General features: G+C 39.3%; 4 protein-coding genes across 4 annotated transcripts; 1 reads left to right on the top strand and 3 right to left on the bottom strand.

Annotated features, from left to right (window-relative positions):
* Positions 1-15,583: 15,583 nt before the first annotated feature.
* LOC113273603 lies at positions 15,584-16,300 on the bottom strand. The gene has a single exon (XM_026523267.1). It carries the CDS (start codon positions 16,298-16,300, stop codon positions 15,584-15,586), a length of 717 nt encoding a protein of 238 aa, XP_026379052.1.
* Positions 16,301-46,809: 30,509 nt separating this feature from the next.
* LOC113320575 (heat shock 70 kDa protein 18-like) lies at positions 46,810-49,599 on the top strand. The gene is made up of 3 exons (XM_026568483.1): positions 46,810-47,093; positions 47,278-49,203; positions 49,293-49,599. The coding sequence occupies exons 1-3, from the start codon at positions 46,898-46,900 to the stop codon at positions 49,349-49,351; spliced, it is 2,181 nt and encodes a 726-aa protein (XP_026424268.1). The 5' UTR covers positions 46,810-46,897; the 3' UTR covers positions 49,352-49,599.
* A 1,072-nt stretch (positions 49,600-50,671) lies between these two features.
* Positions 50,672-52,924, bottom strand: LOC113320567 (60S ribosomal protein L15). Its single transcript, XM_026568475.1, has 4 exons — positions 52,807-52,924; positions 52,172-52,338; positions 51,244-51,441; positions 50,672-51,137 (listed from the first exon to the last, which is right to left on the bottom strand). The coding sequence occupies exons 1-4, from the start codon at positions 52,808-52,810 to the stop codon at positions 50,892-50,894; spliced, it is 615 nt and encodes a 204-aa protein (XP_026424260.1). The 5' UTR covers positions 52,811-52,924; the 3' UTR covers positions 50,672-50,891.
* A 544-nt stretch (positions 52,925-53,468) lies between these two features.
* Positions 53,469-57,029, bottom strand: LOC113320556 (DNA-directed RNA polymerase III subunit RPC4-like). Its single transcript, XM_026568468.1, has 11 exons — positions 56,900-57,029; positions 56,026-56,121; positions 55,864-55,922; positions 55,713-55,761; positions 55,556-55,598; positions 55,338-55,460; positions 55,194-55,267; positions 55,044-55,104; positions 54,861-54,952; positions 54,207-54,419; positions 53,469-53,996 (listed from the first exon to the last, which is right to left on the bottom strand). The coding sequence occupies exons 2-11, from the start codon at positions 56,101-56,103 to the stop codon at positions 53,841-53,843; spliced, it is 948 nt and encodes a 315-aa protein (XP_026424253.1). The 5' UTR covers positions 56,104-56,121; positions 56,900-57,029; the 3' UTR covers positions 53,469-53,840.
* Between the last annotated feature and the right edge of the window lie 15,060 nt (positions 57,030-72,089).

Genomic DNA, 72,089 nt, shown 5'->3' with positions numbered 1-72,089 from the left:
CATGATTTGGTTGTGAAAGAGTTTCGATTGTACATTGTTGGTCCAACCTCGGGTAACATATCCAAGGAGTGATCAATTCCTTAATTGGACATGCTATCTCTCATGGTGTTAGAGTAGGATTGTAGCAACTTTCATTTAGCCTTGTATGTTTTGTTTAGTTCCAATTGTAGGAGCACTTGTTCCTTGAGATTGCTGTCGGAGCGTATCGTCAAGGGTGATACCTTGGTTGATCAATTCTTACTGCGGCGTAAGATAGGGTTGTCAAATCTGGGTATCTCCTGTCATGTCAGGACATCATCCGATATCGTGATCGGGACGACATTACCTTAGATTTGTTGCCCGTGTAAGGTAACTTGGGATGATTTTACCTACGATGTTTTGTTGTAGAATGGGAGTTGTGGCCAGCACCGTGCCATTGTTGTTGAGTGTATTTGTGTGTTTGTTGGAAGTGCAATTATGATGCAACTAACCTACATGCATATATTATTAGATAGGAAAAGTAAACACATGCGATGATAAGAATTTAAATCTACATAACGTAAACAAGCAATACACAAAAGGAGTAGTTTTATTAATTTCAAAAGAGGGCGTGAGACCTAAGTACATTTCGTGGGAGGTAGCATGACCTGCTTACAAGTAGGGGCTCGAAGCCCTGACTTCTAGATATTGACCTTCATAGGTTGTATATTGTTCTTAGTGAGAGATAAGCTATAAGTGCGTTAATGCTTCTCATTAGTTTGAAGCAACATTTTGGGATTTTCTTCCGGCCTACTTTGTGAGGTAAGCTTGCTTAGTAGCCTAATTGGTCTTGGTAACACTTGTGCCTTCATGGTGGATGGCCAGGGACTTAATGTATCGCCGAGGACTTTAGAGAGGGTGTGCTCTCGTCTTGTGCATGTTGTGCCTGACTGAGTGGACATCTTTGTTTGAGGCAAGTTTTAGACTGAAGATGGTTCTGCGTTTTAAGCTTGCTAATGCAAGGATTATAACCCAAGTAAATGTCCAATAAGGATAGTAAAGCGCCTGTGGACGCAGCGTCTATAATCCAATCAGTAGCCAATTTTTGGGAAGAGTTTCCCATGGGTCTTGTTGACGGCTTGTTGTTTCCAGATGGTGGTGGCTGTAGAATGATATGTCGTGATCTTGGATGAGTTATCTCCTTAAAAGTTGCTCATTGGTTGTGTGCGAACATTCTCCATTCCAGGTTGATTCCTGTGTGATACTCTCCATGACTTTTCTTAGGGGTGCCTTGGACCTTGTTATAAGGACGAGGTTCGATTTCTCCCTCATCGGGGAGGTTCTGTGATTGCTATAAGGGACGTATGGTCGGTCCCGAGGTTATGGTGTTACATTAGTCTGGGGCGTCAGACAAGCGTGTTGGTGCATCGCTTATTGCAATGTAGTCATGGGCTTCAATCGAGTTATCAATACCTCTAGCCCTCATCGCCTGTGCTTTTGAAGATTTTACTTTGTTCTCGCCGTTTTGGACGTCCATCTTGTAGCAATACTTTGCTTCGCCAGAGTCTCCAATAATTTCTGCCACTCCATCAGGCGTAGGAAATCTTATCCTTTGATGGTAAGTCGAGGCCACTCCTTTGATTCCGTGGACCCAGGATCGTCCGACAATAGTTGTGTAGGGTGACAGTACATCTACCACACATAAAGTGGTTAGGGTAAGGATTCTCCCAACCCGGATTTATAATGTTATCTCTCCTCTTGGACGGGTCGATGACCCGTTGAAGCCAAATATGTTGTAAGTCGAGGGTATGAGAAACTCGTCTTTCATGCCCATTTGTTTGAACGTTTCATAGAATAAGATATCAAAAGAACTGCCACCATCTATCAAATATTTTGGGCATTGCCAGGGTAGTGCTTTATTTTTTGCTTTCTCGCCCTCTCCATCGTATCCACTAGTGGGTCGTTATGGATTTGTCCTCCTTTTGGTGCCTCCGAAGCTGAAAAGTTGATGGGTAGTTTCATCTATTCTTCGATTGGGGGTTAACTGGTTATACTGAAAATTTCATCTCCTATGAAGTTTCGTTTGTAGTAGAAATATGGGCTTTGGTAACAGTTCACAATTCAATACCATGAAAGTTCACAAGTAAATTGTTACAAAAAGAACTAGCTATGAGATATTGGTAACGGTTTCTTATAGAAACTCACACCAATAGTAGTGAACAATCGTGACATTTTTTTAACTGTTATTAAATAATTATGCAGTAACAGTTTTTGTAGAAAAGTGTTATCGTACATATATGTAGATAACAGTTATAAACTGTTACCATTCTTGGGATATTGTATCTGTTTTAAACAAAAATTGATATCTAATTGGAAAGTTAAAGATAACAGTTCTTCTAATTACCGCTTCTTTCCATTAGAGTGACAGTTCTGGTGAAAAACTGCTACTCTTCAATATGGCAGAGCATTTTCCACCATAAGGTTAGTTCGAGTCCTTGGTAGTGTGGTATGTTTTGTTAATGGGTTCTCCAGTTTCCTTAAAAAATTTCACCCTAAAATTTCGTTAACTGAGTGGCAACCGCCCACTAACTTCGCATCTAGCAAAAAGAAAGAAACATGATCTTACTTTTCTCTCGTTTCCCTCCGGCCTCCGCATACCAATTCCTCGCCATTTTCTCTTTCTCTACAACACTCAAACCTCCGAGAGAAGAATTGAACGTAGCCCACTTACAGCATTGAAATATCCTCAGTCCTTCTCTTCTTCACTCTACATCATTAGAAAAACTAGTGTTTCGGTTCCCATCTCTCTTTGAAAAGGTAAACGGAAAACTATGTGAGTAGTTTCCATTCGAATTTGGTCTTTAAGTTAGGGTTGTTTAGACTAATTTCGTCTTGAAATTACACCATTGTCTCGGTGCTCCAGTTTTTCTAATTTGGTTCGATTTTTTTGCATTCGATCGTCAATTTATTTTTTCCAGGAATGAATTTCAGCATTTGGGTTTCTGTCTAGGGTTTCAACTCCGGTATTTCTAATCTGATTTCGTGTTTGAAATTGGTAATTTTCACTTTTTCTGATTAAATCTGGTATGACTTTGGGATTTTTTTCAAATTTTATCTTTTAGGTCTTTGATTAATTTACTTTTTCTATTGGCTCTTCAAAGGGAAGGAAACAAAAGTAAAGAAAGAAGATTGAAATAAGTTATGCCAAGGTAATCACACTCTTACATATGTTGTTTTGTTTCAAACAGTAAATCGTTGGTTAAACCAGCATTGTTGTTTTATAGTATAAAATGGATGATCAACAAACCGAGGAGCAAGGGTCTGCATATTAATTCCCTGTTTATTGGTAAAACAATAAAGGTGTTTTATTTAAATTTACACCTCGGCATATCTTTAGTTTCTGATGTTAAGTTGTCATAATAGAAGAAATTCACTGGTCTAACTGTTGGAAATGATTTGGGGTTAATAGGCTAAATGGGTAATTGATGAGTGCTAAAAAGTGCATATTTCTATATATTTTTCTTGGCATTTAACTCATCTTTTGTGCATTAATTCTACATTTTATCCCATATTCTGTATTTTCATTGTTTTCAAGAATAAATATTTTTATTAATTAATTTTGTATTTCTAGGTTGTAAATAAAGACTAGATGAGTTGCGGAGCGGAATAGAGCAGAAAAGTAGTGAAAAGCCGGGAGGAGTTACGCAAGGAAGCCGCGAAGAACGTTGTGCACAAAACCAAGAGGCTAGGAATGGTCTTGAAGAAGAAGAATTGTCCTTAAAGAAGATATGGGCTTGGCATACCCAAGGCCCAAAACCCTTACTCAAACACATTTCCACTATCCAAGCCCGTCTCGGATTTCAGCCGTCAGATCGAAGCATTTCAGCACCCTACGGTCGCTCCATCATCGCACATCAAACTCTGAAGACCCCGCTTTACATCGCAACGCCCTTCTCCATCTTGGGTCGTCCGTTTTGCTACATCCCTTCATCCGACGGTCGCTCCACGCTTACCTCCGTATCGCCGTTGGATCCACCTACCATCTTCCCATCCATCGCTCCTTGTCGCAGATCATCAAACCTCGCTGAACCCGCCTAACACCCAAGTATCGAACACCCTATACCCCTAGCCAAACGCCCCCTAACCCTAACTCTATCGACTTCTTCTTTCTTCTGCATCTCTTCTTCCTTCCCCCGTCTGCAGAACCCGTACCACCACCATGTCCGCCATCATCACCACCAACTCCACTTCCACAACCACCACTCCCTGCAACTGCCGCGCCACCACCTCTACCTGTCTCACATCATCCCTAAACTACCAACCCATCATCACCCCCTAACTATCTAGCCCCATATTCCCTCAATCTCTCACGTTTCTTCCCTGAAACCCTAAGCGTGAGAGGTTGACGAAGTAGGTGACCTAGAGATGAAATTGAAGCATGGGAATTACGCAAGGGAAGCAGAAGAAGTATGGGTCGAAGATGGAATTGTCTCATCACAGTTGGTGAGGTAAAAATCCTAAACCCTAGTTCACAGTCAATTTGGGGAAAATCATAAAAACCCTGATTATTGTTGAGAAGAGTATAGAGAAGATAGAGTGGGTGAAATAGGGTAGGTAATTAAACCCAATTACTGTTTAATTTGGGAATTTGTGTGATTTTGGAAAACCCTAATTTTTGGGGAATTTGGGGATTGTCTGTAAGCTATAAATAGAGCTGGGTGTTGTGTGTTGCAAAACTTATGCCTGGACTAGCCAGTGCACCACCAAGAGGACTGGACTAGCCAGTTCCTCATTTGTTCATGTTCTGTTTTTGCTTCACTTTCAAATTCAGTTTTATTTTCACATATTCATCATGTTTTAATTTATCACTTGTTAAGGCTCAGATGAAGCCTAGTGCACTGTTGAATGATGTATTTCTAGGATAGTTATCTTGATGCCTGTTTTGCTTGAGCAATGGGAAGTAATCAGTGCTCTGGTATGCTTGTGATTGACTGTGCTGTCAAAAGACAGTCAATACTAGGGGCATATCAGTGAGCAAGCTGATTTTCCTCCCATTCTAATTTATGCTCAAGGTCTTCAACTCAACCTAGAATTGCATTGCTTGATTAGGTCACAAGGTGGATTCTAAGCCTTGGCTTAACCACAAATCCTTTACAATCACTTATAATTTCAGTTCTATTTTGTTCCCTGCTAAATTTACTTTCCTTCACTGTTTTTCTTGCATTTTGAAGCTGTTGTGCACTGAAATCAGTGCACAAACTCCCCCTGCCCTTGGCGTACAGCCTTGGTTCCCTGCTATTTTTATTTTATATCCTCTGACATTTAATCCTTGCTGTTTTTATTACATGTCATTTGCTTTGCTTTGTTAACTGTTTTCCTATCTTTCCCATCTTCCATATTGCTTTGCACCCATTGATAGCTTAGGAATGCTTCAATACACCCCAAGTCCCTGTGGAATGACCCTGTTCTTGCACACAAGCTACAACTGACCCTGTGCACTTGCAGGTATCACTGTAGGCATTCATTCATCTTATTTGCACATCTATATTCGCCTACCAAGTTTTTGGCGCCGTTGCCGGGGACTCGGGTTTGTTTCTCTATTAGTTTTATTAGCTATTTTTGCATTTCACTGCATAGCATTTGCATCTGCATCTGCTTCACTTCATTTGTTGTTGGACCTGCTGTTCTGAACCAGTTTTTCCTCTGCTGGGACGCCACCAAGGAAAAGAACCAAAGCCCAACTGGGCTTTTGCAACCTAACTGAGCAGCTGGGCTGTGCTTAAGCAAGTAAGCCTAAACCCATTAAGAGAACCCAACCTGTGGGCTTCCATTTTTAATTTGTGGGCTTGTAATAATTTTTTCCATTTTTCTGTTGGGTTTGTAATTAATTTCTTGTGGGCTTGTTTGTTTAATTGCTTGTGGGCTTGTGGTGTTAGACTAATTTGGGCCTGTAGTTTTAAATTAGAAAAACTGAACTTTTGAAAGCCCAACTGGGCCTCAGACCAAACAAGCAACAGTTAGGCTATTTCAAAAGCTACATTGGGCTTCAGTTTGCATACACATTGTAGGCTTAGTTCACCTTCCCTTGACAAAGCAATTTCTCCCACCAATGTGGGCTTGCTCCTAATTTCAAAAACCAAAATTGCTCCCAAATTAAACCAAATTTTTATCATCTCCCTTTAAAAAAAAAAAAAAACCAAATTTTTAATCCCATAAAAACCAAAGTTTTCAAAACCCAGAAAAACCAAAATTTTCCCATAAAAAACCAAATTTTTGAAAACCCTTTAAAACCAAATAGTGGGCTTTGTGTCTTTTCAATATGGGCCAATCTAGTGCTCTCCATGAATACATGTATCCCACAATAAAAATTCAATTATCATGTATTGTCTTACCTCAAACCAATAACCCTTTTAAAATAAATGCAAGCATGATACAAATACTTCCTTTATTTCGAGGGTTCGATTCTGAGAACCCCTATACTCATGTAAGAGAGTTTGAACAAATTTGTCGGACTATGCAACCTGATCATATGTCCGAAGACTCTTTGAAATTGCGTTTGTTTACATTTTCTCTAAAGGAAAGGGCCAAAACATGGTTTTACGGTTTGAGACCACAATCAATCAACACTTGGGACCAACTCACAGATCTATTTTTCAAAAAATTCTTTCCACATCATAGGACCATCGCTATTCGTCAAAGTATCAATTGTTTTGTCCAATTGGATGAGGAAACTGTTTTTGACTATTTTGAACGTTTTAATGATTTGTTGAGCGAATGTCCACACCATGGATTTGAGAAGTGGAGACTTGTCGCTATCCTCTATGAGGGACTAGACTTTAAATCTCGAGCCATGGTTGAGTGTATGTGTAATGGTGAATTTCTTGATAAAACTGTGGATGATGCATGGAAATTTTTAGCTGAGATTGCAGAGAAAACCCGTCACTGGGAATCCATTAGGGAAACTGAGACACTGTCACATGATATAGGTGGTAATGAATTGAACTTTGGAAATATCATGTCTAGTCCTTATCATGTGTATGATATTGAATATGAACCTAATCTAGAGGAACATGAGTTGACTAATGACACCACAACTGCTAATAGGGACAAGTATGCATATTACTATGATGATGATGATGATGATGATGTTATGTTAGAAGAACATGTCTATGTTGAAAATGTTGTGGAACCTTTGGTTTCAAATACATTAGGCTTTTCTGCCCCGAACTTCATGAATGATATTTCTTCTAATATTCCATATGCATGTGATGTTGATACTGATTTAGATATTGTGCAACTATCCTGTGAAGAGCATGACTTAGGTAAATCTTCTGTTGACACTAATGATCCTATGCATGAAAACATAGTTGATGTGTCTGATTCCATACTTAAGCCACAATATATTGCTTCTGTTGATGATAATTTGAATATATCGGATAACCATGATTCTGAATTAGGACTTGTGCAATTTTTTTGTGATGATGAGCATGCTACACATCTTGAGTGTGACTTAGATAATGCTGATGTGACTGATAATATTGATACTCTTGATCTCATGCACGTGAGACGCTTAGATGTCACTTTCTTGCCTAAGTCACAATCTGATAGCCTTGCATCCTACCTAGATTTGGTTTGTAACAATATTGTCAAACCAATTTTCATGAGAATACCTAATCTAGGCCTGGAACTGTGTGCCTCTCAAGTCCTCTTGGACTATTTTGCATCTAAATACAATATTTTCGAGGAGCCACAGTTAGGATATGCATGTTTGCCCGTCCCTAGCAAAGTTAATTTCGAGCTAGACCTTGTGCATGATGAACCCCCAAAACTGCGAGATTTTGTACCCAAAATTTTATCCGTTGAAAAATCCAGGTTTGGGGGTAGCTCATTTTGTTTCACAGTTTCACTTGCGTTTATTCCCTGTTATATTTGTGTGAAGCTGTTGAAACCTCTACACTTTGTGTTTTGGGTTGATCCTCAACTCTTTAGATTATTAGTGTATGGTGAATTTTTTGTATATAATCCAGTAGATAAAATTTCTTAAAACCCTTTTGTTCCTTTTGTATATATTTTGCTAATCCAATATGATCTCGGCTGACATATGTTGGATTCTTGCCTCGAATAACGGAGTTCTAATATTGCTTTCGCCGAAATCGGGTATTCTCTTTCCTTTTTCTCTACTCAACATGATCCTCTTCATATGTTGTATTATAATTTTGTTCATATTTTGAAACATTGAGGACAATGTTTAGTTTAGGTTTGGGGGTGAAAATTAGATACTTTGATAACATGCTATAATCGAAAAATAGAACTCTTCCTTTTTGAAAAAATCAAAAAAATCAAAAAAAAAAAAAAAATTAGAAAAATGATAAAAACATAAAAATGGAGCTCATTTACCTTGAAATGTTGACTCTTGTGCAAATATGTAATTATTAGGAGTCTTAGTCTAGATATTTAGGCACCCTGATTCTAGCACAATTCACATAGTGATAAGAAACTTGCACGCGCACGATCTACCAATACATGTATAGCCTCGATCTTCAAGGTGTTTGATAGGAAGTTAGATTGCCAATCACTTTAAAATACTGAATGAGACTTGACTAGCTTTTTCTTTGGTTGTCTGGGATAGAAGTTGGAGAATACGTTAAGAAAAGCAACCATAGAATTTGACCGGATGCATTCGATAAGGGCCACCTCTTGCTAAGAGTCATGTAATTATGTTTTTCTTTTTGTTCATGTATCAAAAGTGTCACTATGTTGTAAAGATCAAAGTTATTTCTTTAAAAAAAAAAAAAAAAAAATATTCAATCACGTATTTATTTATTCCATGTTTTGTCATGTTAAAGACAATATTCTCTCTTGTTCCAAAAATAAAAGAGAGTAATCAATGTAAATAAGAGTCATGTAAAGAGTCATCTTTTTGTTGTAAATAGTCTTGTAATAAGCAAGGAGGGTGCAGCCATCGATGTATAACGCGGGTAAACTGAAATATCACCAACTCATTGGGTGAACATTCACAATTCTCGTAAAGCCGGACAGCTAGCTTGGCTTAGAATTCGGTTCTTAGCCTAAAAACTATTTCTTGGTGATTAGTAGTCATAACTTCAGATCTTTCTTTACACATGTGTAGATACACTTTACACTCTTATCACATGTCTTTATTTGTTATCAGTGCTAGGATTGTGCCTTTGATAGCTAGATTGACATCTCAATTTTGCTGTGAGCTTAAACTGACTTGCACATGTCACATTTGATGGAATCTGAGCTTATATTTTGACCTAGAACTTTGTAGGTACGTTCTAAGCAAACCTTCACGAGACTTCACTCGTCCACTAGGGACACTTAGTGGTTTAAAAGGCTTAGTGCATACGCTAAATGCATTCGAGAGACCAGCGACAGTGGTATAGGTAGGATTTCCTTAGTTTTGTTTTACTTGAGGACAAGTAAAATTCAGGTTTGGGGGTATTTGATGAGTGCTAAAAAGTGCATATTTCTATACATTTTTCTTGGCATTTAACTCATCTTTTGTGCATTAATTCTACATTTTATCCCATATTCTGTATTTTCATTGTTTTCAAGAATAAATATTTTTATTAATTAATTTTGTATTTCTAGGTTGTAAATAAAGACTAAATGAGTTGCGGAGCGGAATAGAGCAGAAAAGTAGTGAAAAGCCGGGAGGAGTTACGCAAGGAAGCCGCGAAGAACGTTGTGCACAAAACCAAGAGGCTAGGAATGGTCTTGAAGAAGAAGAATTGTCCTTAAAGAAGATATGGGCTTGGCATACCCAAGGCCCAAAACCCTTACTCAAACACATTTCCACTATCCAAGCCCGTCTCGGATTTCAGCCGTCAGATCGAAGCATTTCAGCACCCTACGGTCGCTCCATCATCGCACATCAAACTCCGAAGACCCCGCTTTACATCGCAACGCCCATATCCATCTTGGGTTGTCCGTTTTGCTACATCCCTTCATCCGACGGTCGCTCCACGCTTACCTCTGTATCGCCGTTGGATCCACCTACCATCTTCCCATCCATCGCTCCTTGTCGCAGATCATCAAACCTCGCTGCACCCGCATAACACCCAAGTATCGAACACCCTATACCCCTAGACAAACGCCCCCTAACCCTAACTCTATCGACTTCTTCTTTCTTCTCCATCTCTTCTTCCTTCCCCCGTCTGCAGAACCCGTACCACCACCATGTCCGCCATCATCACCACCAACTCCACTTCCACAACCACCACTCCCTGCAACTGCCGCGCCACCACCTCTACCTGTCTCACATCATCCCTAAACTACCAACCCATCATCACCCCCTAACTATCTAGCCCCCTATTCCCTCAATCTCTCACGTTTCTTCCCTGAAACCCTAAGCGTGAGAGGTTGATGAAGTAGGTGACCTAGAGATGAAATTGAAGCATGGGAATTACGCAAGGGAAGCAGAAGAAGTATGGGTCGAAGATGGAATTGTCTCATCACAGTTGGTGAGGTAAAAATCCTAAACCCTAGTTCACAGTCAATTTGGGGAAAATCATAAAAACCCTGATTATTGTTGAGAAGAGTATAGAGAAGATAGAGTGGGTGAAATAGGGTAGGTAATTAAACCCAATTACTGTTTAATTTGGGAATTTGTGTGATTTTGGAAAACCCTAATTTTTGGGGAATTTGGGGATTGTCTGTAAGCTATAAATAGAGCTGGGTATTGTGTGTTGCAAAACTTATGCCTGGACTAGCCAGTGCACCACCAAGAGGACTGGACTAGCCAGTTCCTCATTTGTTCATGTTATGTTTTTGCTTCACTTTCAAATTCAGTTTTATTTTCACATATTCATCATGTTTTAATTTATCACTTGCTAAGGCTCAGATGAAGCCTAGTGCACTGTTGAATGATGTATTGCTAGGATAGTTATCTTGATGCCTGTTTTGCTTGAGCAATGGGAAGTAATCAGTGCTCTGGTATGCCTGTGATTGACTGTGCTGTCAAAAGACAGTCAATACTAGGGGCATATCAGTGAGCAAGCTCATTTTCCTCCCATTCTAATTTATGCTCAAGGTCTTCAACTCAACCTAGAATTGCATTGCTTGATTAGGTCACAAGGTGGATTCTAAGCCTTGGCTTAACCACAAATCCTTTACAATCACTTATAATTTCAGTTCTATTTTGTTCCCTGCTAAATTTACTTTCATTCACTGTTTTTCTTGCATTTTGAAGCTGTTGTGCACTGAAATCAGTGCACAAACTCCCCCTGCCCTTGGCGTACAACCTTGGTTCCCTGCTATTTTTATTTTATATCCTCTGCCATTTAATCCTTGTTGTTTTTATTACATGTCATTTGCTTTGCTTTGTTAACTTTTTTCCTATCTTTCCCATCTGCCATATTGCTTTGCACCCATTGATAGCTTAGGAATGCTTCAATACACCCCAAGTCCCTGTGGAATGACCCTGTTCTTGCACACAAGCTACAACTGACCCTGTGCACTTGCAGGTATCACTGTAGGCATTCATTCATCTTATTTGCACATCTATATTCGCCTACCAGTAATGAAAATGAATAAACAGAACTCAACTGTGGCTTATGGAGATGAACTTCTATTACTTTTCAAAAACTTTGAATCGTACAAGACCTTACTTACAAAGACACTTTTACTGACTTCTTTTCTCACCTTACCACTCAACTTTCTTTTCACTCGATTACACCTCAAAATTCAAATGCTACCACACCATCCCCTCCCCTTTTATAGGGTTGCTTCACCGACCTAGGAAGACTCTAGACACCTCTACACAAATACTCCAACTACCGACTTTGACTACACTAGAATACTCTAGAGTAGATTTTTAGAAACTGAGTTCCTAGGCTATTCTAGAATAATCTATATTATCTACTTTATTTTCACGTTCAGAACTCTCTAGACATAGTTTTCTAGCAAGTTCGAGATTACCGACTTAGCTAGATTAATGCTAGATTTATCTAGATTCTTGTAGGCTAATAAAAAATAAAGTTTACATTTTTAACAGCCGCCCTTAAACTTGATTTGTAGTAACTCCAAGAATCTCTCGTAATTTGACGAAGATCTCGTGCTTTAGTGGTTTCGTGAATATATCCGGAACCTGGTCTTGCGACTTGGTGTATTTCAGTTGTACCTTATTCTCCGATATGCACTCACGGATAAAATGGTATCGTGTGTCGATGTGCTTGCTGCGATTGTGAAACACTGGGTTCTTTTCTAAATCAATAGCCGACTTGTTGTCTACAAATGTTGTAGTTGGTTCTTCTTGCTCCATTTTAAGCTCCTTCATTAAACTCCTTAACCATATGGCGTGACAGACACATGATGCTGTTGCGACGTACTCAACTTCTCAAGTGGAGAGTGTGACGATCGGTTGCTTCTTCGAACTCCAAGTGAAGCCCATATCTCCGAGGAAAAATACAAATCCAGTAGTACTTTTCCTTTCATCTAAATCTCCGGACCAATCACTATCACTATATCCAAGGAGTTTGTACTTGTCTGACGACGAGTAAAATAAATTGAAATCAAGCGTACCTTTTAAGCAGCGCAAAATTCTCTTGGCAGCCTTCATATGAGTAGTCGTGGGTGCTTCCATGTAGCGACTGATTAGCCCCACTCCATAGAGAATATCTGACCTTGTACAAGTTAGGTATCTCAATCTTCCAACAAGACTCTTGTAAAGAGTCGGATTGACCTTCTCGCCTCCATCGATTTTTGATAGCTTGATTCCGCATTCCACGGGAGTGATTGCTGGATTGCAGTCATCCATTTTAAATCTCTTAAGGATTTCCTTCGCATATCCTTCTTGATATATAAAACTTCCATTTTCCCGTTGTTTTACTTCGAGCCCGAGATAGTATGACATAAGACCGATGTCCGTCATCTCAAATTCTCTCGTCATCGCTTTCTTGAATTTTTCGAACATTACTGGATTATTGCCGGTGAAGATTAAATCATCCACATATAGACAGAGAAGCAACATATCTCCTTTTTCATTCACCTTCACATAGAGAGCATGTTCATGCGGACATTTACTGAAATTATTTTCTTGGAAGTATTTGTCGATTCTGCTGTACCATGCTCTCGGCGCTTGTTTTAGGACGTATAAATCCTTTTTCAACTTCAGGACTTTATTTTCTTGTCCTTTTACTTTGTATCCCGGCGGCTGCTCGACATATACCGTCTCTTCAAGATGCCCATTTAGAAAGGCCGACTTGACGTCCATTTGATGAACTTTCCATTTATTTTGGGCAACTAGAGAAATAATTAATCTTATAGTTTCAATACGAGCGACAAGAGCAAATACCTCGTCATAGTCGATGCCCTCTCTTTGATTGTAGCCTTTTACAACCAATCTTGCCTTGTATCTTTCAACCTCCCCTTTAGCGTTTTTCTTGGCTTTGTACACCCACTTTACAGCTCTTTGTTCTTTAGGAAGTGTTACAAGCTCCCAGGTGCTATTTTTCTCAATAGCCTTCATTTCTTCATTCATCACCTTTCTCCAATTTTCACTTTCCACGGCTTCGTCAAAAGTTATTGGTTCACTATCTGCAAAGAGACAAAAGAGAGATATATTGTCTCCGTAGATATCGTTTAAACTCCTCGTCCGTAAGAGCCTTTCGCTTGAACTTTCATCTGATGATGATGGATCATTGTGTTGCATTGTTGGAGGTGATTGAGGTGGTGAAGTAGATGGAGAAACTGGTTCTGGTGGTTGTTGTTCTTCTTCTTCTAGGATAAGAAGAAAATTATAATCATTATCTTGAACACCGAAATCCCAGAAGCCTTCTTCATCGAATTTCACATCTCTGCTTTAGCGTTTTACAACCAATCTTGCCTTGATTGTAGCCTTTTACAACCAATCTTGCCTTGTATCTTTCAACCTCCCCTTTAGCGTTTTTCTTGGCTTTGTACACCCACTTTACAGCTCTTTGTTCTTTAGGAAGTGTTACAAGCTCCCAGGTGCTATTTTTCTCAATAGCCTTCATTTCTTCATTCATCACCTTTCTCCAATTTTCACTTTCCACGGCTTCGTCAAAAGTTATTGGTTCACTATCTGCAAAGAGACAAAAGAGAGATATATTGTCTCCGTAGATATCGTTTAAACTCCTCGTCCGTAAGAGCCTTTCGCTTGAACTTTCATCTGATGATGATGGATCATTGTGTTGCATTGCTGGAGGTGATTGAGGTGGTGAAGTAGATGGAGAAACTGGTTCTGGTGGTTGTTGTTCTTCTTCTTCTAGGATAAGAAGAAAATTATAATCATTATCTTGAACACCGAAATCCCAGAAGCCTTCTTCATCGAATTTCACATCTCTGCTTGTGACGACCTTTTTATTGATTGGATCGTACAACTTGTATCCCTTAGATCGAGAGTCATACCCAATAAATATGTACTTGGCGCTCCTGTCATCCAACTTCGTTCTTAGTTGACTCGGCACATGAGCATATGCGATACTTCCGAATACTCCTAAATGTGAGACGCCCGGTTTCACTCCGCTCCATGCTTCTAAAGGAGTCATGTTCCACATGCTTTTTGTGGGACAACGGTTTATCAGGTAAACCGCACAATCCACTGCTTCTGCCCAAAACTCCCCGGGCACTCTCTTTGTCTTCAGCATACTTCGGGCCATGTTGAGAATTGTTCTGTTTCTCCTCTCGGCAACTCCATTTTGTTGAGGTGTATATGGAACCGTAAGAGGCCGACGGATTCCATTGTCTTCACAGTATGACTCAAACTGCCTCGAAGTAAATTCTCCTCCTCTGTCTGATCTCGTAGCCACAATTTCAAAGCCACTTTCTTTCTCCACGGGGGATTTAAATTTCTTGAAATTGGAGAAAACCTCCGATTTTTGTTTCAAGAAATAAACCCATGTCTTTCGACTAAAATCGTCGACAAATATAAGGAAATAGTTATTTTCACCATACGAGCTTGGCTTTATTGGTCCACAAACATCTGTGTGAACCAACTGCAGTGGTTTTGTGGCTCTTGAAAACGTTTCCTTAGGAAAACTTTTTCTGAAATGTTTCCCAAGTAAACATCCTTCGCAAAGTTGATCTGGGTGGTCTATGCTTGGGAAACCTCTAACCATATTTTGTTTGGACAGTAATTTTAATCCTACAAAATTGAGGTGTCCATACCTAAGATGCCAAAGCCATGACGAGTCTTTCACACAAGCATTCAGACATCTTGCGACGTCATTTTGAATGTTCAGATAGAACATCCTATTTCCCGTCATAGGCACTTTGGCAATTAGTTTTCCTCTCTTATCTTTTATGAGAAGACTAAGGTTCTCCATATTCATCCTATAGCCTTTTTCTAAGAGTTGTCCTAAACTTAATATATTCATTTTTACGTTAGGGACATAGTAAACATTAGAAATAAATTGGTGACTTCCACTTTTTACCGAATCAAGATTTTTCCAAGACCACTCACAGGAGTTTTCGCTCCATTTCCGAACGTCACGTTACCGGAAACTGATTCATCAAGCTCCACGAACTTCTCCTTCGTGCCGCACATATGGTTGCTTGCTCCCGTATCAAGCACCCATGTATAATTTTCATCATAGTCACCTCTTTTACACGCCACTAACAAGGTATGTTCTTCTTGATTTTATTTACTAGCGTAGTTTGCTCTATCCTCGACATTATTTGAAGAAGATCGGCAGTCCGAAGCATAATGACCATGCTTATGACAATTATAGCACTCAACTTGATATTTGTCATACCTTGGCCTATTATTGTTGTGCCATGAATTATTTCCTCTTCCACGACCTCTTGTGAAGCTTGACCTCTGGCCCCTCTGATCATCGTTATTCTTCTTGCCTCTTCCTCTTCCGCCGTAGTAGCTGCGTCCTCTTCCTCTAGCATTACTACTAGAGCTCTCTCCTTTGTCTTTCAATGTGAGCTTCTCTTGTAAAAATTTTTCTACTGCTCCCTCATTGCTTCTCTTTCTTATTCTTTCTTCATGGGCTTGTAATGATCCCATGAGCTCATCTACGATCATGGATTCGACGTCTTTGGACTCCTCAATTGCGACGATGATATAATCAAATTTTGGAACGAGTGACCGCAATATTTTTTCGATCACACGACTATCGCTCATGACCTCACCATTTCTTCTTAGTTGATTAACAACAACTAAAACTCTTGAAAAATAATCTGATATTAATTCAGACTCTTTCATGGAGAGAGATTCAAACTCACCTCTTAGATTTTGCAACCGCACCTTCTTCACTTTATCCACGCCTTTGTATGAATTTTGTTTAATCTCCCATGATTTCTTTGCATTAGCTGCTCTTGATATCTTCTCGAAGGACGACCCATCCATGCCATGATAAATAAGGAAAAGAGCTCTTTTATCTCTCTTTCTCGAAATACGTAGCGTATCTTTTTCATTTTGTGGTAGCGCCGCTTCATCTTCTGGTTTGACATAACCTTTTTCTATTATCTCTCATGCATCTTGCGAGCCTAGTAACGCCTTCATTTGAATGCTCCAATTTTCATAATTATCTTTGGTGAGTTTAGGAATTTGGAAGGGAAACATCTCAGTAGCCATAGGATCTGTGGCTCTGATACCACTTTGTTGGAAATGATTTGCGGTTAATAGACTAAATGGGTAATGAAAATGAATAAACAAAACTCAACTGTGGTTTATGGAGATTAACTTCTATTACTTTTCAAAAACTTTGAATCGTACAAAACCTTACTTACAAAGACACTTTTACTGACTTCTTTTCTCACCTTACCACTCAACTTTCTTTTCACTCGATTACACCTCAAATGCTACCACAACATCCCTTTTATAGGGTAGCTTCACCGACCTAGGAAGACTCTAGACACCTCTGCACAAATACTCCAACTACCGACTTTGACTACACTAGAATACTCTAGAGTAGATTTGTAGAAACTGAGTTCCTAGGCTATTCTAGAATAATCTATATTATCTACTTTCTTTTCACGTTCAGAACTCTCTAGACATAGTTTTCTAGCAAGTTCGAGACTACCGGCTTAGCTAGCTTAATGCTAGATTTATCTAGACTCTTCTAGGCTAATAAAAAATCACAAAATTGGTTAAAAAGACCAAAATCAACAATTCCTGGGTGAAATGGACAGTTAGATTTTGATACTGTTTAAATGGACAAAAATGTAAAAATAGACAGGATGTAAACAGTTTTATCGTGCCCATTTTCAAATATTTTTTCTTATTTTTAATTTACACAGGATGTATCCAGTTTTATCCTTGCTATTTTTTAAATTTAAGCTAGGATGAATCCAGTTTCATCCTTGCTATTTTTTTTGGTCATTTCACCAAACTATTTTTTACTCGTCCATTTGAACCGTGATTTAAAAATATTTGGACAAATGACCCATTTTCCGATAAAAAATCAAGTTTACATTTTTAACACTAACTATAGACATAACCCTTAGTAGTTATTTTTAAAGATTTTGATAAATGTTAAATGTAATGGAGGAGTTTCGGTTTCATGCCCATGGCTCATTAGATGGTACGAGAGAGTGTAATGATGGATAGATATTCCCCAAAACTCGGTCTGTGGTTCAGAGAGTTGATTTGATTCGTATTTTCGAGTGTGTTCTTTTTTTTTTATGCATTCATAAACCTCTCGGAAATTGTTTCCGCTGCTCCTGCTAGATATATTAATTATTCATCGGCTATTGCTATGTGCTCTTGGTCGAATTCCTGGGGATGACCGAGATCATATGGAAGCGAGGTTGGACCTTGATGGTCCTTTATTTGGAGTCCTGTTCCAAATGGCTTGTGGTTTGTAAAAGCCTGAAAGGGTTAAAAATTTTGGAAATACGTATGATTTATTGTGATTGTATTATGTAGTGCAGATCTTCAGGAAGATGACTAGGGGTGTTAGAGGCTACGTTCAGAAGAAAATATAATATATTGCAGGTAAGATGGAAGCTAAGGATCTACTTGGCCTTCCATTCTCTTGTCACTGGAAGAATTTTCATCACTTGTGTCGTATTCATTAGGAAAGTAAATCATGTCTGGTATATCCTCTAATTGTATATAAATGGTAGTAATATTTGTGCACTCTGTATATGACTAGTATAGCATGATATGCTGGCACAAGCTAGCATAGTTATTCATATATAAAATGTTGCTTTTTCTTGAGGATTAAGTGATTTTATCTATTTTTCTAAGCAGATCCTGCCTCTAAAGCTGAAAAAGTTTGAGGTACTACCGCTCTTGCATCTTTCATGGGAAATTGGATCCTAAGGCGCAACTCGATTGAGGATGGCCAGAATTTACCTACCTAGCAGAGACAATCAAACTGAGACACTATATTCCGATTGCATCAGACAAAGCTTTGGGATATGAAACAATGGAAGGCCATAAGGAATGGTTAATGGCCAGAATTTAAGGTGACCAAACTTGACCTTCAATTTTATGCTAAAATAATTTTAGATTTGTATACTGCTACTAATAATATTTGGATGATATAGAACTTAAACAGATGGTTCTCATTGTTTGTGGAATTGCTAGGTACAGGTCATATATACTTAAGGTCTACCATCTCTAGATGTTCTTTTGTTGATCAAATTTTTAGATGCTAGTTTTCATTTGCTTTGCAGGACATGTCCCATGAATGGACTGCTGGAGTAGATGTACCATGTTATAAGTTGTCGTGTGCCATGCAATCGTGATCATCTACCTAGTGTGAGGGTTTAATTAGAATCTAATGTATATTATTTGTTATTGTGTGAACTTGAGCCTTCAAAAGGTACTGTGGCAGGATTCTCATGGGGGGTACGGCAAGAACCGAAAAAATCATGAAAAGGTCAAATAGATTTATATTTTCATAACAAAATTTTAATCTCATAAAATCTCTTCGTATTTACTTAAGCTGATTTTCATTCAGGATCGCGGGAGGGATGCCTAACAAAAATACATTCAAGTGGTCCTATTTCGTTTTGTTTTCCACAAGTAGGCGCACTAACTTAATTGTATCAATAAATTATGAAATAAAACATTATTAACCTGTGATTTGGAATCTTTTATGTCATATGATTCATGAAAGAAATTATTCAAGGGCAGCTAAACTTGAATAGTACACACCAATGTAAAATTCATATTTGGAGTCTTATTGTGTACCTTCAGATTTTCATCTCCATATCTGTAAATTTTGCAGGCAGTTCTTTTATCTTGTCTACTTTTGCATACATTTATTCATCTGATAAAAGACCTTGTGTTGTTCCTTGGAAAAATAATTAATCTTAAATTTTTTGTTTTCTTTTTGCAGGGAAGTCAATGTACCAATTACGATGAAGTAGAAATCACCGAAGTATGAAGAAAAATGATAAACTATGTGCGACCATTGGTAACATGATACCGCAGGATTGTCGATCCAGAACTGGGAAATGTTATAAACTGGTTAGACTCAAGGCAACTTCGTCAAAACATGGATATGGTTTTCCATTTCATTGCTAATTTCTTTTTAGTCAGTACTAAGAATACTTTTACACAGTTTACTGAATCATGTCGTACAGTAACTTAGAATTAACTTATTTGGTTGGGAATTTCTGTATTACTTATTGATTAAATCAATTGAAACACTATTTCTTTCGTAATTATTATTATTGTTATCTTGATATTAATTATCTCACCGAATATCACCAACAACTGTAACATGAACTCGCTACAAATAAGGATGTAAGATGACAATTTTATCTAGAAAACTTTACCTACTATGACAGGTTTTTTTGAAGAAACTGTTGCCAAAGTATAAGTAATTGAGTTTTCAACAGCAGTCTTAATTTAAAACATGTTACCTTAACTTGTCAACAGTGACAGATTTACGTAGGAACTGTTACCTTAGTGCAACAAATTTTGTTTATAATGACAGTTTTATTTAGAAAATTTTACCGTAAGTGGTCAACAGTAATAGGTTTTTGAAGAAACTGTGATCTTATACTCATGATTCGTAACAGTTCCTTAAAAGACCTTTCGTAACAGGGGCTCTAGTGACAGTGTAATATTTTTCCAAAACTGTCACCTTAACATTTTGGTAACAGTTTTTAACTGTCACCTAAGCCCATTTTTGTACTAGTGCTTCCAGTAATATTTCCTTCTCGTACGAGGGTGGTTATCGCCGAGTGTGAGATGGTATTGCAGCCTAAGTACTGTGCCTCGCGGGGGATCTCCACACGATGTATGGGTGCCCCAGTGGTGGGTGGGGTTGTCGGTTGTGCAATGTATTCTTAGAGCTTTCCCTCGTTAATCATGTCTTGTAGAACCTTCTTTAAGTCCCTACACGAGTCTGTCGTGTGGCTGTGAAATTGGTGGAATTCACAGAACTCATTCCTATTTTTAGTTCGTTCTGGTTGCTGACCTCTGTTCCATGGATAAGTGATTTTATGCTGTCTGTCGATCTTCTTGAGGATCTCGGATATGGGGATATTCAATTTTGTATAGACTGGATCAATGAACTTGCCCTTCTTCTGTTGGGCATGGTCTCTTCCTTTCCATCCTCCAGTCCGATGTTTGTCGAACTGTGTTGACCCATTGTTGGATCGCCCTGCTCCTTGGGCTAACACTGGAGGGTTCTGTGGTTTTACCACATTTGCTCCTCTACTAGTTCCTTTTGCCATCTTGTCATAAGTTCCTCCAAGGCTATGTAGTCCTCTTGGATTTCTCTTAATTTGCCCAAGCTTTTTGGCATGGCCTCATACATGCGTACAAAAAGAGGCTCTTCCTTTCTAAGACTATTCTTGAAACCTAAGATCGCATAGTCTTCAGGGACCTTTCCGACCTCAGCACATAGTTTTCTCCATCGTGTCACCAGCTAGCGGAGCGACTCGTTTGGTCCTCTTGATATTTGAAACAGCGCATCAACTTCTGGTCGGATTCGACTGTTATGAATATATGTTTCTAAAAACAGCTCGGATAGGTGAGCAAATGATTTGACTGAGCCTTTGGGTAGATTGTTATACCATAATAGGGCTTCATCTCTTAGACTAGCCGGGAAAAATTTACACTACACCACATCGTAGTGGTCCCATTGGGTCAGTGTCATACAATAAATCCTAAGGTGCTCAATTGCATCTCCTATTCCTGTGAACGGAGGTGTGAACACCGGTAGGGAGCATTTCCTTGGGAATGGCAATCTTAGTAGATTTTCGGATAAGGGAGATTGTCCTTCTTCTTGCATGACTACTGCAAACTTTTTATTCTCTTGCTTCCCTGTAGCTTCTCTATACATTGCTTCGAGTCGGTTGACTCGGGCTTGGAGTTCATCCTCTTTCGCCTGGTTTCGGACTTCTTTCTTCTTCCCAGAGCTCTCTCGGGCGAGAAAGATAGTTCATGGGGGCGATGCCTTGATCGCCTTGAGTCATCGTCCGATTGTTCAACATATCACACAATCTTAGAGCGAGTTGACCTCGAGTTCTCTCCTCGTTTTGGGTTTGTGGCTGCGAGATTCTCGGTCTCGTAGTCAATACTTACTTCGTCAGTTTGGTTCTTGTTTCGTCCATGTTTGGGATCAACATCTGATGACCCCCCGGATAGGCTATCCTCGTGGTCGGGCATACCTCTACTTCCCTTAGGAAATCGATCCGCGGTTTCCTCGTTCGAGGTGTCAGGGATGTTAATTCGTTCGTCGTCTTGCAGATGCTCGAAAGGGTTTTCCTCCTCTGGGATTTCTTCAATGGTGGTGAGTGGTACCTTCTTTGTTACTTTGTGTTTTAGCCTGCGGTTTTTCCGTTCCAGCTTTCTATTAAGCCTTTCTAATTTCATCGTTCTCTTATCCTGGGCCTCTTGGGTTTTCAGGATGGCTGCGATGGCAGCATTAGCATTGCGAGGTCTGAAGGGCTATCCTTCTTGGCCTCACTTTTTTCTGCTTGTCTCGGAAAGCGGCTCAACCCTCTTGGTTGAGTAAGATGAATATCATCACGCTTCTCAGAGTGGTTTTCCTCTCCTTCGGAGCTAGAATTATCAGTTAGTCCTTCCCGATATTGGTCATCGGGTTGTCCCTCGCCTGGGATCAGAGCCTCGCCTGGCTCCATATCGTCGAATCCTTCTGTCTGGGCTCCACCATTTTCTCCTTGGCTCGCACGAGTAGATCGTCGCATCACCATTACCTTCCCTGCAACATATGCAATAATACTTAATTTGTCTTTTCTTTTAGAAAAGTGGGACCCTCAATTTGCAGGTCACATGCAATTACTAAGTCATAGTTCAGACTGGACAATTTAGTACAGGAAGACTTTGCAGTAGATTTTGGAGACATGTGAAAATGTCAAAACATCCCTCTTTGCATGAGGTGTTGATGATGGAGAAGAGGTGTTTTTCCAGTCCCCTCTTTTCGAGGAAATATCTCCTTCAACACGCCATATCCCTATAGGGAAAGAATCAAATTATGACGATTGAGTACGTTTTCCCATTCTAGGAAATATATCTCATCATGTTTTAACTTATGATTTCAAACAAACTTTGAGTTTGATGAATGATTATATACTCATTCATTCCTCCCCTTGACTTAAATTTAAATTTTTAAGAAGGATATTCCAAGATTATGGTGAGTTTGATGATGAACATCATGAAAAGTTCATCTTTTCAACTCTCATAAGGTGATTGCTTCCTTATGTAGCCTACTGACTGGCATGTCTTCCCAGCTCTTTCATGGAGGAGATAGTTTGAGCACCGAAGCGTTTAAAACATCATATTTACTCTGATCGACAACTCTCCTGAGCTACTTGAGGAATACTTTAAAAATCTTGAAAATAACAAGAATTCTTAAAGAAAATTAGTGAAAAAACGTAGATCTGTTGATCTTGAGGTTCTTCTAGACTTCTCAGATCGTGAAGATCATTTTTTAGTCCGAGCTCTACTCATTCATCTCAACATAAATCTACTTTCTAGTGTGAAAACAATTCTCTTACAGAAATTATGAAAACAATATACAGCTTTTGTTAGGGAGGTAGATTAGATCTTCATACCTCCCTGTTTCTAGCGCCAAAATGTAGCTGCATATTTTCTGACTACTACACCCAAGTAAGATTAAAGACTAAAAACTACTTAAACATACAAGATTCAACATGAACATGATGTAAATAGCATAAAATGTAAAGATTGACACAAGCATATAACGTGGTTCGGCCATGAAGACCTACATCCACGGAGAAGAAGATGTCTTCTTATTGATTATAAGGTCTTACCCTTGAAAGTGTTACAGATCTCTTCTAGATTTCTCACTTACTCTCTATCTAAGTCTCTCTCAGGAATTCTATGTAGAAAGACCATATAAGATTACATAAGTTGTCCATCTCCTAGTACGTGGACTGGTATTTATAGACAGAATAAACTCGTGGTCACTTGATCGTCCGAGTTGGGTGAGCTGTCTTCCATCTTCCTGGCTCCCTCGGACTCGTTCTATACCGTCCCTCGCGATGGCATACTTGGTCCTCCCTCCGAGTTGTCTCGCTCTCCCTTGGATCGTGCTGCCCTTCCGTGGAGAACCTCGTGCTCCATCGCCTCTGGGTCGTAGTATAGATCGTCCGAGTCTTCCGTCACGATGCCCAACTACCCAAGTCTTGTTATTATCCTTCATAAATACGGTCTTGCTTTTTAGACTTGACCGTTTGAGAAGATTAGACCTTTATACACACGCGTCATTCATGTGGTGCTTGTGCAGTTTCCTCGACTGTGACAAATCCTTCTCTCAACGAATGATTCGGTGCTCCAACCTCATCATATATTCATCCCTTAGGATGTTGACACGTGGACGTCGGGTATTTTACCCACACAAAAGGGACGAAGTTCGCATGGACGCAAGAGTGTGAGGAGGCTTTGAAGGGTATATATAAGGGAGCACCTCATTAAATTTTCAATCTTACAGTAACCCGAACCCGGGGAGGAGATGTTGCTTTGCCTCGCGGCAACACCAAACGCTATCAGTGTCGTCTTACTTCGGAGCGATGAGGGGGTAGAAAAACCAATCTTTTACGTTAGCAAAACCCTCAATTCCGCGGAGACAAATTACCCAAAGATTGAAAAATTGATACTGGCATTGTATCATACATCGCAAAAGTTGCGGACTTATTTCCAGAACCACAAAATTAAAGTCCTTACGAGAATTCATATAGAATCGGTCTTGAAGAACTCAAAGAGAGTTGGGTGAGTAGAAATATGGAATACCCATATTGATCAGTTAGGGCATAAATATGAAGTACAGACTTCTACGAAGTCGCACATAATCGCGTAGTTTCTCGCTGAATTTCCCTCAGAAGAAGACGAAAGCATAGAGTAAATGATAGATGTAGATGACAGTCGGCCAGACCCTAAGGACTTATTACAGGAGAGCCATCCCAGAAGATGGGAGATATTCATCGATGGATCGTCAAACAGCTGCGGAGGAGGAATAGGAATAGTATTCACTTCGCCCACATGGATCAGGATAGTGTTCTGCTTTCGATTGGAATACAAAGCAACAAGTAATGAGACTGAATATGAAGCGGTGATACAAGCTTTAAGGATTGCAATATAAATTGGATTAAACGAAGTATGAATCACCAGTGATTCGCAGCTTGTGGTTCACCAAATCGAAGGAAGATATAATGCAGTTGATCCAGTGATGCAAAGGTATCACCAACTCGTGAAAGAATACTTAATGAAGATACGAAGCCTTATTTGGAGGAACATAGGCCGAGACAATAACAGACATGCGGATGCACTTGATTTTATAGCTTCAATGATTGAAGATCCAAAGTCGGACACATCATGATTGAGCGGTTAATGCAACCCTCAGTAAACAGAAAAGAAAGGTAGTCCAAAGTGATGATGGTCGAAGAAGGAAGTATGGGAATAAGCGATGATGATTGGCGAGCCCCCATATATAAATATTTAATGAAAGGAGACCTTCCGCGAGATAGGAAAGAGGTAAATAAAATTAAAAGTAAGTCCACGAATTATGAGGTGAGAGAAGGAGTCTTGTATAGACGATCATATTTGGGACCGCTGATGAGATGCTTGTCACGCAAAGAGGGGATATAAATTATGAAATAATTCACTACGGGGACGCTGGTAGTCACAGTGGAACCATTCATTAGCTCTCAAAACCATGACACAAGGGTACTTTTGGCCATATATGCACAGAGACGCAAAGGACATCTCCACGAGATGCGAAGCATGTCAGAGATTTGGGAAAAGGATACATGCACCATCCATGAGCTTAAACTTTTTATTAAGTGTCTGGCCCTTCGCCATGTGGGGAATTGATATTGTGGGACCATTTGTAACCGGGACAAAGAAAAGGAGGTAGCTGATAGTAGCAAGATATTATTTCACAAAATGGGTGGAAGCCAAAGCCCTGCAACACACGCGAGATGGTGATGTGTACGATTTCATCCTGGAGCATATTATTTGTAGATTTGGAATACCAGTCATGATCGTTTCGGACAATGGGAAACAATTTGAAGGAGAAAATGTAAGAATGTTGTTCAACGCATTCAAAATTCAATTTGGGAAGTCGGCTCCGTTATACCCACAAATCAACGGGAAAGCGGAGGCTACGAACCAGACACTAGCAAACACATTGAAGAAACAGTTGGATGGTCATCATAAGGGATGGTGTGAACAGATCCCAAATGTGTTATGGTCTTATAGAACCACCAGGCGAGATGCAACGGGAATGTCACCCTTTTGTTTGACATATGGAGCTGAGGCGGTGTTGCTTGCCGAAGTCATCCTTCCAACCACAAGAAAGGAAGCATGGGAGAAAGGGCTAAATTCAGATTTGATCCTATCAAAGTTGGACGACCTCGAGGAAAACATGGAAATTGCGTTGCAACAGATGACGAATTACCATCAGAGGCTGTCAAGGGAATATATAAAAAGGGTAAAACCCCGAAGCTTCGCACCTTGAGAGCTTGTACTACGAGAAATACCCCCATACCAAAAGGGATCAGGAGGAAAGTTAGAGCCTACGTGGGAAGGCCCATATATCGTGAAAAGGGTAGTTGATAATGGGGCGTACGAGTTGGAGGATTGCGAGGGAAAGGACACAGACGAAGAAGGGGATATAATATACGGCGAGAACAAGAGGAAAGATCGAAAACTAGACCATCCTTGGAATCCAGTGTATATCAAAAAATATTATCCATGAATGTAACGTATAATGCAGTAAAGGAAACAAAGTGTAGTTGAATGGAGTCTATTAATGAAATATCTCTTTTATAATCAACTCACATAAGAGAAAGGTATTTGGAATAAACAAACAAAACTCACGAGATAACCAAAGGAAAATAAGACCTCACATTAGGAGGAGAAAAAGATTCACAAAACAAGCAGTTTCTAGAGAAACTTAAAACCTTCGCCTAGGAAGGCTGAGAATCCACGACATGCACCCTAGTTCGCATGAAAATGCAAGAGGCAATACCTAACGCATGTTGTTAACAACTCTCAGAGAGATAAGCTAGGGGCAATAATAAGACCTATCCGCTGAGGGTCCCTTTTATGATGTCCTTCAGTAAGGGGTGCAGAAATGTGACCAAGGCGCCGACGTATTCAGTTGAGCTGCGGGTGCCTGGGACGTATGGAGCGTTACCAGCCATGTCCGTTTGGCAAGTCTTGGTTACGGTGCACTCGATCCCAAAGAAACCTCACTTAGGGTGTGACTTCGTAATCCCAAGCCACATCGGCGAAGGTGATAAGAAGTCACGAAAATAACTGACTGTCGTAATAACCGGATGGGAGGACACCAACATGCATGTTAAGGTTAACCTCCTTGAAGGGGAAATCAGGAGGAATATAAAGGGATGAAACCCTCCAGATTAGGGAGCTGTGTGACCAAAAAAAGACGACAATGTCATGGGGATAATGTTCATGGGAATAACTAGGCATGTCGCATTGTCGCGGAGGAAAATAAAAAATAAATGTTAAGACGAGGTAGATGGATTATTATCTGAAAGGGTAATAAGCGCCTGACACTTCATCGAATTAATATCCTTCAAAAAGGATGAGGCATAATAAGACCTTAATTAGGAGGCACAATAAGACCTCGTAAAGCTACCAGGAAAACACAAATCTCCTAAACAAACAAAGTAAATATAAAATATTGACTTGTGCGACACTGGATTGATCATCTAATGCTCAACAAGAACAAGAGGCAAGTATATACTTTTATATTTTTGTTCTTCTTTATCATTATCCTCACAAGACTCAGTATCTTTCGAAAGTATATACTTGGAACAAAGTTCAAAAATGCAGAAGCAAAGGCACGAGATAGAGGCAAAGAGACCCTAATCTCGCCATTATTCGAGGTCACGAGACAAATGCAAACACATATTTACGAATAAGTGGTGAACCTCGCAGAAGCAAAGCTGCGAGATTAAAGACAAACACATATTTATGAACAAGAGATGAACATTGTGGAAGCAAAGCCGTGAGAAAAGGGGAAATAATTTATTTACAAAATGATAAACATCCGAAACATCCTGAAATAGAAATAACTTATAAGGTTACAACGTTAGCAAAATTCAAAATAAAGAAGGGAATAGGCATCCTCAATCATCGTCTTCATGATCCTCATCGGTTTCTGTACCTTCATCATCCCCATCGATTTCAGTATCCTCGTCAGTAGGGGAAAACTCATTAACAGCGGGAGTCGGTTCCTTGGATATAGGTTCAGGTTCATCATCATAAAATACTTCGAGGTCCAAAGAAACACGAGGAATGCATTGAGAATCGCAGAACTCATTAAAGAGCCGAACCTTCTCGTCTTGAGCATTCCTACGAAGTCGTTTCGCAAGTAAGGTAGCGTCCTTCGTCATCTTATCAAGATCCTCGTGCAAATACTGAATATCCTCTTGAAGTTTGGAAACCTCGTTGGAAAGATTATTCTTCACCTGGGATAGGATGGATACCTGGTCCTTAAGCTCTTGCTCATGTCCTAAAGGGGAAAAGGAGTTAAACAGGTAAGCTGACATCAAGAGAGGGGCAGTGCCAAAGTAACAAAAGAAGGGAAACTCACTGCGAAGATCAGACGAAATCTTTTTTTCTTCTGTAAGCTGTTTGTCTAGGTGGAGGATACGATCACTAGACTTATTCATTAATTCCCGAGTCCCCCGAAGCTCAACGAGATGAGCCATGCTGCGGTGTTGCTCCTGAAAGATAAAAGATTTGCTCTAGAAATGTTAGGTAAGAATTACAAAGGAAAAACAAATATTAAACAGAAGCTCACCAAACCCATTATGGAAGAATGTTGCTCCATAGAAAGATTCAAAGAAGCATTCAGAATAAAGGATTGATCTTCAGCCAAAAAATCATTAAAAATGAGATTGACCAAAGATTCGGTAGCCTCGGATCTTAAGGAGGGATTTCCACGATTTGAAACAAATATCTCCCTTAAGAAATTCAAGTTGGGAAGAAGACCAGGTTCCTCCGCTTCGTTGGTATGATGATCAGCTCTAGACGAAGAAGCAGCAGCTCGCAACGGAATATTCTCGCGAGATGAGTGGAGTTGTTGATACTGTGGGGGGCCAGATTGAGGAAAAACTGAGGAGTGAATTTGAGTAATGCCATCTAAATCCAATCCATAACGATGACGCTGAGAGGAGCGAGAGGTAGGAGGATCGTCCTGAAATCCACGAGGTTAAGGGATGACGAGAGAAGAAGAAAGCAAATTGGGAAGGAAGAAGATACCTTGGTGGTGGTAAAAGGAACCCCGGAGCGTTTTCGTTTCCTCGGATTCTTAGCAGGACCGTGTGCTTCTTGAGGCTCACCCTCCTGAAGGATAGAGAGTTAAAAATTAACAAGGAAAACATCCAAAAGAGAGTCCACGAGATACAAACTTGTGTTTGGACCAGTTTCCGGGAGCGGTCCTTCAACATACCAGGAGGGGGAAGCGGGTACTGAGACAAGAACAAGGACATTAGGGAACGCTGCAAGTCAAAAGCAAGGAAACCAAAATAAAGTGAAACTAACCTCCTTGGGCCTCTTAGGCCAGCGAAGTCTACCAGGTTCATATTCGGCGAAATGAGCATGTGACGGGAGAGGACCAGTACGAGCATTACCATTCTCGTCAACACCCCACACAAATGGGCCTTCAGCCACCAGAGGAAACATCATCCAATCTTCGTCGCTAGAAAGACGAAGATATTTGTTCCGCGACGGGCCAATAGGATCAACATCCATAAGAAGAGCTTTGGACCGGTCAACTGGGAATTTCCGAGAAAGCTTAACACCCCACTCTTGATAGGTTCTCGTGGTCATATCTTTTCCAACATAATTCGTGGAGAAAGAATCAACATTATAATCTGAAGGGTCGAATTCTTGTACCAAGTCAGGAATTTGAGAAGGGCCACCGTTAGATCTTTTGACGAACTCGTTGGCAACGCGAATACCGTTTCCACTCAATTGGTAAACACCTCGTTGAATCTTCACTAGAATTTCATAGAATAGAGGGTTCTTGGGTCATATAGAGGAAAAGAAAGACCTGCTATCAGTTGGCCGGCGGTGACCAACATCCTTGTGGAAGTCTAAGTTTACATCTGAATCCATCGGTAATTAAGTTCCATGGATTTGGTTGGGTAATAGGAGGAGAAATAGATGACTCGATCGCTGGAGATAGAGAAATACCCAGCTTCTCCAGATCAACTTTGAATTCCTCATAAGTCGAGGATGTAGTAGGACTGGGGACTTTCTTGGGAGCCATGGGAGGAAAACGAAACAATACTTGAGCTTGCAGGAGGAAGGAGAAGGAAGAGAAGAAGGTAGAGGTCAGATAAAGGGGATTTTATAGAGGTGACTGGTTTAAATTAAATTACCCACTATCGGAGAATACGAACCGGTGATTAACGGTTACACGAGGAAAGGGACCACGTGGAGAGCACTGATGGGGAGGAGTGGTGGTTATCTAACTTCAGACGGTTTTTATTCTCCTTTCCCCACGACCAAGAAGAATAAGAAAAGGCAAAATGTGAATACCAAGGTATGAACCACCACGTGGACATAGGGAAAACGCGAGAATCCGGCCAAAAGATTCTATATCGTTCCCCGAAAATCTTCGTCAGTGACTTGTCAAATCAGGTCAGAGTCACCATTATTGACTATTTGACGAGGAAAATCTTTGTGCGAGATAGTGTTTCATCACGAAGTAATCTCATAGGGAAATATGTGTTACGAAGGATCACTGGAGTGCCCTACAAGACACTAGACTCGAAATGGAGATAAGCGAAATAAGCTAACTTGGTTGAGAAGATAGGACACGAAATAGATAAATTATGGAGCAAGAAAAGAGACAGGTGTCCCGACAAGCCCATGTGAGGATAGCGAAAAGAAAGGGAAAAACTTTATAGAAAATGATCCGGGCGAAGTAAAGGGCACCTCCGAGAGAATGTAGGAAGTAAAATGAGATGTACTCCATTAGGGTTAGTTGGCCTAAAAGTAGAGGTCCTTGGGAAAGATGTAGGAGATCGGATTTTAATTGAGTGGGAGAGCTTTGCTTAGAGGAGATTAGGGTTTTCTTGTGTTCAAGAACTTATACTTTGATTTCTTTTTATGATTCATCAATAAAAATTTTGGGGTTCATATTATTAAACAGATCTTGGTTACTTTCCTTTTGACTGTATTGCTGGATTTCCAGTAGTTACACCAAGGATAAAATAGGAAAAAGTATCCGCAATTTGGAGTATGAGTTTTGCATCGCTTCAATTTATGTGAATGGTAGAGACTGAAATGTTCCGTACAGCAAAATTTAACTCCCCATTACTACACCATTGATTCGGGACAAACGGTTAAAAATATTCCCCCGAACAGTTGAAACCTCAAAGTACCTGCAAATAAGTACTCCAGCGAATAGAGAACCATTCTCGCCAAGTAGCGGGTCTCAAACTGAATGTTAGCATAAAATTTGAAGATTTCACCTATTTGCCTCCTACATTTTTCCTATTTGCCACTCATTCAAAATTTCCAAAATGATTTTACTTTTTAGTTCTATTTTTTTCTATTGACCACCTATAAAAATCAAACTAAATTTCACTAACTATAGCCGTTCTTCTTCATCAATCTCCATCTCTATTCAAAACCATTAAAGAACTGTTAACCCTAGGTTACAATGCTGCAAAATTATATTGCGCCAAAAACTCATCATTTTATTTATTTTTTATCAATTAACTTGTTGAGAAATAAGAAAATAATCGGGTACCACTACTAAGAAAGACTCCGCTTTGCAAATGTAAGGAAAAATGTTAATGCATAATACTTGGGGTGTTTATGAATTAATGAAATGAATTTGTAGGTGACATAATCAAAATTCGGAAGTGGGATCGTAGTCGTCCAGAGTAGGACGACTGTAATTCACCTAGCCATCAAAAATGTCCGCCATAGTCTTTATAGTCGTTCAATCCAAATCTGTACCTGCTTGGATAGTTCTGAATCTGGGACAAATAATACAGTTCATGTTAGTCGTACTCATCCGGAATTTAGACAGAATTTGCTTGCATCGTTGGATTTTTGTGGTCACTATTGACTGTAGGAGCGATTACATTAAGAGATCACCATAAAAAAAGAATAAAAGAAAGAGGACTTATGGAGATGGTGATAGTAGGGGATTGGATAATTTTTAGATATTTAAGTCCTAGGGGTTTTTCGATGTTCGCTAGACACATAAAAAAAACTAAAGTCAATATATACACGAAGGTAGTATTTAGGATATTTAACATTTTATTTAGGTGGTAAATAGTATAATTAGGAATGATAATTAATGTGGATGGCAAATAGAAAAAGAATGGGTGGTAAACAGGTGAAACCAAATTTGAATGTAAAAGGTGGTTCTATCGGATGGTCCGTTAAAGAAAATTGTTGCTACACCCTAAGAAGGGACGCAGAACCCAGCAAACAATTTCCTTACATTCCTCCTTTCCATCTCTTGTTACTGAATTTCTTGTCTAGTGGTGGAATACATAGCTTGCTGCAACTATATTTATGATAATAATAATCCCAGCGTCATCAGGTGCGACCATTAAAGAATTAGGGGCGACTAATAAAATAAAATAGGGTCACCCAAACCTAAACGGAAGCCATCCCTTATCTCCGTTTTTTTGAAATGGTAAATATATCCTCCACAATCGGTAGTTTAATTTATTAATCAGTAAATGTTAGGATAACCGGAGGGTAATGTGTACATATATGTAGTTTGAAAGTTTTGTTATTTTGAAATAACCTACAATTGGAGGGTATTTATTTACCATGTCTCCCGATTATGAATTTGCCCCAAAATTGAAATTTGAAAAAATCACAAATTTTTTGAATTTGGGAACTAGCATAATTGATAGACCATGAGTTAGCATGTCTCTCGATTACGAAGTTGCCCCAAAAATGAAATTTGAAAAAATCTCAAATTTTCGAATTTGGGAACTACCATAATCGGTAGCTTATGAAGTTCACCAAACCTACCGATTTTAAACCCTACGTAAATCAGTGGACAATGAGGAAATATTGTGTCCAATTATAAGGGCTTCTTGGTTCAGAAGAACTGTAAAAATGAAACCAAGATAATCCGTAGCAAATGTTTATATTTTTACTTCCGATTGTGGACCTGTCTGACAAATTTTTGGAAAAGTCACCAGAATCGTTAGTTAAGGTTGATAACGTTACTACTGATTCTGCACATATCTGACAATTTTTTTTAAAATTTACCAGAATCGGTAGGTAAGGTTGATATTTATCCTCCTATTATTGTGAAAAATTCAACAGTTTCAGACAATCAAAAACAAGTATTTAAAACGCCATAATCCGAAAGGAACTGTTAAAACAACATAATCCATAACATCGAACAACACATTATCACCTATGTCATAGTTTTCTTCTTAGTATTGTTAGCTAAAGTTTTAGAACGCTTAACATGACCCGGATGACCCGCATTATCACCAGCATCACCTTCATCTCCGTCAATATTTCCTTCAGCAAGAGAGCTTGAAGAAGCCTGAGATCTTTTGTTCGTCTTTGATGTTTTTTTATTGGGCGGTTTCTTCGTCACTTTCTCCCCAAACTCAGCTCCATACTCTTCATTATCAATATTATCAATCATCTCCATGTGCTTTTTTTATCTTCTCAATCGGTACAGGCTATCCAGCCGTTATGTAATCAGCGCACCATTTGGACAAAAACTTGAACCTATTCACCCGTTTTTCTAATTGAAAAAAACATCAAATGGGTTTTACCTAAAAATTTGAATCGTAATATTAAAGGGAAAAGTCATAACCGTACGCACCAGTTTATCATAACCTGGGGGTTTTTCTTTGACAATACATACATAAAAGGCTTCTTTCGAGGTCGTCTTTGCTTTAAGTTCACGGATTACACGAAAATGTGAATGCTCGAGGTACCACTCCATATAGCCTAGAGCATTTTCCTCACCTAGGTTGACAGCTCTCTCAGTGTTCACTCAGTGGTACAGCCTCTTATCCCAATGTTCAATAACAGATGGTGTACCCCAGTAAACTATCTTGATGGTGTCCTTGTTAGACTCGCTACGCTCCACATCCAACTTGAACGGTACGGGTTGGCAATAACTATGTTGTCGCATCATCCTGCATCATCCCGCATCCGTCCAAAATAATGGGATAACTCGGAACGACCCGCTATATGTCCACTAGCTCGATCTTCCTTGTATGGATCAAAGCATACCTCTGGAGCCTTAATTGAGTCTAATTTCTCCCTCAATTGAACCAATTGCTTCTCCTTTGTCCTTGAACGGTTCTTTGTGAACTTGTACTTTGTTCCTCTTGGTGTAGCTTTCTCTCAATCCGGTTTTTGTAATGCCAATTTCAGACTAGGGTGGTGTTCATAGATCCATGTCTACATGGATATCAAACCAAGTATTAGAAATTTATTCTTAAATTACAGAGAAAAAACATAACGATCAATGGATTATAGAGTTGAGAAAATACCCGGTAATTTTGCTAGTTCTAAGCCTCGACGCCTTTCTCAACTCTGTCATCAAGAATGAAATGCATGTCGTGCCCCAAGAGTAGTCTGCGACGTTATTGAGAGGATGCAATAGTTGTAGAAGGTTGGTGTCTACTCGGTTGCACTGGCATTGGGGAATATGACACATACTAATACACACAAGAGATAGGCGGTGGCCGCGGTATCCACTTCGGCATCATCTAACGGCCCTTGCTTTTCTTTCTCGGCAGTGCCTTTGAACATCTGGATCAAATGACTCATGTTAAACTATCTATTTTTGTAATAAAAGCACATGTTGAACTCAATGTCTGATGTCTCTTTATCCCAACCAAAACACTTTTTAACAAATCATAAAGTTATTCCCAACTTAACTGCTTTATGAAGTTATGCTTGACAGCTACACCATGGTCATTGAGATTAAGAATCTGCTTCGCATCATCCGGAGTAATGGTCATCTCCCCGAACGGCATATGAAAGGTGTCAGTCTCGGGATAGATCTTTCCACAAAATCCGATATCGCGACCCGATCATGTTCCAACATTGAGTTCTTGGTATCAGTAGATAATCCCGAATTGGCTATAGTTGTATTGAACCTTTCACATTCACCGTCTAAAGGCCAGTCTTTCAATACTTTTGATGGTGCGGTATGGGTTTGAGTAGATGAATCGCATCAGAATGATACTATTAAACAAACAACACATTACAAAATTAATAGAGTATTATTTGCGAATAAAACGACAATACGTTAGTAAAAAATAAAATGATTACTACCTCGGTTTCGTAGATTTCTCTGGCCCAGGAGTCTTTAAACCAAATAACAATGATCCTCCATCTCTAGGCAGCCTCGGGATTTCTTCTTCAAAATCCGTCTTCTTCAACTTAATGGGGTCAAGGTGTGATGCTTTCTTTGCGATTGGCTTCTTTATAACTTCCCCTTCTCCTTGTGTACCACTTGGTTGTCCTTCTTCTTGTAATCTAATTTCCGTAACACTTTGTCCAACTTCATCCTGAGTAATTTCTGGAGCGCTTGGATCTACTTCTTCTTGAGTTCCTTGTTGAGAGCTAGGTTCTACTTCTTTTTGACTTCTTTCTCTCCGCGCACTAGTGCTTAGTTTCTTACCCCCTCTTTGATGAGGCCCTGTAACAGTTTTACCTTGGTCTTTCTTACCTCGCTTGTTCCTAAACAATAAAATTGGTTCGTAAGAATTACACTACAAACTACACAATCTGAAGTCATAATTAAAATATAAAACTTCTGATTATGAACAATCGGAAGCACGGGTAAAATCTTTTCTTCCGCTTACACACAATCGAAAGTCATATTCTAATTTTATATCTCGAATATGCATCAATTTGGGTTCAGAAATTGATAATTTCATGAGACATATATAATCGAAACAAAACAATCTAACATATCCACCGATTGCATATACTTGGAAATAAAGAAATAACCTTTAGGTTCCGAATAAATCGTAGCCCCGAATTGGATTTTGCCAAAATCACAAAATTTTCAAATTTTACAACTTACATAATCGGTAGGGGGTTGAATTCGTCTAACCTACGATTCGATGAATCGGAAATCAAATACTATATAGTATCTTCCGATTCTGGGCACCAATTGTGTGTCCCTACATGTTCTAATCCTCTGTTCAAATCGCAAGGAAAAAGTATAACCTAGCTACCGATTATGTCAATTTTGGGATTCAATGGCAAACAACTATATATAATCGGAAGTAAGATATAAAAATTAACTTCTGATTCTGGTCGATGTAACCGAAAATCCTAGAAAATGGACACAATCGGGAGATAAAATGAAGATCTAACTACCGATTCTGGGAAATAACTGAAAACCCTAGAACTTATTTTCATGGATTCGTCAAATTGAAGCAACATAAACACATAAAACGATAAAAACTTACCTAATTGGGGCCATTTGCTGGAGAGTTTGATTATCAGAATCACCACCACCACCTACATGAGCGGCTTCATCTTCTTCATCTTCGTCATGTTCTTCGTGTTCGACGTTTTCGTCGTCTTCTTCGTCATTTGCAGCAGTGACAATCACTTTGTTCTTTATTTTTTCTCCAATTTTTGGATCGTCAACACGGTAGACGTTTTTTACTCGAGCTCTCGTGGGTTCATTAGTTTCAGTCATCGTTTTATAGAAAAATCGATGATATTTTTGATTCAGCGATGAAAGAAGACGATGAATTGAAGTTTGAGAACGAGGGAATATTGTTTTTACTCTCCACAATCGGAAGGGAAGAAGAATAGGAGAAGAAGAGTGAAAAGAAAAGAAAAGAAAATGAAATGAAATTCATAGGCTAGGTTTTGGGTGGTTTTAGTGGTTGTGTCGGCAATTATACAATCCGTAGTCATATGATGTTCATCTGCTACCGATAATAAACGGTTGCCCCAAATTCATTTTTTGAAAAATCGATAAAATTTATTTTTCTACTTTAAAAATCGGTAGATATGATATGTTATTATTCTACCTGAAAAAGCGGGGGTCCAACAACACCACCCAATATTTCGCTTAGCAATCTGTATGGACTAACTCCGAAATACTTTGCTCGAGAATCGACTAGACAGTCAGACTCAATCTAGATAAAAGTATCTCAAGGAGTTAATATCTCTCTCTTGTTTTTGATATTATTCAAGCTAATAGAAATCAGCGAGTCCTAATCAAACACATGGAATACTTGGACGGTACCAAATACCAATGTCCAAGGATCAATCAATATCAATCAACAACCAAAGGTCGGATTTCCAATTGATGATCTTTAACGCACAACCTGTATTATTTCAATTATATAAGAAATAACGAGGAAACCGCAAATGCAGAAAAACCCCGGGACCTAGTCCAGATTGAATACACATTGTATTAAGCCGCTACATAGACTAGCCTACTCCAAGCTAACTTCGGACTGGACTATAGTTGAACCTCAATCAGTCTCCCACTAATTCAAGGTACAGTTGTACTCCCTACGCCTCTGATCCCAGCAGGATACTGCGCACTTGATTCCCTTAGCTGATCTCACCCACAACCAAGAGTTCCTAACACCCGAAATCGCAGACTTGATAATAAACAAATCTGTCTCACACAAAAAAGTCTATCAAAGGATAAATATGTCTCCCACAGAAGAACCCTAGGTTTTTGTTCCGGCTTATGATATGAAATCAAGGTGAACAGGAACCAGTTGATAATCCGGTCTTATATTCCCGAAGAACAGCCTAGATTAATCAATCACCTCTCAACAGTCTTACTTTTATAAACAAGAGGACGTCGAGGAATCACAAACACTGAGACGAAGATTTTTGTGACTTCTTTATCTTGCCTATCGGAGAAATCTCCGATCTCAAGTCAATCAATAAGATTGTACTTGTACGGTAGAAGATGCAAGATCAGATCACACAACTACGATAAAAGTAGTATTGGTCTGGCTTCACAATCCCAATGAAGTCTTTAAGTCGTTAACCTGGTTTTAGAGAAGAAAACCAAAGGTTAGAGGAGAATCTACTCTAGCGAGCGCACTAGTATCACAAAGACGTGTGGTTATTAGTTTTTCCCAATGCTAGACGTCTCCTTTATATAGTCTTCAAATTAGGGTTTTGCCTTAGCTACAAAGCAATCAATATTCACCGTTAGATGAAAACCTGATTTAGATTCAAGCTAATATTTCTCAACTGTTAGATCGAAAACTTAGCTTGTCACACACACTTGAGATATATGTTTACTGGGTTTGTGAAAACCATGCCCAAACGTGTACCTGTATGTTGGTTCAACATAGTAACCCAAAAGGTTAACCATATGAGCATTTCATATTAACCTTGTTCTTCTTCACCATAACTAATTCAATTGACTCAAATGAACTAGTTAGAGAGTTGTTCAATTCTTATGAGACCTTATGTAACTACACAACACACAATTGAAACAAAGATGATTCGATTCGATTTGAATCGGCTCATGAACTTTATAGCCACGGTTTGCATACTTCATTCCTTAGTAATTTAAGTTTCATGTTCAGAGCACATCTTTAGATCATAACCCATTCAAGTTCGCAAACAAGTTCGCGGACTTAAGGCAACCGGCAGAGTTTTCCAAACTCAGCCGAAAATCTCGGCAAGGAGACTTCCGCCAGTTCGCGGACTAAGTTCGCGGATTAAACACGCAAACGAGTTTTTGGAAAATCCCAGCAGAAATTCTCGGCAAAAGAACTTCCGTCAGTTCGCGGACTTGGAAAAGCCGATTCCTCCAGTTTCTCTCAATCAACAAAGTTCGCAAACTTCGGATTAAGGAATAAGACTTAGGCACATATGTGTTACCACACAATGCTTATATCCATCATTGGTTATATTGACCTAAACTCTCATTCCAACCATTGAAACATTCTTAGAGGACGTTATATAGTTGTTACACAATTTCTCGTCAAAGCGATTTTCAAAGTGATTGAAACATTATGACTTTCGTCATTAGGTGAAGATAAACCCGATCAAAGCCAAACGCTTTACCAACACATGATTTTGAGATATAGATAAGCGAGATATACTCGGCTCGAAATTATCAAATGTGTATGATCCAGTCTATATAGCATACGACTTTTGTCTCATAAGAAGTAGGAGATAGAAGAGATAGACTTTTGAGTGATAGATAATCTCAAGTCTCCACACACCTTTTTGTTGATGAAGTTCCATGGTTCCTTGAGTAGATCTTCGTCGATGTATGATGAATCGCCATGAAATCCTTGAGCTCAACTACACTTTTCTATCCTAGTCTGACACTTAGCTATGTGGACTAGAAATAAAGACTCATAGTTTTGATCACTAACATTGACAAACATGCTTGATATAGAAATGCATGCGAGGTCGACCGAGCTATGCTCTAACAATCTCCCCCTTTGTCAATTTTAGTGACAAAACTATTAATACATATGGAATACAAAAAAGATAAACTTTAGTGGCTCCTATTCCATAGTCTAATCTTCAACGTTCCCTGAAATCGTCGTCCTTCCAAGTACTCCAATGATCCCAAAGGTTTTAAGTGTAGCATCACCGTTGTTGAAGATCCGTAGCTATAACAATGAGAGAAATCGAGATTCTCGATCATCATTATACAGTGACATAGTATTATTATGTAACATCAAAGTCCAATTGCATCACGACTTTAACAATAATACTACTGTGATATGTATCACTCCCCCTTAGTCAATACTCCATCTCACATGGAAACCACTCCCCCTTACACAATGATCCGAAAACCATATGTATATGTAGTAGAACTACACATTAATTCTCCCCATTTTTGTCAATAAAATTGGCAAAGGTACAAGAACGGGTTCCTAATGAAATTTCCAAGAAGAGACGTTTCATAGACTAAAAGAAAAAATACATACCAACTTAATTTAGATGCAATCATAAAGCCAAAGCTAAATGGATTCATCAAGGAGTTTTAAGATACAAGATAACCCCTATAAAATTCCACAGCCGCACACCCCGCAAGATATTACCATTAAGCACAAGTTCAAAAGAACTCTCCCCCATTTGATGTCATTCCCGAAAGAACAACAAGAGCGACCTTAATTTCGAAAGAAAAGAAGGATTTTTAATTGGACACCAAAAACCATAGGGATGATTTTCTATATCCAAAACTCAATCAAATTAATCACAAGTAAACCCATGATTAATTTAATTGGAACACGCAACTAAATCAAACCACAAAAGTGATCAATTTAATTGATTGTGCTCAACATAAGTAAACTTACGGAGCTACGACTAAGGTAATCATACGTAGATGACTAACTTAATCGTTCACATACTCAACATAAGGAAAACCTTACGGAATATACGAATACATTAACCAATAGGACATGATTAGTATAGCCGTTCATATACTCAACACAAGAACTTGTGGAATATATGAAAACTCAACTAGACTAATTACAAGAGAACCTATAATTAATCTAATTGGAACACACAACCAAACTAATCATAAAAGTAATCAATTTAATTGTCAAAAGTTTTGCTCGACAAAAGAAGACTTTCGGAGCAAATAACTAAATAACCAACCAAGATGATTAATTTAGGTCAAAGATGCTCGACATAAAGTACCTTACGGAACAACCAACATAGCTAATCACAAAATAATCAATTTAGTTGTATCGTGCTCAACATAAGACACATTACGGAGCCTCACGGTAATACAAAAAGAATGGATCAATGAAGATCAATACCGTGGAATTCATACAAGGATCTATTCTCTCTTTCCATCACTATTTGCATAATGACATAATAGACTTTATCCTTGTCACACAAAATATTTTATCCTATTTTCCATCAAATACATGATTGCATAGGCATAACTTTTGTATTTGTCAAAAGTCCATTCGTCCTTTCATCAATATGAATACCAATTTATGAACGACTTTAATTTTGACAACATATGGGACCTTCAAGTTCACAGACGCAAACAATACATATCCCATACAAATATTGTAATACTTCAAAATCAAACAGATTAATACTACAATAACATCATCCTCCAAATATTTTTAGAATTTAAACCAATAAACCTAAAAAATAAACATAAGAAGATGAAAAACAAAAATAGCTATGTGTAATCACAATCTTTGCTATTCAAAACGCTAGTTATTCTTCCAACTCATCCAAAAAGAAGACTTACTAGCCAACAATGATCTCTTCCAAAGCTTCATCAGAGAACTCCTTCTCGTTATTGAAGAATCCATTGACATTGGGATCATTCAACTCCTCCAAATCTTTTTAAAACATTATCAACTTACTAAGTTCTTTTTCCATTTTTCGTAAAGTGTTTGTAGATTGAGACAGCATTCGTTCATAGTGAATTATGTCTTCCAAGGATGCAGCGATCCGAGATTTTAAGTTGTTTCTTTTGCTGATGAATTCTTTTACCAGGTTCCTGAAGTTTTCATCACTTTCATAAGAATCCAAGAACCAGTTTGAGGAAGGATTTTTACCATTAACTGTAGCCTTCACTTTCTTCAACCTTGTGGAGGGGATTCCAGTACACCTACGTACGTTAGCTGCCAGAGTTGCATTCCTGCTTGTGCTGCATCTAGTAACAGGTGCCATGGAACAGAAGCTTTTGAGACACACCGTTCGTGAACGATTGAAACCCTAAACAAACAAAATCCTTTGTATTTTTAGAGATTTATATAGATACAAACAAAAAATAACCAAAAATACACTTCTTGAGCTAAAAAGACGCAAATCCCCATATTCTCAAGATAACGATGAGGATGCAAACGTCTAGGGTTAGATAGAGAAAATGGGATCCAAAATCTCTCCTTGTTTATCACATTATGAATTTTCAAGGTTAGATACATGAGCAGAGATTCTTCTTCTTTTGTCCCCTGAAAAGCTTGTCACGTAGGAGCTGTGACAGTTATAAGTAGGTTGAATGGATAAAGAGCATTCCATAGGAACAAACGTTTCTTTACACTCAAATTCTTCAACACGTGAGCGTCCTTGAGTAATGAGCCTGAAATTATCTCTGAAAGTGTATGAATAATCTCCCACATTCCTGGATACCCATTTAGAACCGATATTATAGACTTTTGACTTGCATGGTACAAGGTTCCACACAACATGTCTATGAAGTTGATCTAACTCATCATCCATGTTTTTTACCCAAGAGGAGTTGCTCGGAGTTATATCAATATTTCCTGGTTCTAATTGAGAAGAATAACAACCAATCGGAAGATGTCCTTCTGTTTTGTTTGTAGAGTCTTTTCCACATTTAGAGACGATAGATGATACACATAATGAAGAATCACCTAACACATGTAGAAAAGGGGTACAACAACTGTCACTACACCATTGAAAGGGAGATATAAGACAAGAAGTAAGATTACCCATACCATCAGGATTTTTCTGTTTGGAATTTCATGATAGTATTGTACGTCATTTTTGAGTAACACAAGGTTGCACAGCATTCTTGGAAGGATTACTTGCAGCCTCCAGACTCTTTAAAGAAGACATACAGGCTCATCGAGGATGATCGGATGAACAACCATATGAGTCGGACCCTTGAAATTTGTCTCAGTGGTTCCTAGTCACATTAGTTTTCTCAACAATCGGTTGTTGAACATAATCTGAATAATGACTATTCTTTGGAAAGGAACAACTGGATTCTCTCAGATTCAACGAGAGACTCTTACTAGATATCAAATCTTTGAGAGTTGCAATTTCTGCAACGAGACCAGAGTAGATCCGGATTTTTTCTTCCAACCTATTTTGAAGAGTAACCAGTTTATCAGACCTTTTTCTACGGTTGTTTTTTAACCCTGGTGAAGCGTCAAATGAGACTTTATAGTCCACATAGTCGGATCGCTATAAGCACAGACTTTTGAGGTCTTTAAACGTGTTTGCATGCTCTGATACCAATTGAAAAAGCGGGGGTCTAACAACACCACCCAATATTTCGCTTAGCAATCTGTATGGACTAACTCCGAAATACTTTGCTAGAAAATCAACTAGACAGTCAGACTCAATCTAGATAAAAGTATCTCAAGGAGTTAATATCTCTCTCTTGTTTTTGATATTACTCAAGCTAATAGAAATCAACGAGTCCCAATCAAACACAAGGAATACTTGGACGGTACCAAATACCAATGTCCAAGGATCAATCAATATCAATCAACAACCAAGGGTCGGATTTCTAATTGATGATCTTTAACGCACAACCTGTATTATTTCAATTATATAAAAAATATAATGCGGAAAAGAAATAACACAGACACCAGAAGTTTTGTTAAGGAGGAAACCGCAAATGCAGAAAAACCCCGGGACCTAGTCCAGATTGAATACGCAGTGTATTAAGCCGCTACAGACACTAGCCTACTCCAAATTAACTTCGGACTGGACTATAGTTGAACCCCAATCAGTCTCCACTAATTCAAGGCACAGTTGTACTCCATACGCCTCTGATCCCAGCAGGATACTGCGCACTTGATTCCCTTAGCTGATCTCACCCACAACCAAGAGTTGCTGCAACCCGAAATCGCAGACTTGGTAATAAACAAATTTGTCTCACACAGAAAAGTCTATCAAAGGATAAATCTGTCTCCCACAGAAGAACCCTAGGTTTTTGTTACGTCTTATGATATGAAATCAAGGTGAAAAGGAACCAATTGATAATTCGGTCTTATATTCCCGAAGAACATCCAAGATTTATCAATCACCTCTCAACAGTCTTACTTGTATAAACAAGAGGACGTCGAGGAATCACAAACAATGAGACGAAGATGATTGTGACTTCTTTATCTTGCATATCGGAGAACTCTCACGATCTCAAGCCAATCAATAAGATTGTACTCGTGCGATAGAAGATGCAAGATCAGATCACACAACTACGATAAAAGTAGTATCGGTCTGGCTTCACAATCCCAATGAAGTCTTTAAGTCGTTAACCTGGTTTTAGAGAAGAAAACCAAAGGTTAGAGGAGAATCGACTCTAGCGAGCGCACTAGTATCACACAGACGTGTGGGGATTATTTTGGCCAATGCTATATGTCTCCTTTATATAGTCTTCAAATTAGGGTTTTGCCTTCGGTATAAAGCAATAAATATTCACCGTTAGATGAAAACATGATTTAGATTCAAGCTAATATTTCTCAACCGTTAGATCGAAAACTTAGCTTGTCACACACACTTGAGATATACGTTTACTGGGTTTGTGAAAACCATTCCCAAACGCGTACGTGTATGTTGGTTCAACATAGTAACCCAAAAGGTTAACCATATGAGCATTTCATATTAACCTTGTTCTTCTTCACCATAACTAGTTCAACTGACTCAAATGAACTAGTTAGAGAGTTGTTCAATTGTTATGAGATCTTATGTAACTACACAAGACACAACTGAAACAAAGATGATTCGATTCGATTTGAATCGGCTCATGAACTTTATAGCCACGGTTTGCATAATGCTTTCCTTAGTAATTTGAGTTTCATGTTCAGAGCACATCTTTAGATCATAACCCACTCAAGTACGCAAACAAGTTCGCGGACTTAAGGCAACCGGCAGAGTTTTCCAAACTCTGCAGAAAATCTAGGCAAGGAGACTTCCGCCAGTTCGTGGACTGAGTTCGCGGACTAAACACGCAAACGAGTTTTTGGAAAATCCCAGCAAAAATTCTCGGCAAGAGAACTTCCGTCAGTTCGCGGACTGAGTTCGCGGACTTGGCAAAGCCAATTCCTCCGGTTTCTCTCAATCAACCAAGTTCGCATACTTCAGATTAAGGAATAGGACTTATGCACATATGTGTTACCACACAATGCTTATATCCATCATTGGTTATATTGACCTAAACTCTCAATCCAACCATTGAAACATTCTTAGAGGACGTTATACAGTTGTTACACAATTTCTCGTCAAAGCGATTTTCAAAGTGATTGAAACATTATGACTTTCGTCATTAGGTGAAGATAAACCCGATCAAAGCGAAACGCTTTACCAACACATGATTTCGAGATATAGATAGGCGAGATATACTCGACTCGAAATATCAAATGCATATGATCCAGTCTATATAGCATACGACTTTTGTCTCATAAGAAGTAGGAGATAGAAGATATAGATTTTTGAGTGATAGATAAGTTCAAGTCTCCACATACCTTTTTATTGATGAAGTTCCACGGTTCCTTGAGTAAATCTTCGTCGTTGTATGATGAATCGCCTTGAAGTCCTTGATCTCAACTACACTTTTCTATCCTAGTCTGAGACTTAGCTATGTAGACTAGAAATCAAGACTCATAGTTTTGATCACTAACATTGACAAACATGCTTGATATAGAAACGCATGCCAGGTCGACCGAGCTATGCTCTAACACTACCGATTATGGCAATACCCAATTCTTAAAGAAACTAGTAATCGGTAGATAAAAACTTGATACTAAATTAACAACCGATTATAGAAGGCACTTAGGTATTCTCTGGAAATTTGGACATCCCATAACCGTGTCTATGGGTTGGGAATAAAAAAATCGCCATTAATTCTTTCAGGGTTGCCCCTAATAACGCCAGGATAATAAGAGTTGCGCCATTTGAGAAGTCAACTAATTTTCCATCATTTCACTACAAGTTAAAAGTTATGGGAAAAGACAAAAAAGAGATTTAAATAGTAAATCAGAGTCACCCATTATCCATGTATTTTAACTAATTCCTAATTTACCCCTTACTAATCATGTTTAGTGCTTAATTATAATTATCTAAGTATATAGATTAGATTGATAATGACTAGTATAAATCATAATTACTTCACATGGGTGAGAGTATAAGGAAAATGAGTACTCCCGACTTACAAAATGCCGACAAAACCAATGCCAAAAAATGGGTACTCCCAAATTATAATGCCGGCATTATAAGTTATTTATGTAATACGCTGACACCATTTTTCGGCATGGTCTTCATCACTTCTGGCATGGTCTCCGTTACTTCCAGCATGGTCTTAACACTAATACAATGTCGGCGATGTGAGAAAAAAATCATTTTCGGCATGATCTTCATCACTTCCGAATGTCAAAAAAAATATCGTTTTCAAAGTGAGGAGCTCGTAGAGAAGGAGAAGAGAATTTGAATATGAGTAGGAGCAGGAGCAGGGAATTTTTAGAATTTGAAAGGGAGTGTGTATGCTGAAGAACACTCAACAGGGAGTAACAACATGATCATTGTTTCGAATTACAACGCAAGGTTGTTCAAGGCTGAGATCGATAAGTTGGCTCGTAAGGCTGAGAGATTCAATTTGGAAGATGAAATGCATCGGAAGAAAGTGGAGTCGAGGAATTCCTTGAAAATTTCTTATACGACATGAAAAACACAATCAAAGATATAAGAAAGAAGCTAGACAAGGATGATAGGAAAAAGCTCAAAGATGCAGTTAAGGATGCATTTCAGTGGCTAGACAACAGTGAATCAGCTGAGATAGACGATATTGATGGCAAGTTGAATGAGTTACAGAATGTATGCAACCGTATCGTAACAAAACTAGAAGCTGCGCTAATAGGCACCTAATAAATATAACGGAAACTTGGTCATTTGTCCAAATATTTTTAAAACATGGTTCAAATGGACGAGTAAAAATTAGTATGGGTGAAATGGACACTAAAAAAATAGCAAGGATGAAACTGGATTCATTCTGACTTAAACTTAAAAAATAGTAAGGATGAAACTGGATGCATCCTGATGTAAATTAAAAATAAGAAAAAGTATTTGAAAATGGGTCGGATGAAATTGTTTACATCCTACCTATTTTTACATTTTTGTCCATTTAAACAGTATCAAAATCTAAATGTTTTTTTCACCCAAAAATTGTTGATTTTGGTCTTTTTAACCAATTTTGTGTAAATATAATCCACTTCATAAGCTTTTGTTTCTTGACCAGACCATATAAATTTTTGTGTTTTACATAGAGCAACGTAAGGAAAATCCATGAATACCAAGCTGTTGCAGCTGCAAAGCCAACTTTTCTGTAAGTCGGGCATCCAACACCACTTTTTTTTCAAGCTCCATGGGACTTCTTTTCCATTTTTTCTTCAAGCTGCATAAATAGGAACTTCATATTGAGACAACTATTTTTCTGCAGCAAAATTTATACTTATCCCCATGACCACACACCATCACTCCACCAATGCAGCAGCGATGTTAGATTTTCTACAAAACAAAGCTGCAGGTGTGCCTAGCCTCCCAAGACCGCCAACCCAGCAATGTGCAACCCTAGACATAAAGGGCAAATAAGTATAAAATAAAGGGTATTTCTGTAATTTAAATCTAAGGAAACCCAAAGGTTTTAGAAATGAAAAGTCATATGGATAAGCCTATATAACCCATCTATTCCTAGATCTTGGTCTAACCTAAATCTAGAAAAACAGCCCCCAAATATTTCTCAACAAATCTCCGCTAAAACCTTTGATATTTTGCCTAAAACCCCACCGATTTTCTCGGCTAATCTTACAAATGGCAGCAATTGGGATCGATCTGGGAACAACTTACTCATGCGTTGGTGTATGGAAAAATGATCGTGTTGAAATTGTTGTTAATCGTGACGGAAATCGAACAACACCTTCTTATGTTGCTTTTACTGAGACTGAACGTCTGATCGGTGATGGCGCTAAGAATCAAGTCGCCAGGAATCCTGTGAACACCATTTTTGGTAAAAACAAAACCCTTCTTCTTCTTTTTTCTCTTCTGTCCATCTTTTATGTACATCAATTATGTGTTCAATTACTTGTTTGTTGTATGATTTTCTGCATGTGTTTCATTACTTGGTTTTTTAATTGTTTGTTGCATCTTTGTTCTGAATGTTTGTTTTGTTCTGAATTTGTGTGTGTTTCTAGATGCAAAACGCTTGATTGGTAGGAAATTCAGTGATAGGATTGTGCAGAATGATATGAAACTATGGCCATTCAAAGTTATTGCTGGGGAAGACAAAAGGCCGGTGTTTCAAGTGCAATACATGGGGGAGGAGAAACAATTTTCACCTGAAGAGATCTCTGCAATGGTTCTGAGTAAGATGAAAGAAATTGCAGAAGGTTATCTTCGTTCAGATGTTAAGGATGCTGTTGTTACTGTCCCTGCTTACTTTAATGATTCTCAGCGTCAAGCTACTAAGGATGCTGGTAAAATTGCTGGCCTTAATGTGATGCGGATTATTAATGAACCAACGGCGGCTGGAATTGCTTACGGTCTTGATAAGAAGGATGCTGATGGATTGAATGTTCTTATATTTGATCTTGGTGGTGGCACTTTTGATGTTTCGATACTCACCATTGGGGATGGTGTTATTCAAGTCAAGGCTACAGATGGAGATACACATCTTGGAGGGGAGGACTTTGATAACAGAATGGTTAATCACTTTGTGAAAGAGTTCAAGAGGAAGAACAAGATGGACATTACTAGAAACCCAAGGGCTCTTAGGAGGCTGAGGACAGCATGTGAGAAGGCAAAGAGGAGTCTCTCAAACCAGTCTAGCACAAGAATTACCTTGGACTCTTTGTGTGAAGGAGTTGATTTCGATGTGGAAGTTCTACGTGGTAAATTTGAAGAACTGAACAAGGATTTGTTCAAAAAATGTATGGAATCTGTTAGAAAATGTTTAGAAGAGTCCAAGATTGAAAAGAGCAGCATTCATGACATTGTGCTCGTTGGTGGGTCCACTAGAATACCAAAGATTCAGTCTCTATTGGAGGAATTCTTTCCTGGAATGGAACTATCCAAGAGCATCAACCCTGACGAAGCTGTGGCTGAGGGTGCTGCAATTCAAGCTGCTATGTTGAGTGGTGTGGATAATAAGAAGGTACAGGACTTGGTCCTGTTGGATATCACCCCTCTTTCTCTTGGTGTTAAAAAGCTTCAAACTGTTATGGATGTGGTCATTCCAAGGAACACCCCCATTCCAGTAAAGATGGAAAAGCTTTACTCGACCCATGAGGAAAATCAAGATCACTTCCATATTCATGTGTATGAGGGTGAGAGAAGTGGGGTACATGATAACAATTTTTTAGGGGAATTTAAGTTAGAAGGAATTCCCCCAGCCCCTCGTGGTGGTTATGATGTCAAAGTATCTTTTGATGTCGATGCTAATGGTATATTGACTGTCTTTGCTGAAGACAAGATCACTGGAAACAGAAAAGAGATAACAATTAGACATGGTGTGGGGAGGTTTCCAGAGGAGGAAATTAAGAGATTGATTAGAGAGGCTGAGATATTTAAGCTTCAAGATGAAGAACAGAAGAAGAAGGTGGAGTCAAAGAACTCCATTCACAATTATGTATGCGACATAAGGAGCAAGATCCAGAAACTTGGAGGGAAGCTAGAATCTGAGGATCGGAAGAAAATTGAGGCTGCAATTGGTAAGGCTGACCAGTGGTTGGATAACGATGTATTGGGTGAGTTAGTCGAAATTAACAACCAGATGGAGGAGTTAAAGAATGTTTGCACTCCAATCATATCTAAAATGAATGGGGTGGTTACAACTCGGCAACAACAACAGCTAGGCCATCACCAAGGTCATCAAGGCGAGGGCCGAATTGAGATTGTCTTAAATGTTCCAGAACTTAACGGTCACGTTGACCCCAAAGCTGGTGTTACTGAGGTTTTGGATATGAATTTAGATGCTCAAAAACCTAACGGTCACGTTGAGTCCGAAGCTGGTGCTCGAGAACCTAACGGTCATGTTGAGTCTGAAGCTGGTGTTACTGAAGTTTTGGATATGAATTTAACGCCGGAAAGTTCCACAGATGAGCAAATGGACGAGGTTTTAGGTGAAGCCGACTACTTGCCATTATAACTGTTGCATTTTGTTCATAAATACAAGTAGATATCCAAAGATAGTTCATTTTCTTCTGTTCAGTGTTGGTCATAGTATGGCTGTTAGTACAACGGGTTCATAAACAATTGGGAGCACTCTAGCGGAATGGTGATCCTGCTGCATCAACGAAAGAAAACAATGTAAGTTTCAGTAGCTAGCTAGTTAGTTTATCCGCCTCCTACTTTAGATTTAGTTCTATGTTGCATAGCTCTAAAGCACATCGGCTTTGTTTTGGTTCTTTAACTTCTTCAATGGTGTCATGTAAGCAGTATTTTGATACTATATACGTTTTTTGTCCATTGAAAGATGAAACATGGAAATTTTGGAGAGAATTCATAGAAATCAGAACTCAGTATAATCTATTTTGAAAGTTCATATCATTAAAATGCAGCTCAGTCTTTCAGAAATGTAAGTTGGAGACATTTTGATGTCTGGAGTCTCCAAATTTTGCAGATGTTTAGTCATTTTTCTTCTTTTTGTCCAGTTTATGATCTGATGAATCCCTCTGCAATGGCATGTTATCAATGTTTAGTCGGTTTTCTTCCTTTTATCTAGTTTATGAATCCCTCTGCAATGCCTTCTTCTTTACAGCATTGAGCTGGATTGTCTATGGTTCTTTCTGATATCTTTATTTAGCTCAGGCAATGTATCTTGGTTGTTTTCACTTGCAGTAGTCCAATGTGTACTGAGTAATTGCTAAGCTACGGGTTTTCTTCAACTCAGTTGCTGCTTATCATAGTGCGCCTAACAGGACTGTTAATATGAACTGAATTAGGAGTGAATAAGCTGGTTAAAGGCCATGAAAGTTGCAGAATTTTTTCACAATAGACGACCAGGCATAAACCGTCTTAAGGAATAACAATACCAGTAATAGGAATCTTTCTTTTTTGCTATTTTGGAAGTTCATTTCACTAGAATGCAGCTCAGTCTTTCAGAAATGTTAGTTGGGACTTGTGAGATATTTTAATGTGCAGAGTCCCGAAATTTTATCAGTGTTTAGTCATCTTTCTTCCTTTTGTCCAGTCTACGATCTGATGATTCCTCTGCAATAGCATTTTATTATCAATGTTTAGAAAGTTTTCTTCCTTTTATCCAGTTTATGAAATGATGAATCCCTCAGCAATGGCCTTCTTTATGGCATTGAGCTTGATTGTCTATTTAGCTCAGGCAAAACTATCCTGGTTGTTTCACGAGTAATTGCTAAGCTACAGGTTTTCTTCAACTCAGTTGCTGCATATCATAGTGCACCTTACAGGACTATTGGTATTAAGAAACGAATGTAAACTGGTTGAAGGACACATTACTGGGAGTTGCAGAATTTTTTCACAATAAACGGCCAGGCATAACTCATCTTTTGGATAAAGAGTTACTCTGCAAACATACTACCATTAACAATAACGGAGCAACAATTGAAAGATTGGTAATAGCGATCGAAATCATTCCATAATAACCATTGATCCAAAATATTTGCTTAAATAAAAAGATAGTACCAAATTTCACCTCAAAACTGAGGAATTTAAGCATCAAGTCGCAACAGAAATCTATAAAACCACAAAATTGTACTAGAGTATTCATAATTTGCATAGCAAGATGGCAACTAAGCTCCTAGATTCCAAAACAAGATAATATAGCAACTCAAATCTAACGGTAACGACGGAGAGAGACAGTGTTGTTTCTCTTCCAGGTTGCCCTTCGTGATGGTCTTGCCTTGGTGTTCAAATGTCCTCTGCCTCTCAGACCTCTGTATTTCTTTCCAGCTGAGGTGAGACCACGAAGTTCCCTATGCTTGTGAACAGGGTTGCAAATCCAGTTGATTCTTGGGTCATTACGGATAGCATTGTGTGCAGCATCCACAAGAATGATCTCGAAGTACTTGTAGGTAGAGTCCTGCAATACAGAAACAATAAAACTAAGTTACAGAGTTCCGAAGAAGATAACTGAGCTGCAGAAGGAACAGAAATGAAGCAGACAAATAATTACAAGAAGAACAAACCTCATTGATCCAGTAAGAGTTGAGAACTTTGAGACCACCCAATTTACGTCCAGCACGTTCCTCAGCAACTGACCTCTTGTTCCTCTGGAATTTGAGTTGGGTAATACCCTGGTTCTTTGGCTTACCATACACAATACCCTTTGGAACTGGCCTCTTGCGACCACCACGTCTGACACGTACACGGTAAATGACATAGCCCTGCAAAGAGAAAAATACAACAATAAATATAAAGAATGGTAGGATATGCATGCTGCACTAGAAGAGCAAGTAAAAATGATTCTGACCACTAAGAAATGCATATCCACACAAATAACAAAGCAACAATGTCTGCATCTGGAGAGACCCCCAATTACATGGATAAGAAAAATAAAGAACTTGCACCAAAAATGCCATCTTCCAGTAAAAAGCATGCTTATGAAGAGCCAATTCGCTTTTAGATTAAACACAAAGTCATTGCATTCTAAGATTTTACTCCAATCGCACATTCTCTGTAGAACATCCAGCATGATTGATGGTAGAGACACTTTCTTTTTCCTTTCTAAATCCATATTGAACATCATGCTTAATTGATTAAAAGAAAAAAATATCAGTGCTTAAAGCATTTTGAAAAATTCTGGAGTCTACAGCCATTGTTAGACAAGCAGAAACCTAACACCATTTGAACATAGTAGAAAAACAGAGAACGGGAACAATTATCCATGTACAACTTCATTAAAATGATACACAATGCACACAATGTATTCAACAAATGAACTGATTCCAAAACAGCCAAGTCAAACTCAAGACCAAGATGAAACCAGTATCTTCAATTAGCTTCACCGTCCAACTCAACTAATTACTTTAATTATTTCTTATAATTATACAGAACTAAACATATCGAATGCACTAAAAAGAGCAAATAAAGCCAAGATTTAAGACTTTTGATTACCTGCTTGGCCTTGTATCCCAAACGCCTAGCCTTGTCAGGACGAGTAGGACGGGTAACACGGCAAATCGAAGGATGTTGGCGATACTCCCAGCACCTCACCCTCTGCAAAAACCTCATCACATCGGATTGTTTCTTCCTCCATAACTCAGAAACGTACTTGTAAGCACCTATCAAACCCAACAAAACCATTAATCCCAAAGACCCATCATCACAGAACAACAAAAACATTCAGATAAGGAGTAAATCCTAATCTAAAAAGAGTAGTTTCAGCAGATTATAGCAAAATCTAAGCTAAACTCAGAATCCATTAGCCTGATTTAAGAACCCTAATACCATTTCCAGAAACCAATCTAAGAAAACTAAACAAATTCAAAAATCCCAAAACACTGTAAAGGAGTAACCTAAATCTCAAAAAACATACATGAAACTCAGATTAACAACAAATCTAACCAAACCCCACAGTTTCTTATCATGAAAAACGAACCTCAGAACGATTTCTACAAACTAATCTGAAGAAAAACAAAAATCAATACACAGAGCACAGAAACCTTAAGCATTTGATTCAGAAATCAAAAATCAATCAAAAGTTTCAAAGATTCAACGAAGATGGATGAACCCAGAAAGAAGAAACTTACCCATGGCTAAGATGTTCTTCTTCTTCCTGTCGCCTCCACTCTCTCTCTCTCTCACTAGGGTTTTGAGTTACAGAGTGCGGCTTTTATGTGGAGAAACCCTAAATATATCGATTATAAACCTAAAGAAGGGTTGAAAGGGATAATCTGAGCCGTCAATTTATTAAACTAGGGATCTGGCCGTCAAAAGGGCATTTTTAATATAGGCGCCCGTTAAATTAATTAAGGCACCCACCAGCCAATAAAGTTGCCCAAGGAGAGGTTGTCACTTGCAACTTTATTGAGTACTGAACCGGTAGCGGTGTGAGGGTCCGGTGAACACCTTTGGTGGTTGTGGTGCTGGTGGTGGCGTCGGTGTGTAGAGAAACAATGTCAATCATGTACTTAGAAATGTAAATCTCTTTGAAACATTGGCCAAAGAATACAAGTCAATAATAGTGGAGACCAGACGCCGGGCGAGATTCAGGCACTGGCTGAAGCCATCAAAATTTCCTCAACGGAGAAATCTTCTTTTTTAAAGGTCAATGAGGATCAAGAATTCCTATTTTTAACTCCAAATAGAGGTGTGTGTTGCCCTTAAAACTGAAGCCAAAATAGTGTACAAGTTTTTAAGGCATGTAACCCAACTTCCCATGTGCCATGGCATGGATCAATCTGCAGAACTCTGCAACAGAAACAATAATAAGGCACTGATGATGCCAAATCAGACAAATCCTTCAGAAGACTATCTGTTCAATTCAACACAGCGGCGGGCAACGACGACAACAAAAAAAGCAGCTTGTTCTTTCAAATCAGAATAGAAAATAGAACTAATACAGCTAGTTAGTACACACAACTACAGAAGGAAAAATCCTCGAATCACTGTCTCATCGTCAGTTGAGTGCCACTGTCTCATAGTTAGGTATTTACCTATACAACAACGTTCACATTGTGGATGGCATGTTACTCTGTCCGTCAGATGCTTTTCATGGGATTGATTGATTGCAGAGTTGCAAAACATATTCAGCATGCCATCTTGTTTTTTAGATTTCGAGATATTAGTCTAAGTTGATGATACTATTTAAGGGAGCAATAGAATCAATATCTGGGGTCAGAACAGCACGCCTGGTGATATCTCCGACTACGTTACAGCGCTTTCCTTTTGTATCAATGGCTGCGACACTCTCAGCACACACACCGGAACCAGGAAACACCTACATTGCAGACTTAGTCATGAGAAATACAATTTCATCACGGTGTGTTAACTATCGTGGCGTACATCAACAAATAAATGGAGCAACTATCATATTCACATGGAAAAGGTTTTGCTGACATTAAATTAGGTAACCAAGGAAGCATACTGATGTTCGCCTTAAAATTGATTTGCTGAAATTAAACAGAAGCTAAAATAACCCTATACTCACATGGAAAAGGTTGTCACCAAGCTTTAATTTGACAGCACCACTCTTGTATACAAGCATTTTCCCCATGAATCCCGATCGCAACTCCTCCAAACTACAGGTATTCGTTCTCTTGTTGCCAGCAATCTCTTTTCCCACGGCACTAGCAGAGCGCTTAAAGGCAGGTAAAGAAGGAGGTAGCTGAAGAAATATCATGTTTGTTTCATTACTTTCCTCCTGTCAATCACAATCCATCAGAAATTAGTAATGCCCCAAAACAGAAGTTCTGAATCATTCAACAATTTTAAGAGAAGTGATGATCCAAAAATCCAACTACTTAAGCATAAGATTCTGAAACTATTATCCGCAAGAATGGTAAAAAATTGTACGGTTAAGCTCTTGACTGCCAGAACCAAAAAAGTGGAGTCTTAAATAGGGACTGCCTTAGTATTAAGAATAGTTTCCAAAAACTGCTTTCTCAATCTGGAAGAAAAGCATGACTTTCTAATGGGACTTGACTCATTTCAGGTTGGCTGTCCCAGAAACTGGGTTCTCAGAACAATGTATTCGGACAATAGACCGAGACCCTATTTTGATCAGGATCTTGAATTATCATGTGAAATGGTTTTCTACGAGTCAACATTGAATTTAAAAGTATGAAAAGAGAAAGAAAATAACCATCAGGCCTAGTTCTGCAGCAGCATTTATTGCTGTTTCGTCATATTCCTTGTTATCCCCTGCCTTCCCAAATTCCTCCTCATCCAGAATTTCTGAAAGCAACCTCAGTTGTTACTTATTGACATGGTACTGACCCTAAGCCACAATTTGATAACAATAATTTTATGATGGAAAAAGGCTTACTTGGGTCACCCGCGTAGGGCCTCCTTAGAGGAAGGGTAACTGGATAGTTACTATACTGGCTCTGCGTAGACAGAAAATGGATTAGCGAAATTTCATCAGTAAGTACGATTCAATTAAATCAGTAAGAACAGTGTCAGATCTAGTACTTACCCAGGGTTCCTTGTATTGTTTGATTTTCTTCGGTTCAACAAGAGCCCTAGAAGTGGAATCATGTGAGGGAGCGCCTGAAATTCGCAATGTCATTCAGCCATTTTCCTCATAATTCAAATATTAGTTAAGTTAGGCATTGTTTACCTTCAAATGGGACGATATCTAGAGATTTCATTTCACTGCTTTCACTAGTACAACTCCTCAAACCAAACGACTTGATGGTTGTTGATGTAGGTTTCTTAGTTAAGTCAGACTCAATATCTTCATCTGTGTGTTAAAATCATTGAAAACAGGTTGGAAAATCAACACTACGCTTTTAAATCTCGGAACAAACAACGTGGTTCAACAATGAAACAACTTACATTTCTTCTCAGTCTTGGGCTTTCTTCCCAAATCCAAAGTCCTCTGCGAAAAAAGAATAATGTTCAATCAAGAAATCTACTTATGCACCTAAGCAATTGAAGAACTATGTACAATTTGAGAAATCTGGATTAGAAAAAGAAAGGAAGACGTGGATACGTTGGCAAATCTCAACTTCTCCTCCAATTCAGCTTCTGAAGGGACATCACTGCAAATAAACGAAACAGTTACCGAGGCCATGTCAAGTAAGATAACAAAACTGGCAGTAGCACTATACTCAACAAACAATCAAACAGAAACTTTTTAGTACATTTTAGGGACGGCTGGTTTTGGGATTTTCCGAGCAGGAACTTTCGGCTGAAACCTCACCTACACCATCACAAATAAGAACTTTGTCACGCACCTTCAGCTAAGTATCAGATATTGAGAAACATCAAGAAACATAAAGAGTTCCTACAAAATGAAACATTACCTTCCTAGCAACACGTTTTGGAGCATCAGGGTTATCTTCCCCCACTCCTCCATGCATCTTATTCTTTTCTTCACTCATTCCGCTATTCAGCTAATCCTGCAATAACCAAATGTGTCATCCTAAGAAGATAGATGGCCAATTTCACCAACTTACACCACAAACTCATTAGAGAACTACAACGGATGCACTTAAAAAAAATCCCTGCGCCTTAGTTTAGTCAGTGTAACTCCACAAAATACAATCGTTCCACAACAGATAGCATAAGCATCTAAGCGAGTACGAGAATTGGAGATTCCAAAGAGCCATATGAGGGACACAAGGTAATGTGACAACCCAGCGGACAGGACTGAGTGGACTCCTCAAATCAGTCCAACAAGCATTCATTCCATTACACATTATTTCATTCTTTACAACCCCCATTTCACGTTCTGTTCTGAACAGCAAGAATCTAAACAATTTCATCTTCTTTGTTCTGTGTTTTTACACTTACAAAGTTACAAATCAAGAACTATTCACTATTCAGTTTAAGAGAATCTAGTCTAAGCAGTTTCCTTAATCTTTCTTTCTGTTTTCTTTTTCCGTTCTTCAAAATTAGGGCAACATATGAACAGCGTCAGCTAGTTCTTGACTGACATAGTTATTCTAATACCTAAAATTTAGTAATTCCAGTGAACAATCGCAAACAATACAGTTCAATTTTTCAAAATCATTCCCAAGTTTCAAAGAATCTTTACAGAAAAACCATTAAAATCAAGAAAAACCAGTTCAACAATACAAGATTATTGAACCGAAGAATGTTTCTAGGGTTTGTGAATTCAAATTTGTATTAACAAAAAATTCAAGAACAAAATTTAAGCATGATTTTATTACTTACCCCAAATTTGATTTCTAGGGCTTGTTCCTGGCGCCATCAGCAATTTTCCCTAGCACTGAAGGTTTCTGCTGGTACTTATCTTTGTATCTCGAAGGCACTACGTCGCCGTTTATAGTCTAATGGTTTGTGTCATACTGAAGGAGTTTTACTACCTTGGTTCAAATCCCTACAAGCGTAGTTTTATTAAAATCTTTTTTCTTTTTGCTTTTCTTTTTTTGTTTTTAGATTTAATTTCTGCTTCTGGTTAGGTGAAGTAGAAGAATTTTTATTTCTGGCGTTCAGAAAAATTTTACTTCTATTATTTTTATCGTTTCTAGTTATTTTGTCATCCGGATGTTCAGGGCATTCAAATACGCTCTCACTTTGATTATTTTTCATCGTTTTAAGTCATTTTGTCATCTGTATTTATTTTTTTATTTTGGATGCTGAGTTGTCTTTTAACTTTTGGCATCCAAATATTTACGGGTCTATTTTGACTTGAATTCATCTCTTTGAATGTTTTTAAACTCGGTAACTCATAAATAATTTGAAAATATTTTTGAACGTGGAATCTTTTAGTTCTAATCAATTTCAATTAGTTTTTGTTTTCAACACCTTCATTCATAACATGTATATAACAATCAAACAATCATAAACATGTTAAACAAATTGAAAATTCTACAATTTCACAATAATTAAACATCATAATTATGTAATTAAATTATCTCTTGCCTTCTATAATTTTTCGAATTTAGAATTGAAACACCGTCATCTCAACCCACTCTATAATCCTAATATAAAAGGTCATTCTTTGTATTTTAGAAACTAGCTTCTCTTTATTATCCTAATTTTTTATGTCTTATTGGGGGTAATTTTCATAGTTCAAGGTCTCCTCCAATATCTCACATATATTGATGAATTTATTTTGTTTCATCTTTGATCTCTCTACTTAGTTGTTAACCATATCTTGTTAATTTGTTGTTTATATAATCATATAATGCTACTACACGAATAACAATAAATATTATTTTTGCCACACTTAACTTGTATGATTTTCAAATTAGAGTAACATGTCAAAATGAAATCTCTATAATACACCCTCAATTGAAAAAAAAAATGTATGAGTTAAACGGTTTTATGAAAGCATAACAACAATTAAAAATGTGATTTAGATTGTTTTTTCATTGTTGGGGTGGTCGCAAAGTCGTTTTCCCCGAAATTTTGGATTATTCATAGAGGTGTCAATTTTAGGGTGTAAATTGGGTCATGTTAGCACGAGCACAACCTGGCCTAACACGCAAAAATTTGAACATAGACCAACGTTGCTCGTGACTTAGCCCAACATGGTAACTTCATGTGTTGACCTTAGCCAATCTAATCGGCACAGTGGCACAACATAACATATGGCGTAACATGCTAAGAAAACACGTAATAACATGCATACAACAATATACAATGCGGTACAATGCGACTTATTTTGTGTATATTTCACAAGAAAAGTGATTATTCTAACCAATTTTTAACATTTTGTCTTCTTTATATTACTTGAGTCTTGTTAATAAGAGGGAAAAATTCGACTTAAGGAGGAAAGAGCTAAGGGGAGGGAATTGAATTTCAAGGAAGGGATTGACTTTTTTGAAAAGAACACGCAATTGGGGGATATCAAAACTAATTGGGGGATAGAGGAAAAAGACAAAAACTGAATCCAAATATTAATCAGGGTCACCCTTTATCTAATTATTTTATTAATTCCTAATCTACCCCTCACTAATCAGGTTTAGTGTTTAATTATAATTAGAAAAAAGCTTAAGTATTTGTTAAATGATTAGTGTGTATTTTTATTTGTATTTGGGTGAGTGAGTGAGGTGAGAATAGGAGGGAAACTTTTTTTGAGAGGGAACTTTTTTTGTTGAAAATGGAGGATGATTGTGAAGAGAGAATTGTTGTTGCTGAATCTTTAGCTCAATTACAACAAGAAGCATATCTTAAATCTTCGGTTAATGATAACAACTCACAATTGGAATTATATGATGAACCAACACCCTTGGATCGTGATTTTTGTGAGCATGAAGTTTTTTTTGAAGAACCAACCCAAGAAAGTAAACAATTTCAACATACAGTCCCTCACAATACTCAGGTACAAGTGCTAATGTGTTAAAATTTTGATTTTTTTCTTTGCATCCGCCATTTTTTTCTCTGAAAAAACTCTATGTCGGCATAGAAATAGTATGAATACCATACCGGCACCATCAATAACGGCATGGTATTCATAGTATTTCGATGCCGGCAACCGATATCCTCCATTTTGAGAATTTTGCCGGCGTGGTGTTCAACCAAAAATTCCATGCCGGCGCGTAGTTAACTTTTTACCTACCACCGAATATTCTGATGGAATATTCTACCAGCATGGTTCACTCCTAACTTTACCATGCCGGTACAACAAGAAAAACATCTAGAAGTTAAAGAATTTTTAAGTTTAATAACGGCGTAATTTATAAATTATCGAGCACGCCGGCATCTGGTACCGGCATAACACATTATGTAACGAGCACACCGGCACTTCGTTCCGGCATTGTCCTACCACGCCGGTACTACAAGAAAAACATTCAGAATATAAAGAAATTTGAAGTCAAATACCGGCGTGGTTTATAAATTAATAACCAGGCCGGTAGTTTAATCCGGCATGAAACCTTATGTAACGAGTTAGCCGACACCTGTGCTTCCGGCATTGATTTCTAAGAAAAATATAATTTCGGTAGCTTTTAAAATTAGGTCCTCATTTCAGGTGCAGTTCGAGCATCCCGGGACATTAATCGAGAATGCCGGTACTTGTTTCCGGCGTAGTTTGTTTATAATTTTGGATGCCGGAATTTAGTCGAGCATGCCGGAACATGTATCCGGCATAGTAATTAAATTTTGTTTGGAACTAATTTTAATTTGTTTTCATTCATTCCTTAGATGGTGACATATATTGATCCAACAAATTCCAAACCGCTTGGTTTGGATACGTCCCAATACTATAAAATGCCTCCGGTATGTTACCAAACAATACTTTTCACCTAGTTTTTTGAACATTACATGGGGATTGTTTATAATGAACCTTATACTCTCCCGTGTTTGTCCTTATGCAGGGAATAACAGATAAAGGCGAATCAATTTCTTGGGCTAAAGAGACGGCTCTTAAGCACATGTGTGTTTTGGTGAGGAATACCCAAGGTTCAAGCAATCGTTTTGAGATGGCTTGCGAGAGAAGTGGGGAATACAAGAAGAAGAACAACCACAAGAGAAAAGATTATGTATATCCAAAGAAGACTAATATGGTATAGAAGAATCATACGAGGAAGGATAACAGCCCATTTAAGCATGTGTTCTATCTAAAAGGAAAGGAATTGGATTTTACGGTGTGGTTTGGCCGCCCAAACCACCGGGATCCGAAATATTTTGTTGGTCACTCCCTAATTGCGAAGCTAAAACCTCATGAATTTGAGGATGTAAAAATAATGACCAAAGCATGTATCAAACCAAGAGTGATTCTCAGAGGCTTTAAGGAAAAGGATCGGACGAACGTTTCTTCTCTAAATACAATTTATAGCGCACAAGCAACCATTAGAAAGAAGGAATGGGAAGGTAGGACCGTTATGCAAGAATTTGAGAAGATAGCTTCGGATCACAACTACACCGGTATCATTAAAAGAGGGAGGGACAACAAACCCCTTCAAATATTTATTTTGCATCCTTTGCTTTCTCAATTATCTCATACATGTTTTGGTGTACTTATGATGGATTGCACCTATAAGACAAACAAATACAATATGTCGTTGTTCAACATAGTGGGGAAAACATCGGACAAGGTATCATTCACAATGGCTTGGTGTTTAATGGAGAACGAAAGGGATCACAATTATAATTGGGAATTACGATAACTGAAATTACTCTTCCGGGAAAACCATCTTCTGAGGGTCATCATAACCGATAACTATGACGCATTAGTGAATGCGATATCCGACGTCTTTCCGGATGCTCAAAATTTCCTATGTACGTATCATATAGGTCAAAATGTGACAAAACATTGTCATGCTTTGTTTGAACCCTCCAAGGAGGATATTAAGAAGAGAACACCTCAAGCTCCAGGGAAACGCGAGGAATATTCTCTGAGTCGCATAATTCATTAAAGAGCCTGACCTTTTACTCTTGGGATTTTCGGCGAAGCTTCTTTGCAAGTAAAACTGCGTCCTTTACCATCTTGTCAAGATCCTCGTTTAAGTCGCGGACATCTTCTTGAAGAGAAGAGACTTGGTCCTTGAGCTTTTGCTCAGAACCTGAGATGAAGAAAGATAAGTAAGTAGGCAATCTGGAAACCTAAGGCAAAATCAAATGACTAAGAAAAGCAAACTTACGACAAAGAGCAGATGAGATGTTTTTCTCCTCAGCAAGTTGCGTATCTAACTGAGCGATACGAGCACTCTGGCGACCAATAAGGTCCCGACTTTCGTGAAGTTCCACGAGATTGGACATGTTGTGATTATGTCCTTAAGGAGGCAAATAAGAAAGAAATGAGTAAGGTAATGTTGTTAAGGAAAATAAGAAAGGAATCGGTTGTTACACTTACCAAACACAGCAGGGCAGCATGTTGTTGAATGGAGATATTCAAAGAAGCATTCTGGATAAATCCTTGATCGGCATCTAGAAAGGAATTAGAGATCAAGGAGGTCAAGGATTCAACAGTCGCGGATCTCAAGGAGGAGTTCGAACGAGTTGTCACAAAGATATCCTGAAGGAATTTCATATCAGGAAGATATGTTGGGTCTTTAGAATCATCAACATGGGGGAGAGAGGAGCTAGGAGGAGGACAGGCTAGTCCCGAAGTATGAACTTGAGATAGCATGTCTACGTCCAAGGTACGAGAACGATGTTGAGAAGGTTCTCGGGCACGAGGAGAGGTTGAAGAGTCATCCTAAAAACCACAAAGTTAGTAGATGAATCAAAGGGGAAAAGGCAAGCCGCGAAATAGGGACGAACCTGAGCGGAGGAGGAGGAAACCTTTGAGCGATAACGCTTTCTCGTGTTTGCAGCAGGGCCCGCTTAGCTGATAAACACCAGGGCGAATGCGAGCTAAAATCTCAAGGAATAGAGGATTCTTGGGATCATATAGGGGAAAGGAAAGCCCTGCTCTTAACTGTCCAGTGGTGACAATCATCCTCGATGAAGTCTAGGTTTCAGCATGTATCCACTGGTAGTTTAATTCCATCAAATCAGTAGCAGTGATGGGAGGAGTAAGAGAGGAATCGATTGCGGGAGATAGGGTGATTCCTACCATATTAAGGTCGGTCTTAAACTCTTCATAGGTCCAGGATGTGGTTGAAGGAGGAATCTTTCTGGGAGCCATTAAAAACAGAAGAACAGAGCTTACTGGAGGTAAGAGGGGAAAGGAGGAGAAGACTAAAGTCTCAGATAGATGAGAAGAAGGAGTATTTATACCAGATGATTGGTCAAAACGACCCACGACTGAAGAAAATGAACCGGTAATCGACGGTTACGAGGAAAAGAGAACCACGTGGAAGAAGAAGAAAGGGAGGAAAGGCGGTTATCAAACTGCAGACGGTTCTTATTCTCCTCTCTTTATGATTGAGCAGAATAAGAAAAGGCAAAATGTAGTTATCAAAGTATAAGCCGACACGTGGCCATAGGAAGGCGCGGGAATCTGGTGAAAAGATCTTACTTCAAGCCCCTAGACTCGTCGTCAGGGACTTGTCAAATCAAGTCAGAATTATCCTTATCCACACGGTAGCGAAGTAAAGTTTGGGATGAGGTAACTCGCCAAAGGGGACGTAGAGCGTGAAAGGAATCAGATGTCCATTACGAAATGACCACGAAATAATGTGACTTGGCTTGGAAGAAAAGCTACCCCCGCGAAGTAGATGAATTATCGAGCAAGAAATGGGACAGGTGTCCTGACAAGACCACGTGAAGTCAGCGAAAGGTGGGGAAAAAATTTATGGAATATGCTCCAGGCGAAGCATAAAGTAACCTCCGCGAGATGATTTGAGTTGTATACCACTAGGGTTGCTTAGGCCTATAAATAGAGACCTTTGGACAATCTAAAGAGAGAGATCTTTTGGAGAGGAAAAGGTCTAGCATAGGAGAAAGAGAGAGAGTTAGGGTTTCCTTGTAATTCATAGGCTGGGAGAAGGGATTAGGATTTCCTTGTAACCCACGAGTGTTACTTGTATTTCGCTTGAAATTAATAAATAATTTTAAGTTCTAATGTTTATTATGTCTTAGATCTTGCATATTCTCCGTTATGGTGTGTTGATGGATTTCCAGTAATCACACAATAACTTTAATTGTACTATATTGACATCAATCGGCTCAAAATTATGTTTATAATATTATTGTTTCTTTATGCTCAGATTTCTTGTGGATTGTCGGGACAATATTGCGGCATCAGTTCTAGGAAGCTCTTCGGACAATGAATTAATACCTGGGATCCATAAACTTTCAATGGTAATATTACTAGCTTTATTACTTTATAAACTTGTACATGCACTTGCCTGTCTTGTTTCGTCTTTTATATGTTCTGGTTCTGGTAGTGTATGCTCAAATGGATTATCTTTTTTGTTTATCCAGCTTATACCATATGAGGATATCGGATTTTGCTTCACTGACCTCCCTAGAGAAAATATTGTAAGGTAACAATCTGAATCTGAACCATCTTTTATTCATACATAGTTATATACTTGATTAAAAATGAATCAGAACAGTAAAAACATATTCCAATTTCCTTCATTTTTTGCAGGGAGATTTCAAATTATCGAGAATCATATGATCCAGACGAAGTATATGGGCACTACTACGAGCGTTCAACGGTTGAGAGAACCATTTTCTTTTCTTTCTTTGTGTTGTTAATGCATGTTTGAAGAGTACTCTTCCAATGCAACATGTTAAGATCTTTTCATCGTACATAACAGGTAATTTTTCGACAAGGTTTATTAATGGCTGGCCGCCCACAAGATGTACATGAAAATCTTAAAGTGTTAGGCTTTGGGGAGTATGTCGACTCGAAAGACGGTGAGTCTGTTATATATTGATAGTGCCATGGATGGGTTTTCTACCATAACGCATATCCCTCTACATTAGAAAGCTAATAATCTAAACTTTGACATGCTTCTTTTATTTGCTTGGTTGTGCAGGCTTGGTAAGGGTCTTGAAGGACATAACTTGGTTCCAAAAAAATTTGACACGCGAAAATTATTCTGGTCATCGGACAGAGGTTGGTTGTTATCCAAGTCATGTACTCAATTCTATTTTTCAGATTTAGTTCCACGGTTTGGCTTTATCCTACCTTTATAAATCATGTAGTCCATTACTCTATTACAGAGTGCCATTTGAAAAACAAAATAGCCTCTCCACCCGCCCCGCCCCGCTATTTGAAATCCTGGTTTCGTCATTTTTCATGGTAGTCATACTTTACTCTCTTCCACTGATCCGTCGTGCTTTACTGCAGTTTATGGACGAAAAGGAGGATTTTCTGTTCGAGTCTGAACTACTAGGCTGCTGGAATAAAGATAATGGTGATCTTGAAATCTATCCGCGTACATCCTACACAGATAAATTGAGGTTAAAATTAAGGGCGTAGAAAGACTTCGTAAATGGGCTTACTACCAGTGTACCTTCTTAAAAAAAAGTATTACAGTTTCATGCTACTAGGGACGGTGATATGGTTTTTAGATGTCGATTAATATTTAGGGTATAAACCATTATTTATTTATTTCTGTGGCAACAAAAGTTGAGTAAATTTCTGAATTTCTATGACCACCGAAGTTACTTTAATTTGAGATGTGAAATTCAGCACTGATCATTTGTTAAAGAAGACTCAAGGTTAGACATATCAATGTCGTTGCCTAGTCTAGTTGATCTCTTACGAAATGAGGATAATTTTGTGAAAGGCAGAGCGAGCTTGAACCATGGGTGTGGAATTACACATCCAATTCCAACCTGCCTGGCTTCCAGACTTTTTTTTTTCCCTAGAAAATGGGCTTTTAAGCCCATTTTAATTAAATTGTACATTTGTACCCCATGGCAAGATTTTTGCTTCACCATAGCAGGAATACAAGCTTTTTTTCCATGGCAAGATTTTTCTAGCTTTACCCCTGATTTGGTGCTTGGGCACTGTAGTGGTATAAAACCACACACTACATCCAACGAGGTATAAGATGATTTGGCACAAAATGAAGATGCATAAACAAATATAGACACAAGGATTTACGTGGTTCGGTATGATTACCTACGTCCACGGGGTGAAAGGATGAATGTTATTATTTCTCTTCTTTGGTTACAAGTTGTTCTCTCTTTCTCAAGTGGTGAAGCTCTCTCAACTCAAGTATGATGCCTTATTTTCTCTCTCTCTCAACCTGCCTTTCTCTCTCGACCAACCCTTATATTTATAGGCCAGGGTCGACATACAACAGAATTACAATGTTGGTGACATTACATCACTTTAGCTGTTCCCTATCGGACCTTCACTACTCGCCCGACTTCCTAGTTTGACCGATAGTTCTTCACCCAAGGCCGAGTCTGAATCGTCTCGTCAGCACGATGTCGCCCTTCTTTCTTCTCGTTCCTTTGTTTGACCATCTTTCTTCGTTTGACCGAGTGATTTCTGATTGTCCGCCCGATCTGTCAGAAGATAAGGGTCATGTCGTATCCGACAGCTGTTGGGCCATCACGTACGACCCACGTGATGCCTCGCTCTTTGTGCCGTCTGGTTCTATCTTGTGCTTCGCCGCTCTTTGTTCTTTGGTGTATCCTATCTTAGGATCCTGCCACCTAGCCCTGTGGATTATCTACACCTACATTTATGCCCCTTCTTTCGTTCTTGTGCCTGGCACGAGGGAAAGAAAATCGTTCCACCTTCCCACGTCCTCGAGCATGCCGGGAATTCCGGCATGCAGTCTCCCACTAACTATCCTTTATGACTTGTAATTGTCGATGTCGGTTGAGGTGTTGTACCCTATAAATACCTTCTTTTATGTTCTCACTCCTTTGTTCGCCATTTTTCAGAGAAACGAAGCGTTGTTCATTTTTCTCCTTTTTCTTCCTTCTTTGCGGACGCCATTAATTCTGGTGACTCTCTTATCTTCTCCATCTTCGTCTTTGCTGTTTCTGTTGGTGAGGTTTGCGACAGTCGTGGTTAGTTCTTCCTTTTGCTTCTCTCTTCACCAAAGTTCGTATCTCTCCATTCGCTTTTTGCCATGGCTTCTTCTTCTCCGTCAATGACTGAAAAAAGGTGTGTGAGTGATACCTTCTCCGAGGGCGATGTCGTTTCTCTTGATTCCCTGTTTTGTCTTGAGAGTCCTTCCCATCACGATTATCGTGCTATAAATTCCCTTTTCCCTGATGAATCTCCTTATTTTTCATGTAGGTCTGATAAGAGGGTCTCTAAAGACTTGTCTGATGATGAGTTTATTGAACAGTTGAAGGAAGAATTTGGCCTTCAAAACTACGAGGTGACCCTAGTGTCGGGCCAAACGGGTGTGTTGAGGAAGTCTGATGTCGACCAGTAAGATTAGTCATCCGAGGCGGTTATCGTTACTCGTGGGCAATTAGAACTCGGTCTTCGATTTCCTTTGTATAACCCTGCTAGCCCTTTCTACTATGAGGTGTTGTCAAAGCTTCATCCGCCTCGGGCCTTGACCTAGTGGAATGGCAACACTTTCCGTCTGATGAATGAGTGGAGAGACCAAGGCGAGGGTCATGGATCTACGGACGATTGGTCGACCTATAGGCCCGAGGATGCTCCCAAATATACTACTGCTAATTTCCTTGTGAACTATCGGAGTGAGACATCTACCAATGACGATCTTGCTGGTTTTGCTGCCAGCCCTCATCGCCTGAAGTCTATGCCCGATGATGTTGAACGATTTATGCTGGATGCTGATCCCCTTGGGAGAGGTTCCAACAAGCGTACTCGCCACACCAATGACCTATAATGGGATCGGGTTCCACTACTTGTTCGCGGCCAAATTTTGCATGGTAGCTTCCCTCCTCCTCAGTTTCCTGCGGAGCCTTACTTATTCTGGGTGATTAATTATGACAAGGTATGTTGTTTTCTTTCCATTTTCTTTGATTCCTGTTGTATTGGCTTAGGGTGTTGATTACTTTCTTGTCGTAGGTTAAGCCTCAGAGCGAGTCAACCAAATCGGCTTCTATCTCCAAGAAGAGGAGCGCTGGCACAAGGGTCGAGGAAGACCAGGGGAAGGTAACAAACATATAGCTTTTACTCTAAGTACATGTACTTGCCCCTGTTTTTTGCATTCACGTGTTCTGACGCTGAACCTTGTGCAGAAATTCCCTAGGCGCTAGGATGAAGATGTTGGAGGGTCCGATACTGTTGGTGGTGAAGGTTTGGTTCCAAGGCGTAATCCTCCTCGGGGGATAGTGGCGGCGAAGGGAGTGATGATGAAAAGCTCGGACATTGTGATCGACATCCCTGATCAAGATGATAAGGATGATATATTCGGGGACGAGAAGTTGTTTAATGAGGATGCCGGTGGGCAGATGGAAGGGGAGGTTCCCGTAGAGACTGCTATTGTGTCTCCTACCGTGCATCCTGGAGCTCAGGGACCGACCCAAACATCGCTCCAAAAGCTGCCCCCAATGGATGTTGGTTCTTCCTCGGGTGTTCAGACATCCTTTACCATATCGGGCCCTATGTGTGATTCTATTGGCGCATTACACTCTGAGGAGTTCAGCTCCTATACTAATGAGCAGATGATTGCCGCCGTGCCCCTATATCATGGTATCGCGCCGGTCTTTGATAACTTGGTAAGTGGTATGCTTGCACTCTTCCTTTTGATGTCACCAGGCCCTACTAATTTCGCCTTGGGATGGAATTTGTAGGCGTTGAATCGATCGAGGTTGGAGGATGCTCTTCGCCGACAAGAGATTAGGAAGCTGGAGGCTGCTTTACAGCAGGAGAAGGAACGATCTCGTGATATGGAGATCAAACTCGCTGATGCGTAAGGTATAGTGTTTACAATAGTTGTGTTGATTGAGTTCTTCGTACCAATGTGCTGAGTCAATTATTGTTCTTCTAGCCGAAATATCTAGTATAGATCTAGACGCTTCTTCGGAGTATAGGCTTTTGAAGAGAATGGGATATCGAGAAAGATCTTGTGGAGAATCTTGGACAACGAATTTCCAATAAGTATGGGAAGATAGACCGACAAGAGGCCAAGATCCAGCAACTCCAAGAGGAATTGGAAGATATCGCATGTTTGAGTATGTCCCTGAAGAGAAAGATAACTTACGGGCTCTCTTGGGCATGTTTCAAAGACTTGCTGGTGATAAAACGTTACTAGCCGATAATCTGGAGAGTCAGAATGGTTCCCTTAGGCTTCAAAATCGAGATCTTCATGAAGATCGGCGACGAATTTTGAGGGAAAAAGTTGTGGCCGAGCAGTCCAACCGAGATCTTCTTGAAAGGACCAAGGGTTTTGATAAGCTGTCCAGTGACCTAGAGTGGACCCAAGCCCAGTTATCGATGCTACAATTGTCCTATAATCGTCAGAGGGACGAGTGGAGCGATCACAAGAAATACTCCCCTTCGAATGAGTTCAATGAACAATACTACAATGAGTTAACTTTGAAGCTTTCTAAGGCCGAAGACGAGTTGGCCAAGTCCGTGGAGTCGCTAGAATCTGTGTTGTCAACCCTATCAGGTCTCTGGAGTGTATGCTGGGGTGGCCTTAGACCGAGTTAATTTATTTTTTTTACTCCGTGTTCTGCTATATTCCGTGTTTAACATGCTTATAGTTTTCGGTTATAGCCGAGCAGGGTCGCGCTAAGGATATGGAGCGAGATGTGCACAACCTCGGGCAAGAGGTGGAGCAGTGGAAGAAGGATAAAGGTGAGACAAAGTTAAGATCCAAGCCGCCGAGTCGAGGTCTGAGCAGCTTTCTCAGCAGATTGTGGACCAGAAAAACGCTTATCAGAGCGAGCTTGCTGAGGCGATCAAGGCCGGTGTGAATGAGTACATCGCGCAAAAGCGCCGCGGGGTTGCTCAGAGGAAGGGAGGGGCCGGTGCTGTTCCACCCAGGAGTTGATCACGCCTTTGTAGTGCTGCCTCACTAATTTTCCCTTTGTTGCGGGTTGTAATTCGTTTGAACACTTTTCTCATGCTTCTTTGAACAACTTCTTTAAATGGGGTGCTGCGTCGCCAAGCTTGTTCTTCTTTTTCTATTTTCCTTGACAATTTCCGCCTTTTTTCTTGTGTTGACAATTCTCTTGATAATTTCAGCCTTATCTTGTTGTTTTATGTTTCACCAGCCTTAGACACAGTTGTGTATGGTCCTCCCCACCTTTCCGCTAGTTTACCTCCCTTTTTGTCACGTTCCCAATCGGCTAGGTATTTCAACACTAACTTCCCCAGTTGAAACTCTCTTGGTCGAACCCGTTTGTTGTATTCCCGTTGTAGTATCCTTTGGTATCCATTTTTTTCAACGCCATCTCCCTTGTTTCCTCCAAGTCATCGAGCTTGGCTAATATTAGATCTGCTGATATGATTCGCCTCCAGGCTTCAGTTCTTGTGGTGGGTATCATCGCTTCAGTTGTTAGTATTGCTTCGGCTCCATAAGTTAACATGAAAGGTGATAGCCTTGTAGCTTCCCTTCGAGTGGTTCGATAGGCCCATAAAACATTGTAGAGCTCTTCGCACCAATTACCATATTCTCCATCTAGTTTTTTCTTCATATTGTCGGCGATAGTTTTGTTTGTGATCTCAGCTTTCCCATTACTCTGAGGGTATATGGGAGTAGCCTTGCTCTTCCTGATGTTGTAGGTGTTAAACAGTAGGTCGATATTTTCTCCCTGGAGTTGTTTTCCATTATCCGAGACGATGACTACTGGTACTCCGAAACGACATATGATGTGCTTCCAAATGAACTTGAAGACGTCCTTGTCACGGATGTGCCTTAGTGGTGCCGCCTCCACCCATTTATGAATTAGTCTGTCGCTACTATCAGGTATTTTCTCTGCCCCGATCCCACATGTAATGGTCCCACGATATCGATCCCCCATTTGGCGAAGGGCCAAGGGCTCACCACCGAGTTTAGAGTTACAGATGGCGCGTGTATCTTCTTACCAAACCGGTGACATTCTTCACAAGCTCGTGCCATTTGTTTTGCATGATCATTCATGTACGGCCAGAAGTATCCCATCGTCTTTGCTCTTGCTGACAGACTTCATCCCGAGCTGTGATTCCCGGCTGCACCATAGTGTAGTTCATTCAGGATTGTCTGGCCTTCCTCCTTGCTTAAACATCTTAAGAGGGGCCCCAAGTATGATTTTCTGTATAGGATTCCATCCCTTAATTCGTAAGCGGCCGATTTGCTTTTGATTTTGTTGATCTCGGGTTGCCCCTTGGGTAACGTGCCTGTCTGCAAGTACGAATGAATCGGCTTTCTCCAATATCCATCTGGATATCTATCGGCCGTATTGACAGCCACGTCGACAGGTATCTCGGGCATCTCTGGTATGGATGGGGCGAGGAGTCTCATGACACGAATACCCTCCACTCCTGGGTCCACGAGCTGGGAGGCAATGTATGCCAATGTGTCCGAGTGTCGATTATCTTTTCTTCATATGTGGCGGAATCTGATGTTGGGTATATGGTTTATATAGAATTGGGCGAGTTCCCAGTATTTCTGCAGAATTGGGTCGTGAATGGCATATTTTCCTGTGATTTGTCGGATCACCAACTGTGAGTCGCTAGTTAGCCTTACATCGTGTAGGCCCATCTCGACGATTAACCTCAGGGCGTGAATCGCAGCTTCGTACTCGGTGACGTTGTTTGTCGCCTTGAATTCTAATCTAAATGAATGGACCATTTTTCGTCCCTTTGGCGTGGTAAAGACTATCCCCAGCCCCGACATATCTTTGTTTGACGACCCGTCGACGAATACCTCCCAACGTGATGGGATACTTGCCTCGAGTAAGTCGGCCGAGACTTCTCGATCTTCTTCCATCCCGGGTATGTCCTCGACTTCATCTTCGTCATTTAGTGTCAAAAATCTGCCAAGAAATCCGCCACTACTTGTGCTTTCACTGCTGTTCTCATTTCGTAGAAGACGTTGAATTGTTTGATTTGTGCCACCATTTGGAAATCCTCCCTGATCGGCCGGCATTGTCGAGTACCGCTTCAATAGGTGATTTTGTGAGCATGCGGACCCGATGGGCTTGGAAGTATGTTCTTAACTTCAGAGTGGCGAAAGCTAGTGCTAAAATCATATGCTCCATCCTTGTGTAATTTTTTTCGGCGGGGCTTAATGTTTTGCTGATGAAGTAAACTGGCTTTTCCTCACTCCCTTCATTTCGGACTAAGACTGCACTTATATCATATGAAGTTGCGCCGAGATATAATGTGAGAACCTCCGATGGCTCGGGTCTTTGTAGTACTGGTAGGCTCGCGAGATGTAGCTTGATATTCTGGAACGCTTTCTTACAAGCGTCCGTCCATTTGAATTTCTCTCCCTTTTTGAGGGTGCTAAAGAAGTTCTTGAATTTGTCCGACGACCGAGACACAAATCGCCCCAATGCTGCTATACTTCCGTTCTGCTTTTGGAAGTCTTTTATTGTAGCAAGTGACGGCATCTCGAGTATAGCTCTGACTTTCTCGGGGTCTGCTTCTATCCCTTTTGGAGTGATGATATATCCCAAAAATTTTCCCGACGTGACCCAAAAATCGTATTTAGTTGGGTTAACTTTCATTTTATATTCTCTCATCATCTGGAAAACTTCTTGCAGGTCCCGAATATGATTCTTGGCTAGGCGACTTTTTACTAGCATATCGTCTACATAGACCTCGATGGTGTCGTGGATCTGTTCTTCAAACATGTCGCCCATCAACCTCTAATATGTAGCACCCGCATTCTTCAGGCCAAACGACATCTTGATGTAGCAGTATAGGCCCCTTGTTGTGAAGAAGGAGGTGTGCTCTTGATCCTCTAGGGATAACGGGATCTGATTATACCCCGCGTATCCATCCATCAATGTTAGCGCCCCGTACCCCACTATAGATTCTACCAGTTGATCGATGCTTAGGAGAGGGAAGTTGTCCTTCGGACAGGCTTTGTTCAGGTCGCTGAAGTCAATGTAGATTCTAACTCCTCCGTTTTTCTTTGGTACCACGACCATGTTGGATATCCACTGTGGG

Source organism: Papaver somniferum, chromosome 1 (genome assembly GCF_003573695.1).
Source record: "Papaver somniferum cultivar HN1 chromosome 1, ASM357369v1, whole genome shotgun sequence".
NCBI classification, from domain to species: domain Eukaryota; kingdom Viridiplantae; phylum Streptophyta; class Magnoliopsida; order Ranunculales; family Papaveraceae; genus Papaver; species Papaver somniferum.
Note: the sequence above shows the minus strand (reverse complement) of the source record. Positions and strands in the feature narration are given on the sequence as shown.

Bases quoted from the DNA above. Each gene is read 5' to 3' on its own strand.
- LOC113273603 (XM_026523267.1), bottom strand. From the start codon at position 16,300: ATGGATGGGTCGTCCTTCGAGAAGATATCAAGAGCAGCTAATGCAAAG.
- LOC113320575 (XM_026568483.1), top strand. From the start codon at position 46,898: ATGGCAGCAATTGGGATCGATCTGGGAACAACTTACTCATGCGTTGGT. The intron at 47,094-47,277 runs GTAAAAACAAAA...GTGTGTTTCTAG, and splicing joins TCCTGTGAACACCATTTTTG to ATGCAAAACGCTTGATTGGT. The intron at 49,204-49,292 runs GTGAAGCCGACT...TCTTCTGTTCAG, and splicing joins GCAAATGGACGAGGTTTTAG to TGTTGGTCATAGTATGGCTG.
- LOC113320567 (XM_026568475.1), bottom strand. The intron at 51,442-52,171 runs GTAATCAAAAGT...TTCTCTTTGCAG, and splicing joins TGGGATACAAGGCCAAGCAG to GGCTATGTCATTTACCGTGT. The intron at 51,138-51,243 runs GTTTGTTCTTCT...TCTGTATTGCAG, and splicing joins ACTCTTACTGGATCAATGAG to GACTCTACCTACAAGTACTT.
- LOC113320556 (XM_026568468.1), bottom strand. From the start codon at position 56,103: ATGAGTGAAGAAAAGAATAAGATGCATGGAGGAGTGGGGGAAGATAAC. The intron at 55,599-55,712 runs GTATCCACGTCT...CTTTTTTCGCAG, and splicing joins AGAAGTTGAGATTTGCCAAC to AGGACTTTGGATTTGGGAAG. The intron at 55,105-55,193 runs GTAAGTACTAGA...CTGTCTACGCAG, and splicing joins AACAATACAAGGAACCCTGG to AGCCAGTATAGTAACTATCC.